This window comes from Pan paniscus, chromosome 6 (genome assembly GCF_029289425.2).
Source record: "Pan paniscus chromosome 6, NHGRI_mPanPan1-v2.0_pri, whole genome shotgun sequence".
In the NCBI taxonomy this organism is placed as follows: domain Eukaryota; kingdom Metazoa; phylum Chordata; class Mammalia; order Primates; family Hominidae; genus Pan; species Pan paniscus.
Genome location: NC_073255.2, coordinates 124,028,761 through 124,100,849, shown reverse-complemented (window position 1 = coordinate 124,100,849; position 72,089 = coordinate 124,028,761).

The window sequence follows — 72,089 nt, the reverse complement described above, 5'->3', positions numbered from 1 at the left end:
CATGTTTATACCGAAAGATGTGTTGGTATTTCCACGTTTATACAGATAGCGATGTAGATATTTCCATGTTTATACAGCTCGCGGTGCAGATATTTATATCTTTATGAACATGGCATTGTAGATATTTCCTTATTCACACAGATGGCGGTGTAGATGTTTCCATGTTTATACAGATGGCGGAGTAGTTAGTTCCATGTTTATGGAGATGGCAGTGTAGATATTTTCATGTTTATAGAGATGGCCGTGTAGATATTTTCATGTTTATAGAGATAGCAGTGTAGATATTTACATGTATATACAGATGTCTGTGTAGATATTTCCATGTTTATAGAGATAGCGGTGTAGATATTTCCATGTTTATACAGATAGCGGTGTAGATATTTCCATGTTTATATAGATAGCGGTGTAGGTATTTCCATGTTTATAGAAATAGCGGTGTAGATATTTCCATGTTTATATAGATGGCGTTGTAGATATTTCCATGTTTATACCGATAGATGGGTTGGTATTTCCACGTTTATACAGATAGCGATGTAGATATTTCCATGTTTCTACAGCTCGCGGTGCAGTTATTTATGTCTTTATACAGATGGCATTGTAGATATTTCCTTATTCACACAGATGGCGGTGTAGATGTTTCCATGTTTATACAGATGGCAGAGTTGTTAGTTCCATGTTTATGGAGATGGCAGTGAAGATATTTTCATGTTTATAGAGATGGCGGTGTAGATATTTCCATGTTTATAGATATAGCAGTGTAGATATTTACATGTTTACACAGATGGCTGTGTAGATATTTCCATGTGTATACAGATGGCATTGTAGATATTTCCACGTTTATACAGATGACTGTAGAGGTATTTCCATGTTTTTCAGACGGCTGTGCAGATATTTCCATGTTTATAGAGATAGCGGTGTAGATATTTCCATGTTTGTACAGATGGCGTTGTTGATATTTCCATCTATACACAGATGGCCGTGTAGATAATTCCATGTTTATACAGATGGCAGCGTAGATATTTCCATGGACATGCAGATGGCGGTGTAGATATTTCCATGTTTATACAGATAGCGGTGTAGGTATTTCCATGATTTCACAGATGGTGGTGTAGATATTTCCGTGTTTATACACATGGCGGAGTAGATACTTCCATCTTTATGGAGATGCCAGTGTGGATATTTTCATGTTTATAGAGATGGCGGTGTAGTTATTTCCATATTTATAGAGATAGCAGTGTAGATATTTCCATCTTTCTACAGATGGACGTGTAGATATTTCCATGTTTATACAGATGGCCGTGTAGATATTTCCGTACTTATACAGATGTCTGTGTAGATATTTCCATGTGTATACAGATGGTATTGTAGGTATTTCCATGTTTATACAGATGGTGGTGTAGATATTTCCATGTTTATTCAGATGACTGTGTAGATATTTCCATGTTTTTACAGATGGCTGTGTAGATATTTCAATGTTTATACAGATGGCGCTGTAGATATTTCCATGTTTATACAGATCGCAGTGTAGATATTTCCATGTTTATACAGATAGCGGTGTAGATATTTCCATGTTTTTACAGATATCAGTGTAGATATTTCCATGTTTACAAAGATTGCGGTGTAGATATTTTGATCTTTCTACAGATGGCATTGTAGATATTTCCATGTTTATGCAGATGGCGGTGTAGATATTTCCATGTTTATATAGATGGTGGTGTAGATAGTACCATGTTTATACAGATAGCGGTGTAGATAATTCCATGTTTATACAGATCGTGGTGAAGATATTTCCATGTTTATACAGATCGCAGTGTAGATATTTCCATGTTTATACAGATAGCGGTGTAGATATTTCCATGTTTATAGAGATAGCGGTGTAGGTATTTCCATGTTTGTAGACATAGCGGTGTAGATATTTCCATGTTTATATAGATGGCGTTGTAGATATTTCCATGTTTATACCGAAAGATGTGTTGGTATTTCCACGTTTATACAGATAGCGATTTAGATATTCCCATGTTTATACAGCTCGCGGTGCAGATATTTATATCTTTATACAGATGGCATTGTAGATATTTCCTTATTCACACAGAAGGCGGTGTAGATGTTTCCATGTTTAAACAGATGGCGGAGTAGTTACTTCCATGTTTATGGAGATGGCAGTGTGGATATTTTCATGTTTATAGAGATGGCCGTGTAGATATTTTCATGTTTATAGAGACAGCAGTGTAGATATTTACATGTATATACAGATGGCTGTGTAGATATTTCCATGTTTATAGAGATAGCGGTGTAGATATTTCCATGTTTGTACAGATGGCGTTGTTGATATTTCCATCTATACACAGATGGCCGTGTAGATATTTCCATGTTTATACAGATGGCAGCGTAGATATTTCCATGGACATGCAGACGGCGGTGTAGATATTTCCATGTTTATACAGATAGCCGTGTAGATATTTCCATGTTTTCACAGATGGTGGTGTAGATATTTCCGTGTTTATACACATGGCGGAGTAGATACTTCCATCTTTATGGAGATGGCAGTGTAGATATTTTCATGTTTATAGAGATGGCGGTGTAGATATTTCCATATTTATAGAGTTAGCGGTGTAGATATTTCCATCTTTCTACAGATGGCAGTGTAGATATTTCCATGTTTATACAGATGGCGGTCTAGATATTTCCATACTTATACAGATGTCTGTGTAGATATTTCCATGTGTATACAGATGGTATTGTAGGTATTTCCATGTTTATACAGATGGTGGTGTAGATATTTCCATGTTTATTCAGATGACTGTGTAGATATTCCCTTGTTTTTACAGATGGCAGTGTAGATATTTCAATGTTTATAGAGATGGAGCTGTAGATATTTCCATGTTTATACAGATCGTGGTGTAGATATTTCCATGTTTATACAGATAGCGGTGTAGCTATTTCCATGTTTTTACAGATATCGGTGTACTTATTTCCATGTTTACACAGATTGCAGTGTAGATATTTCCATCTTTCTACAGATGGCATTGTAGCTATTTCCATGTTTATGCAGATGGCGGTGTAGATATTTCCATGTTTATATAGATGGTGGTGTAGATAGTACCATGTTTATACAGATAGCGGTGTAGATAATTCCATGTTTATACAGATCGTGGTGAAGATATTTCCAAGTTTATACAGATCGCGGTGTAGATATTTCCATGTTTATACAGATAGCGGTGTAGATATTTCCATGTTTATAGAGATAGCGGTGTAGGTATTTCCATGTTTATATAGATGGCGTTGAAGATATTTCCATGTTTATACCGAAAGATGTGTTGGTATTTCCACGTTTATACAGAGAGCGATTTAGTTATTCCCATGTTTATACAGCTCGCGGTGCAGATATTTATATCTTTATACAGATGGCATTGAAGATATTTCCTTATTCACACAGAAGGCGGTGTAGATGTTTCCATGTTTAAACAGATGGCGGAGAAGTTACTTCAATGTTTATGGAGATGGCAGTGTGGATATTTTCATGTTTATAGAGATGGCCGTGTAGATATTTTCATGTTTATAGAGATAGCAGTGTAGATATTTACATGTATATACAGATGGCTGTGTAGATATTTCCATGTTTATAGAGATAGCGGTGTAGATATTTCCATGTTTGTACAGATGGCGTTGTTAATTCCATCTATACACAGATGGCCATGTATATATTTCCATGTTTATACAGATGGCAGCGTAGATATTTCCATGGACATGCAGACGGCGGTGTAGATATTTCCATGTTTATACAGATAGCCGTGTAGATATTTCCATGTTTTCACAGACGGTGGTGTAGATATTTCCGTGTTTATACACATGGCGGAGTAGATACTTCCATCTTTATGGAGATGGCAGTGTAGATATTTTCATGTTTATAGAGATGGCGGTGTAGATATTTCCATATTTATAGAGATAGCGGTGTAGATATTTCCATCTTTCTACAGATGGCAGTGTAGATATTTCCATGTTTATACAGATGGCGGTGTAGATATTTCCATACTTATACAGATGTCTGTGTAGATATTTCCATGTGTATACAGATGGTATTGTAGGTATTTCCATGTTTATACAGATGGTGGTGTAGATATTTCCATGTTTATTCAGATGACTGTGTAGATATTTCCTTGTTTTTACAGATGGCAGTGTAGATATTTCAATGTTTATAGAGATGGAGCTGTAGATATTTCCATGTTTTTACAGATATCGGTGCAGATATTTCCATGTTTACACAGATTGCGGTGTAGATATTTCCACCTTTCTACAGATGGCATTGTAGATATTTCCATGTTTATGCAGATGGCGGTGTAGATATTTCCATGTTTATATAGATGGTAGTGTAGATATTACCATGTTTATACAGATCGTGGTGAAGATATTTCCATGTTTATACAGATCGCAGTGTAGGTATTTCCATGTTTATACAGATAGTGGTGTAGATATTTCCAGGTTTATACAGATAGCGGTGTAGATATTAAAATGTTTATAGAGATAGCGGTGTTTGTATTTCCATGTTTATAGACATAGCGGTGTAGATATTTCCATGTTTACATAGATGGCGTTGTAGATATTTCCATGTTTATACCGATAGATGTGTTGGTATTTCCACGTTTATACAGATAGCGATGTAGATATTTCCATGTTTATACAGCTCGCGGTGCAGATATTTATATCTTTATACAGATTGCATTGTAGATAATTCCTTATTCACACATATGGCGGTGTAGATGTTTCCATGTTTATACAGATGGCGGAGTAGTTAGTTCCATGATTATGGAGATGGCAGTGTAGATATTTTCATGTTTATAGAGATGGCGGTGTAGATATTTCCATGTTTAGAGATAGCAGTGTAGATATTTACATGTTTATACAGATGGCTGTGTAGATATTTCCATGTGTATACAGATGGCATTGTAGATATTTCCATGTTTATACAGATGACTGTAGAGGTATTTCCATGTTTTAAAGATGGCTGTGCAGATATTTCCATGTTTATAGAGATAGCGGTGTAGATATTTCCATGTTTGAACAGATGGCGTTGTTGATATTTCCATCTATACACATATGGCGGTGTAGATATTTCCATGTTTATACAGATGGCAGCGTAGATATTCCCATGGTCATGCAGATGGCAGTGTAGATATTTCCATGTTTATTCAGATGGCTGTGTAGATATTTCCATGTTTTTACAGATGGCAGTGTTGATATTTCAATGTTTATTGAGATGGCGCTGTAGATATTTCCATGTTTATGCAGATCGCGGTGTAGATATTTCCATGTTTATACAGATAGCGGTGTAGATATTTCCATGTTTTTACAGATATCGGTGTACATATTTCCATGTTTACACAGATTGCGGTGTAGATATTTCCATCTTTCTACAGATGGCATTGTAGATATTTCCATGTTTATGCAGATGGCGGTGTTTATATTTCCATGTTTATATAGATGGTGGTGTAGATATTACCATGTTTATACAGATAGCGGTGTAGATATTTCCATGTTTATACAGATCGTGCTGAAGATATTTCCATGTTTATACAGATCGCGGTGTAGATATTTCCATGTTTATGCAGATCGCGGTGTAGATATTTCCATGTTTATACAGATAGCGGTGTAGATATTTCCATGTTTATAGAGATAGCGGTGTAGGTATTTCCATGTTTATAGACATAGCGGTGTAGATATTTCCATGTTTATATAGATGGCGTTGTAGATATTTCCATGTTTATACCGATAGATGTGTTGGTATTTACACGTTTATACAGATAGCAATGTAGATATTTCCATGTTTATACAGTTCGCGGTGCCGATATTTATATCTTTATACAGATGGCATTGTAGATATTTCCTTATTCACACAGATGGCGGTGTAGATGTTTCCATGTTTATACATATGGCAGAGTAGTTAGTTCCATGTTTATGGAGATGGCAGTGTAGATATTTTCATGTTTATAGAGATGGCGGTGTAGATATTTCCATGTTTATAGAGATAGCAATGTAGATATTTACATGTTTATACAGATGGCTGTGTATATATTTCCATGTGTATACAGATGGCATTGTAGATATTTCCATGTTTATACAGATGACTGTAGAGGTATTTCCATGTTTCACCGATGGCTCTGCAGATATTTCCATGTTTATAGAGATTGCGGTGTAGATACTTCCATGTTTATACAGATGACTGTAGAGGTATTTCCATGTTTTACAGATGGCTGTGCAGATATTTCCATGTTGATAGAGATAGCGGTGTAGATAGTTCCATGTTTGTACAGATGGCGTTGTTGATATTTCCATCTATACACAGATGGCGGTGTAGATATTTCCATGTATATACAGATGGCAGCATAGATATTTCCATGGACATGCAGATGGCGGTGTAGATATTTCCATGTTTATACAGATAGCGGTGTAGATATTTCCATGTTTTCAGAGATGGTGGTGTAGATATTTCCGTGTTTATACACATGGCGGAGTAGATACTTCCATCTTTATAGAGATGGCAGTGTAGATATTTTCATATTTATAGAGATGTCGGTGTAGATATTTCCATATTTATAGAGATAGCGGTGTAGATATTTCCATCTTTCTACAGATGGCAGTGTAGATATTTCCATGTTTATACAGATGGCGGTGTAGATGTTTCCATACTTATACAGATATCTGTGTAGATATTTCCATGTGTATACAGCTGGTATTGTAGGTATTTCCATGTTTATACAGATGGTGGTGTAGATATTTCCATGTTTATTCAGATGACTGTGTAGATATTTCCATGTTTTTACAGATGGCAGTGTAGATATTTCAATGTTTATAGAGATGGCGCTGTAGATATTTCCATGTTTATGCAGATCGCGGTGTAGATATTTCCATGTTTATACAGATAGCGGCGTAGGTATTTCCATGTTTTTACAGATATCGGTGTTGATATTTCCATGTTTACAAAGATTGCGGTGTAGATATTTCCATCTTTCTACAGATGGCATTGTAGCTATTTCCATGTTTATGCAGATGGCGGTGTTTATATTTCCATGTTTATACAGATGGTGGTGTAGATACTACCATGTTTATACAGATCGTGCTGAAGATATTTCCATGTTTATACAGATCGCGGTGTAGATATTTCCATGTTTATGCAGATCGCGGTGTAGATATTTCCATGTTTATACAGATAGCGGTGTAGATATTTCCATGTTTATAGAGATAGCGGTGTAGGTATTTCCATGTTTATAGACATAGCGGTGTAGATATTTCCATGTTTATATAGATGGCGTTGTAGATATTTCCATGTTTATACCGATAGATGTGTTGGTATTTACACGTTTATACAGATAGCAATGTAGATATTTCCATGTTTATACAGCTCGCGGTGCAGATATTTATATCTTTATACAGATGGCATTGTAGATATTTCCTCATTCACACAGATGGCGGTGTAGATGTTTCCATGTTTATACATATGGCGGAGTAGTTAGTTCCATGTTTATGGAGATGACAGTGTAGATATTTTCATGTTTATAGAGATGGCGGTGTAGATATTTTCATGTTTATAGAGATTGCGGTGTAGATATTTCCATGTTTATAGAGATAGCAGTGTAGATATTTACATGTTTATACAGACGGCTGTGTAGATATTTCCATGTGTATACAGATGGCATTGTGGATATTTCCATTTTTATACAGATGACTGTAGAGGTATTTCCATGTATTACCGATGGCTCTGCAGATATTTCCATGTTTATAGAGATTGCGGTGTAGATATTTCCATGTTTATACAGATGACTGTAGAGGTATTTCCATGTTTTACAGATGGCTGTGCAGATATTTCCATGTTGATAGAGATAGCGGTGTACATAGTTCCATGTTTGTACAGATGGCGTTGTTGATATTTCCATCTATACACAGATGGCGGTGTAGATATTTCCATGTATATACAGATGGCAGCATAGATATTTCCATGGACATGCAGATGGCGGTGTAGATATTTCCATGTTTATACAGATAGCGGTGTAGATATTTCCATGTTTTCAGAGATGGTGGTGTAGATATTTCCGTGTTTATACACATGGCGGGGTAGATACTTCCATCTTTATAGAGATGGCAGTGTAGATATTTTCATATTTATAGAGATGTCGGTGTAGATATTTCCATATTTATAGAGATAGCGGTGTAGATATTTCCATCTTTCTACAGATGGCAGTGTAGATATTTCCATGTTTATACAGATGGCGGTGTAGATATTTCCATACTTATACAGATATCTGTGTAGATATTTCCATGTGTATACAGATGGTATTGTAGTTATTTCCATGTTTATACAGACGGTGGTGTAGATATTTCCATGTTTATTCAGATGACTGTGTAGATATTTCCATGTTTTTACAGATGGCAGTGTAGATATTTCAATGTTTATAGAGATGGCGCTGTAGATATTTCCATGTTTATGCAGATCGCGGTGTAGATATTTCCATGTTTATACAGATAGCGGTGTAGATATTTCCATGTTTTTACAGATATCGGTGTAGATATTTCCATGTTTACAAAGATTGCGGTGTAGATATTTCCATCTTTCTACAGATGGCGTTGTAGATATTTCCATCTTTATGCAGATGGCGGTGTATATATTTCCATGTTTATATAGATGGTGGTGTAGATATTACCATGTTTATACAGATATCGGTGTAGATATTTCCATGTTTATAGAGATAGCGGTGTAGGTATTTCCATGTTTATAGACATAGCGGTGTAGATATTTCCATGTTTATATAGATGGCGTTGTAGATATTTCCATGTTTATACCGATAGATGTGTTGGTATTTACACGTTTATACAGATAGTGATGTAGATATTTCCATGTATATACAGATGACTGTAGAGGTATTTCCATGTTTTACAGATGGCTGTGCAGATATTTCCATGTTTATAGAGATAGCGGTGTAGATATTTCCATGTTTGTACAGATGGCGTTGTTGATATTTCCATCTATACACAGATGACCGTGTAGATATTTCCATGTTTATACAGATAGCAGCGTAGATATTTCCATGGACATGCAGACGGCGGTGTAGATATTTCCATGTTTATACAGATAGCGGTGTAGATATTTCCATGTTTTCACAGATGGTGGTGTAGATATTTCCGTGTTTATACACATGGCAGAGTAGGTACTTCCATCTTTATGGAGATGGCAGTGTAGATATTTTCATGTTTATAGAGATGGCGGTGTAGATATTTCCATGTTTATAGAGATAGCGGTGTAGGTATTTCTATGTTTATAGACATAGCGGTGTAGATACTTCCATGTTTATATAGATGGCCGTGTAGATATTTCCATGTTTATACAGATGGCAGCGTAGATATTTCCATATACATGCAGATGGCGGTGTAGATATTTCCATGTTTATAGACATAGCGGTGTAGATATTTCCATGTTTATATAGATGGCGTTGTAGATATTTAAATGTTTATACCGATAGATGTGTTGGTATTTCCACGTTTATACAGATAGCGATGTAGATATTTCCATGTTTATTCAGCTCACGGTGCAGATATTTATATCTTTATACAGATGGCATTGTAGATATTTCCTTATTCACACAGATGGCGGTGTAGATGTTTCCATGTTTATACAGATGGCGGAGTAGTTAGTTCCATGTTTATGGAGATGGCAGTGTAGATATTTTCATGTTTATAGAGATGGCGGTGTAGATATTTCCATGTTTATAGAGATAGCAGTGTAGATATTTACATGTTTATACAGATGGCTGTGTAGATATTTCCATGTGTATACAGATGGCATTGTAGATATTTCCATGTTTATACAGATGACTGTAGAGCTATTTCCATGTTTTACCGATGGCTCTGCAGATATTTCCATGTTTATAGAGATAGCGGTGTAGATATTTCCATGTTGGTACAGATGGCGTTGTTGATATTTCCATCTATACACAGATGGCCGTGTAGATATTTACATGTTTATACAGATGGCAGCATAGATATTTCCATGGACATGCAGATGGCGGTGTAGATATTTCCATATTTATACAGAGAACGGTGTAGATATTTCCATGTTTTAACAGATGGTGGTGTAGATATTTCCGTGTTTATACATATGGCGGAGTAGATACTTCCATCTTTATGGAGATGGCAGTGTAGATATTTTCATGTTTATAGAGATGGCGGTGTAGATATTTCCATATTTACAGAGATAGCCGTGTAGATATTTCCATCGTTCTACAGATGGCAGTGTAAATATTTCCATGTTTATACAGATGGCGGTGTAGATATTTCCATACTTATAGAGATGTCTGTGTAGATATTTCCATGTGTATACAGATGGTATTGTAGGTATTTCCATGTTTATACAGATGGTGGTGTAGATATTTCCATGTTTATTCAGATGACTGTGTAGATATTTCCATGTTTTACAGATGGCAGTGTAGATATTTCAATGTTTATAGAGATGGCGCTGTAGATATTTCCATGTTTTTACAGATATCGGTGTAGATATTTAAATGTTTACACAGATTGCGGTGTAGATATTTCCATCTTTCTACAGATGGCATTGTAGATAATTCCATGTTTATGCAGATGGCGGTGTAGATATTTCCATGTTTATATAGATGGTGGTGTAGATATTTCCATGTTTATACAGATCGCGGTGTAGATATTTCCATGTTTATACAGATCGCGGTGTAGATATTTCCATGTTTATACAGATCGCTGTGTAGATATTTCCATGTTTATACAGATAGCGGTGTAGATATTTCCATGTTTATACAGATAGTGGTGTAGATATTTCCATGTTTATAGAGATAGCGGTGTAGGTATTTCCATGTTTATAGACATAGCGGTGTAGATATTTCCATGTTTATATAGATGGCATGGTAGATATTTCCATGTTTATACCGATAGATGTGTTGGTATTTCCACGTTTATACAGATAGCGATGTAGATATTTCCATGTTTGTACAGCTCGCGGTGCAGATATTTATATCTTTCTACAGATGGCATTGTAGATATTTCCTTATTCACACAGATGGCGGTGTAGATGTTTCCATGTTTATACAGATGGCGGAGTAGTTAGTTCCATGTTTATGGAGATGGCAGTGTGGATATTTTCATGTTAATAGAGATGGCAGTGTAGATATTTCCATGTTTATAGAGATAGCAGTGTAGATATTTACATGTTTATACAGATGGCTGTGTAGATATTTCCATGTGTATACAGATGGCATTGTAGATATTTCCATGTTTATACAGATGACTGTAGAATTATTTCCATGTTTTTCAGATGTCTGTGCAGATATTTCCATGTTTATAGAGATAGCGGTGTAGATATTTCCATGTTTGTACAGATGGCGATGTTGATATTTCCATCTATACACAGATGGCCGTGTAGATATTTCCATGTTTATACAAATGGCAGCGTAGATATTTCCATGGACATGCAGATGGCGATGTAGATATTTCCATGTTTATAAAGATAGCGGTTTAGATATTTCCATGTTTTCACAGATGGTGGTGTAGATATTTCCGTGTTTATACACATGGCGGAGTAGATACTTCCATCTTTATGGAGATGGCAGTGTTGATATTTTCATGTTTATAGAGATGGCGGTGTAGATATTTCCATGTTTATAGAGATAGCAGTGTAGATAATTCCATCTTTCTACAGATGGCAGTGTAGATATTTCCATGTTTATACAGATGGCGGTGTAGATATTTCCATACTTATACAGATGTCTGTGTAGATATTTCCATGTGTATACAGATGGTATTGTAGGTATTTCCATGTTTATACAGATGGTGGAGTAGATATTTCCATGTTTATTCAGATGACTGTGTAGATATTTCCATGTTTTTACAGATGGCAGTGTAGATATTTCAATGTTTATGCAGATTGCGGTGTAGATACTTCCATGTTTATATAGATGGTGGTGTAGATATTACCATGTTTATACAGATAGCGGTGTAGATATTTCCATGTTTATACAGATCGTGGTGAAGTTATTTCCATGTTTATACAGATCGCGGTGTAGATATTTCCATGTTTATACAGATCGCGGTGTAGATATTTCCATGTTTATACAGATGGCGTTGTAGATATTTCCATGTTTATAGACATATCAGTGTAGATATTTCCATGTTTATGTAGATGGCGTTGTAGATATTTCCATGTTTATACCGATAGATGTGTTGGTATTTCAACGTTTATACAGATAGCGATGTGGATATTTCCATGTTTATACAGCTCGCGGTGCAGATATTTATATCTTTATACACATGGCATTGTAGATATTTACTTATTCACACAGATGGCGGTGTAGATGTTTCCATGCTTATACAGATGGCGGAGTAGTTAGTTCCATGTTTATGGAGATGGCAGTGTAGATATTTTCATGTTTATAGAGATGGCGGTGTAGGTATTTCCATGTTTATAGAGATAGCAGTGTAGATATTTACATGTTTATACAGATGGCTGTGTAGATATTTCCATGTTTATATAGATGACTGTAGAGGTATTTCCATGTTTTACAGATGGCTGTGCAGATATTTCCATGTTTATAGAGATAGCAGTGTAGATATTTCCATGTTTGTAGAGATGGCGTTGTTGATATTTCCATCTATACACAGATGGCCGTGTAGATATTTCCATGTTTATGCAGATGGCAGCGTAGATATTTCCATGGACATGCAGATGGCGGTGTAGATATTACCATGTTTATACAGATAGCGGTGTAGTTATTTCCATGTTTTAACAGATGGTGGTGTAGATATTTCCGTGTTTATACACATGGCAGAGTAGATACTTCCATCTTTATAGAGATGGCAGTGTAGATATTTTCAAGTTTATAGAGATGGCGGTGTAGATATTTCCATATTTATAGAGATAGCAGTGTAGATTTTTCCATCTATCTACAGATGGCAGTGTAGATATTTCCATGTTTATACTGATGGCGGTGTAGATATTTCCATACTTATAGAGATGTCTGTGCAGATATTTCCATGAGTATACAGATGGTATTGTAGGTATTTCCATGTTTATACAGATGGTGGTGTAGATATTTCCATGTTTATTCAGATGACTGTGTAGATATTTCCATGCTGTACAGATGGCAGTGTAGATATTTCAATGTTTATAGAGATGGCGCTGTAGATATTTCCATGTTTATACAGATCGCGATGTAGATATTTCCATGTTTATACAGATAGCGGTGTAGATATTTCCATGTTTATACAGATAGCGGTGTAGATATTTCCATGTTTATAGAGATAGCGGTGTAGGTATTTCTATGTTTATAGACATAGCGGTGTAGATATTTCCATGTTTATATAGATGGCGTTGTAGATATTTCCATGTTTATACCGATAGATGTGTTGGTATTTCCACGTTTATACAGATAGCGATGTAGATATTTCCATGTTTATACAGCTCGCGGTGCAGATATTTATATCTTTATACAGATGGCATTGTAGATATTTCCTTATTCACACAGATGGCGGTGTAGATGTTTCCATGTTTATACAGATGGCGGAGTAGTTAGTTCCATGTTTATGGAGATGGCAGTGTAGATATTTTCATGTTTATAGAGATGGCGGTGTAGATATTTCCATGTTTATAGAGATAGCAGAGTAGATATTTACATGTTTATACAGATGGCTGTGTAGATATTTCCATGTGTATACAGATGACATTGAAGATATTTCCATGTTTATACAGATGACTGTGGAGGTATTTCCATGTTTTACCGATGGCTCTGCAGATATTTCCATGTTTATAGATATAGCGGTGTACATGTTTCCATGTTTGTACAGATGGCGTTGTTGATATTTCCATGTATACACAGATGGCCGTGTAGATATTTCCATGTTTTCACAGATGTTTGTGTAGATATTTCCGTGTTTATACACATGGCGGAGTAGATACTTCCATCTTTATAGAGATGGCAGTGTAGATATTTTCATGTTTACAGAGATGGCGGTGTAGATATTTCCATATTTATAGAGATAGCGGTGTAGATATTTCCATCTTTCTACAGATGGCAGTGTAGATATTTCCATGTTTATACAGATGGCGGTGTAGATATTTCCATACTTATAGAGATGTCTGTGTAGATATTTCCAAGTGTATACAGATAGTATTGTAGGTATTTCCATGTTTATACAGATGGTGGTGTAGATATTTCCATGTTTATTCAGATGACTGTGTAGATATTTCCATGTTTTACAGATGGCACTGTAGATATTTCAATGTTTATAGAGATGGCGCTGTAGATATTTCCATATTTATACAGATCGCGGTGTAGGTATTTCCATGTTTATTCAGATAGCGGTGTAGATATTTCCATGTTTTTACAGATATCGGTGTAGATATTTCCATGTTTACACAGATTGCGGTGTAGATATTTCCATCTTTCTACAGATGGCATTGTAGATATTTCCATGTTTATGCTGATGGCGGTGTAGATATTTCCATGTTTATATAGATGGTGGTGTAGGTATTACCATATTTATACAGATAGCGGTTTAGATATTTCCATGTTTATACAGATCGTGGTGAAGATATTTCCATGTTTATACAGATCGCGCTGTAGATATTTCCATGTTTATACAGATCGCGGTGTAGGTATTTCCATATTTATGCAGATAGCGGTGTAGATATTTCCATGTTTATACAGATAGCGGTGTAGATATTTCCATGTTTATAGAGATAGCGGTGTAGGTATTTCCATGTTTATAGACATAGCGGTGTAGATATTTCCATGTTTATATAGATGGCGTTGTAGATATTTAAATGTTTATACCGATAGATGTGTTGGTATTTCCACGTTTATACAGATAGCGATGTAGATATTTCCATGTTTATACAGCTCGCGGTGCAGATATTTATATCTTTATACAGATGGCATTGTAGATATTTCCTTATTCACACAGATGGCGGTGCAGATGTTTCCATGTTTATACAGATGGCGGAGTAGTTAGTTCCGTGTTTATGGAGATGGCAGTGTAGATATTTTCATGTTTATAGAGATGGCGGTGTAGATATTTCCATGTTTATAGAGATAGCAGTGTAGATATTTACATGTTTATACAGATGGCTGTGTAGATATTTCCATGTGTATACAGATGGCATTGTAGATATTTCCATGTTTATACAGATGACTGTAGAGCTATTTCCATGTTTTACCGATGGCTCTGCAGATATTTCCATGTTTATAGAGATAGCGGTGTAGATATTTCCATGTTTCTACAGATGGCGTTGTTGATATTTCCATCTATACACAGATGGCCGTGTAGATATTTCCATGTTTACACAGATGGCAGCGTAGATATTTCCATGGCATGAAGATGGCGGTGTAGATATTTCCATGTTTATACAGATAGCGGTGCAGTTATTTCCATGTTTTCACAGATGGTGGTGTAGATATTTCCGTGTTTATACACATGGCGGAGTAGATACTTCCATCTTTATGGAGATGGCAGTGTAGATATTTTCAAGTTTATAGAGATGGCGGTGTAGATATTTCCATATTTATAGAGATAGCCGTGTAGATATTTCCATCTTTCTACAGATGGCAGTGTAGATATTTCCATGTTTATACAGATGGCGGTGTAGATATTTCCATACTTATACAGATGTCTGTGTAGATATTTCCATGTTTATACAGATGGTATTGTAGGTATTTCCATGTTTATACAGATGGTGGTGTAGATATTTCCATGTTTATTCAGATGACTGTGTAGATATTTCCATGTTTTACAGATGGCAGTGTAGATATTTCAATGTTTATAGAGATGGCGATGTAGATATTTCCATGTTTATACAGATCGCGGTGTAGGTATTTCCATATTTATACAGATAGCAGTGTAGATATTTCCATGTTTTTACAGATATCGGTGTAGATATTTCCATGTTTACACAGATTGCGGTGTAGATATTTCCATCTTTCTACAGATGGCATTGTAGATATTTCCAAGTTTATGCAGATGGCGGTGTAGATATTTCCATGTTTATATAGATGGTGGTGTAGATATTACCATGTTTATACAGAAAGCGGTGTAGATATTTCCATGTTTATACAGATCGTGGTGAAGATATTTCCATGTTTATACAGATCGCGGTGTTGATATTTCCTTGTTTATACAGATAGCGGTGTAGATATTTCCATGTTTATACAGATAGCGGTGTAGATATTTCCATGTTTATAGAGATAGCGGTGTAGGTATTTCTATGTTTATAGACTTAGCGGTGTAGATATTTCCATGTTTATATAGATGGCGTTGTAGATATTTCCATGTTTATACCGATAGATGTGTTGGTATTTCCACGTTTATACAGATAGCGATGTAGATATTTCCATGTTTATACAGCTCGCGGTGCAGATATTTATATCTTTATACAGATGGCATTGTAGATATTTCCTTATTCACACAGATGGCGTTGTAGATATTTCCATGTTTATACAGATAGCGGTGTAAACGTTTCCATGTTTATACAGATAGCGGTGTAGATTTTTCCATGTTTACAAAGATAGCGTTATATATATTTGCTTGTTTATACAGATAGCAGTGTAGATATTTCCATGTTTATACAGATAGCGGTGTAAATGTTTCCATGTTTATACAGATAGCGGTGTAGATATTTCCACGTTTATACAGATAGCAGTGTACATGATTGTATGTTTATACAGTTATAGGTGGAGATATTTCCATGTTTATACAGATAGCGGTGTAGATTTTTCCATGTTTACAGAGATAGCGGTGTAGTTATTTCCATATTTATACAGATGGCGGTGTAGATATTTCCATGGACATGCAGATGTCGGTGTAGATATTTCCATGTTTATACAGAGAGTGGTGTAGATATTTCCATGTTTTCACAGATGGTGGTGTAGATATTTCCGTGTTTATACACATGGCGGTGTAGATACTTCCATCTTTATGGAGATGGCAGTGTAGATATTTTCATGTTTATAGAGATGGCGGTGTAGATATTTCCATATTTACAGAGATAGCCGTGTAGATATTTCCATCTTTCTACAATTGGCAGTGTAAATATTTCCATGTTTATACAGATGGCGGTGTAGATATTTCCATACTTATAGAGATGTGTGTGTAGATATTTCCATGTGTATACAGATGGTATTGTAGGTATTTCCATGTTTATACAGATGGTGGTGTAGATATTTCCATGTTTATTCAGATGACTGTGTAGATATTTCCATGTTTTACAGATGGCAGTGAAGATATTTCAATGTTTATAGAGATGGCACTGTAGATATTTCCATGTTTTTACAGATATCGGTATAGATATTTCCATGTTTACACAGATTGCGGTGTAGATATTTCCATCTTTCTACAGATGGCATTGTAGATATTTCCATGTTTATACAGATGGCGGTGTAGATATTTCCATGTTTATATAGATGGTGGTGTAGATATTTCCATGTTTATACAGATCGTTGTGAAGGTATTTCCATGTTTATACAGATCGCGGTGTAGGTATTTCCATGTTTATACAGGTCGCGGTGTAGATATTTCCATGTTTATACAGATGGCGTTGTAGATATTTCCATGTTTATAGACATATCAGTGTAGATATTTCCATGCTTATGTAGATGGCGTTGTAGATATTTCCATGTTTATACCGATAGATGTGTTGGTATTTCAACGTTTATACAGATAGCGATGTGGATATTTCCATGTTTATACAGCTCGCGGTGCAGATATTTATATCTTTATACAGATGGCATTGTAGATATTTCCTTATTCACACAGATGGCGGTGTAGATGATTCCATGTTTATACAGATGGGGGAGTAGATAGTTCCATGTTTATGGAGATGGCGGTGTAGATATTTTCATGTTTATAGAGATGGCGGTGTAGATATTTCCATGTTTATAGAGATAGCAGTGTAGATATTTACATGTTTATACAGATGGCTGTTTAGTTATTTCCATGTGTATACAGATGGCATTGTAGATATTTCCATGTTATACAGATGACTGTAGAGGTATTTCCATGTTTTACAGATGGCTGTGCAGATATTTCCATGTTTATAGAGATAGCGGTGTAGATATTTCCGTGTTTGTACAGATGGCGTTGTTGATATTTCCATCTATACACAGATGGCCGTGTAGATATTTCCATGTTTATACAGATGGCAGCGTAGATATTTCCATGGACATGCAGATGGCGGTGTAGATATTTCCATGTTTACACAGATAGCGGTGTAGATATTTCCATGTTTTCACAGATGGTGGTGTAGATATTTCCGTGTTTATACACATGGCGGAGTAGATACTTCCATCTTTATGGAGATGGCAGTGTAAATATTTTCATGTTTATAGAGATGGCAGTGTAGATATTTCCATATTTATAGAGATAGCGGTGTACATATTTCCATCTTTCTATAGATGGCAGTGTAGATATTTCCATGTTTATACAGATGGCGGTGTAAGTATTTCCATACTTATACAGATGTCTGTGTAGATATATCCATGTGTATACAGATGGTATTGTAGGTATCTCCATGCTTATACAGATGGTGGTGTAGATATTTCCATGTTTATTCAGATGACTGTGTAGATATTTCCATGTTTTTCCAGATGGCAGTGTAGATATTTCAATGTTTATAGAGATGGTGCTGTAGATATTTCCATGTTTATACAGATCGCAGTGTAGATATTTCCTTGTTTTTACAGATATCGCTGTGGATATTTCCATGTTTACACAGATTGCGGTGTAGATATTTCCATCTTTCTACAGATGGCATTGTAGATATTTCCATGTTTATGCAGATGGCGGTGTAGATATTTCCATGTTTATATAGATGGCGGTGTAGATATTACCATGTTTATACAGATAGCGGTGTAGATATTTCCATGTTTATACAGATCGCGGTGAAGATATTTCCATGTTTATACAGATCGCGGTGTAGATATTTCCATGTTTATACAGATCGCGGTGTAGATATTTCCATGTTTATACAGATAGCGGTGTAGATATTTCCATGTTTATACAGATAGCAGTGTAGATAATTCCATGTTTATAGAGATAGCGGTGTAGGTATTTCCATGTTTATAGACATAGCGGTGTAGATATTTCCATGTTTATATAGATGGCTTTGTAGATATTTCCATGTTTATACCGATAAATGTGTTGGTATTTCCACGTTTATACAGATAGCGATGTAGATATTTCCATGTTTATACAGCTCGCGGTGCATTTATTTATATCTTTATACAGATGGCATTGTAGATATTTCCTTATTCACACAGATGGCGTTGTAGATATTTCCATGTTTATACAGATAGCGGTGTAAACGTTTCCATGTTTATACAGATAGCGGTGTAGATTTTTCCATGTTTACAAAGATAGCGTTATATATATTTGCTTGTTTATACAGATAGCAGTGTAGATATTTCCATGTTTATACAGATAGCGGTGTAAATATTTCCATGTTTATACAGATAGCGGTGTAGATATTTCCACGTTTATACAGATAGCGGTGTACATGATTCTATGTTTATACAGTTATAGGTGGAGATATTTCCATGTTTATACAGATAGCGGTGTAGATTTTTCCATGTTTACAGAGATAGCGGTGTAGTTATTTCCATATTTATACAGATGGCGGTGTAGATATTTCCATGTTTATTCATATGTCGGTATAGATATATCCATGTTTATACAGATGGGGGTGTAGGTATTTCCATGTTTATAGAGATGTCGGGGTAGATATTTCTATGTTTATAGAGATAGCGGTGTAGATATTTCTATGTGTATAGAGATGGCGACGTAGGAATTTCCATGTTTATAGAGATAGTTGTGTAGATATTTCCATGTTTATACAGATAGCAGTGTAGATATTTCCATGTTTATACAGATAGCGGTGTTGGTATTTCCATGTTTATACCACTAGCGTTGTAGATATTTCTATGTTTATACAGCTCGCGGTGTAGATATTTCCATCTTTATAGAGATGGCAGTGTAGATATTTCCATGTTTATACAGATAGGTGTTTAGATATTTCCATGTTTATAGAAATGGCGGTGTAGATATTTCCATGTTTATACAGATATCGGTTTAGATATTTCCATGTTTATACAGATAAATGTGTTGTTATTTCCATGTTTATACAGATAGTGGTGTAGATTGTTCCATGTTTATGGAGATGGAGAAGTAAATATTTTCATGTTTACAGAGATGTTGGTGTAGATATTTCCATGTTTATACAGATGACTGTGTAGATATTTCCATGTTTTTACAGATGGCGGAGTAGATATTTCCATGTTTATATAGACAAAGGTGGAGGTATTTCCTTGTTTATACAGATCGTGGTGTAGATATTTCTATATTAATAAAGAGAGCCGTGTAGATATTTCCATGTTTATACAGGTTGCAGAGTACATATATCCATGTTTATACAGATCGTTGTGTAGACATTTCCATTTCCTCAGATGGCAGTTTAGATATTTCCATGTTTATAGAGATGGCGGTGTAGAAATTTCCAAGTTTATACAGACAGCGGTGTAGATATTTCCATGTTCATTCACAAGGCAGTGTAGATGTTTCCATGTTTACAGAGATGGCAGTGTAGATATTTCCATGTTCATAGAGATAGCGATGTTGATTTTTCCATGTTTATAGAGATAGCGGTGTGAATATTTCCATGTTTATACAGATAGGGGTGTAGATATTTCCATGTTTATAGAGATGGCGGTGTAGATATTTCCATGTTTATACAGATCACGGCGTAGATATTTCCATGTTTATACAGATCGCAGTGTAGATATTTCCATGTTTATACAGATCATGGTGTAGATATTTCCATGTTTATACAGATCGCGATGTTGATATTACCATGTTTATATGGATAGCGGTGCAAATATTTCCAAATTTATACAGATAGCTGTGTAGTTATAAGCATTTTTATACAGACAGCGTTGTAGATATTTCCATGTATAAACAGATGTCTGTGTAGATATTTCCATGTTTAAACATATGGTGGTGTAGATATTTCCTTGTTTATACAAATAGCGGTGTATTTATTTCCATGTTTATACAGATAGCGGTGTAGGTATTTCCATGTATATACCGACGGCTGTATAGATATTTCCATGTTTATACAGATGGCTGTGTATATATTTCCATGTTTATACAGATGACTTTGTAGGTATTTCCATGTTTATAGAGATTGCGTTGTATATATTTCTATGTTTATAGAGATAGCTGTATAGATATTTCCATGCTAATACAGATAGCGGTGTAGATATTTCCATGTTTATACAGATCGCGGTGTAGATATTTCCAGGTTTATACAAATCGCGGTGTAGATATTTCCATGTTCCTACACATGACTGTGTTGGTATTTCCATGTTTATACAGATGGCTTTGTAGATATTTCCATGTTTATTGAGATAGCAGTGTAGATATTTCCATGTTTATACCGATAGCGGTGTAAATATTTCCATGTTTATACAGATCGTGGTGTAGATATTTCCATGTTTATACAGATACCGGTGGAGAAATCTCCATGTTTTTACAGACCGCAGTGTAGATATTTCCATGTTTATTCAGATAGCGGTGTAGATATTTCCATGTTTGTACAGATGGCGGTGTTGATGTTTCCATCTATACACAGATTGCCGTGTAGGTATTTCCATGTGTATACAGATGGCATTGTAGATATTTCCATGTTTATACAGATGACTGTATAGGTATTTCCATGTTTTTACAGATGGCATTGTAGATATTTCTATCTTTATAGAGATATCAGTGTAGATATTTCCATGTTTATACAGATGGCGATGTAGATATTTCCATGTTTATAGATGTAGCCGTGTTTATATTTCCATATTTGTACAGATAACGGTGTAGATATTTCCATGTTTATACAGATAGCAGTGTAAATATTTCCATGTTTATACAGATCACGGTGTAGATATTTCCATGATTATAGAGATAGCGGTGTAGATATTTCCATGTTTATACAGACAGCGGTTTAGCTATTCCCATGTTTATACAGTCCGCGGTGTAGGTATTTCCATGTTTATACAGATAGCGGTGCAGATATTTCCATGTTTGTACAGATGGCGGTGTTGATATTTCCATCTATACACAGATGACCGTGTAGATATGTCCATGTTTATAGAGATAGCGTTGTACTTATTTCCATTTTTATATAGATAGCGGTGTAGGTATATCCATGTATATACACCTGGCTGTGTAGATATTTCCATGTTTATACAGATGTCGGTGTAGATATTTCCATGTTTATACCGATAACTTTGTAAGTATTTCCATGTTTATACAGATGGCAGTGTTGATATTTCGATGTTTATAGAGATAGCAGTGGAGATATTTCTATGTTTATAGACATAATGGTGTAGATATTTCCACGTTTATACTGATCGCGGTGTAGGTATTTCCATGTTCATAGAGATGGCGGTGTAGATATTTCCATGTTTATACAGATCGCGGTGTAGATATTTCCATGTTTATACAGATCATGGTGTAGATATTTCCATGTTTATACAGATCGCGGTGTTGATATTACCATGTTTATAGGGATAACGGTACAAATATTTCCACATTTATACAGATAGCGGTGTAGATATTAGCATGTTTATACAGATAGCGGAGTAGATATTTCCATGTATAAACAGATGTCTGTGTATATATTTCCATGTTTAAACAGACGGCGGTGTAGATATTTGCTTGTTTATACAAATAGCGGTGTAGTTATTTCCATGTTTATACAGATCACGGTGTAGATATTTCCTTCTTTATTCAAATAGCGGTGTAGTTATTTCCATGATTAGATAGACAGCGGTGTAGATATTTCCATGTTTACACAGATAGCATTGTAGAAATTTTCATGTTAATACAGATAGCAGTGTAGGTATTTCCATGTTTATAGAGATGGCTGTGTAGATATTTCCATGTGTATGCAGATGGCAGTGCAGATATTTCCATGTTTATACAGGTAGTGGTGTAGATATTTCCATGTTTATACAGATGATTGTGTAGATATTCCCATGTTTTACAGATATCGGTGTAGGTATTTCCATGTTTACAGATAGCGGTGTAGATCTTTCCATGTTTATACAGATCATGGTGTAGATATTTCCATGTTTATACAGATAGCGGTGTAGATATTTCCATGTTTACACATGTCGGTGTAGATATTTGCAAGTTTTTACAGATGGTGGTTTTGATACTTCCATGTTTATACAGATAGCGGTGTTGATATTTCCATGTTAATACAGATGGCAGTGTAGATATTTCCATGTTTTTACAGATGGTGGTGTAGATATTTCCATGTTTATACAGACGGCGTTGTAGATATTTCCATGTTTATAGAGATAGCGGGGTAGATATTTCCATGTTTATTCAGATGGCGGTGGAGTTATTTCCATGTATGCACAGATAGTGGTGTACATATTTCCAATTTTACACAGATAGCCGTGTAGATATTTCCATATTTCTATAGATAGCGGTGAAGATATTTCCATGTTTACACAAACAGCGGTGTAGGTATTTCCATCTTTAAACTGATAGTGGTGTAGATATTGCTATCTTTACACAGATAACGGTGTAGATATTTCCATGTTTGCACAGATAGCGGTGTAGATATTTCAGGGTTTATAGAGATAGCAGTGTAGTTATTTCCATGTTTACACAGATAGTGGTGTAGATATTTCCATCTTTGCACAGATTGCGGTGTAGATATTTCCATGTTTATTCAGATAGCGGTGTAGACATTTCCATGTTTACACAGATAGCCCTGTAGATATTTCCTTGTTTACACAGATAGCGTTGTAGATATTTCCATGTTTACAGAGATAGCGGTTTTGATATTTCCATGTTTATACAGATAGTGGTGTAGACATTTCCATGTTTATAGATATAGCGGTGTAGTTATTTCCATATTTATACAGATAGCGTTGTAGATATTTCCATGTTTATACTGATAGCGGTGTAAAAATTCTCATGTTTATACAGGTATGGGTGTAGGTATTTCTATGTTTATTGAGATAGCGGTGTAGATATTTCCATGTGTATAGAGATGGCTGTGTGTGTATTTCCATGTTTATAGAGACAGCGGTTTAGATATTTCCATGTTTATACAGTTAGCGGTGTAGACATTTCCATGTTTATAGAGATAACGGTGTAGATATTTCCAAATTTATACAGATAGCGGTGTAGATATTTCCAGGTTTATAAAGATAGCGGTGTAGGTATTTGCATGTTTATACACATAGCGGTGTAGATATTTTCATGTTTATACAAATCGTGGTGTAGATACTTCCATGTTTATACAGATAGCGGTGTAGGTAATTCCATGTTTATACAGGAAGCGGTGTAGAAATTTTCATCTTTATACAGATTGCAGTGTAGATATTTCCATCTTTCTACAGAAGGCAGTGAAGATATTTCCATGTTTATAGAGATGGCAGTGTGGATATTTCCATATTTATACAGATGGCGGTGTAGATATTTCCATGTTTATTCAGATGGCGGTGTAGATAATTCCATGTTTATAGAGATGGCGGTGTAGATATTTCTATATTTATAGAGATAGCGGTGTAGATAATTCCATGTTTATAGATATGGTGGTGTAATTATTTCCATGTTTATAGAGATAGCGATGTAGATATTTCCATGTTTATACTGATAGCGGTGTAGATATTTTCATGTTTATACAGAGGGCGGTGTGGATATTTCCATGTATATACAGACGATGGTGTAGATATTTCCATGTTTATACAGATAGCGGTGTAGATAATTCCATGTTTTCACAGGTAGCTGTGTAGATATTTCCAAGTTTACACAGGTAGCGTTGTAAATATTTCCATATAAATGCAGATAACTGTGTAAATATTTCCATGTTTCTACAGATAGTGGTGTAGGTATTTCCATGTTTATAAAGATAGCCATGGAGATATTTCCAGGTTTATACATATAACGATTTAGATATATTCATTTTTATACTGATAGCGGTGTATATATTTCCATGTTTATACAGAGAGTGGTGTAGATATTTCAATGCTTATACAGATAGTGGTGTAGATATTTCCATATTTAAACAAATAGCGGTGGAGTTATTTCCAGGTTTATGAAGATAGCGGTGGAGATATTTCCAAGTTTATACAAATAGCCGTGTAGATATTTCCATGTTTATACAGATATTGGTGTTGGTATTTCCCTGTGTATACAAATAGCGGTGTAGATATTTCCATGTTTATACAGCTCACGGTGTAGATATTTCCACCTTTATACAGATGGCAGTGTAGATATTTCCATGTTTATAGAGATAGATGTGTAGATATTTCCTTGTTTACCTTGATGGCAGTGTAGATAATTCCATGTTTATGGAGATGTCGGTTTAGATATTTTCATGATTATAGAGATGGCGGTGTATATATTTCCATGTTTATAGAGATTGCAGTGTAGATATTTCCATGTTTATAGAGATTGCAGTGTAGGTATTTCCATGTGTGTAGAGATACCGGTGCAGATGTTTCCATGTTTATACTCATGGCTGTGTATATATTTTCATGTGTATAAGAATGGCCGTGTAGATATTTTCATGTTAATAGAGATGGCTGTGAAGGTATTTCCATGTATATACAGATGACTGTGTAGATATTTCCATGTTTATACAGATGGCGGTGTAGATATTTCCATGTTTATAGAGATAGCGGTGTAGATATTTCCATGTTTATAGAGACAGTGCTCTATATATTTCCATCTTTGCACAGATTGCTGTGAAGATATTTCCATGTTTATACAGATAGCAGTGTAGATATTTCCATGTTTATAGAGATAGCGGTGTAGATATTTCCATGTTTATACAGATAACTGTGTAGGTATTTCCATGCTTATACAAATGGCGGTGTAGATATTTCCATGTATATGGAAATAGCCATATGGATATTTCCATGTTTATACAGATAGCGGTGTAGACATTTCCATGTTTATACAGATAGCGGTGTAGATAATTCCATATTTATACAGAGAGCAGTGTAGATATTTCCATGTTTATAAAAGTAGAAGTGTAGATATTTCCATGTTTATGCAGATCGCGGTGTAGATATTTCCATCTTTCTACAGATGGCAGTGTAAATATTTCTAAGTTTATACAGATGGCGGTGTAGATATTTCCAAGTTTACACAGAGGGCGGTATAGATATTTCCATGTTTATCCAGATGGAAGTGTAGATATTTCCATGTTTATAGACATGGCGGTGTAGATATTTCTATGTTTATAGAGATAGCGGTGTAGATAATTCCATGTTTATAGAGATGGCGGTGTAGGTATTTCCATGTTTGTGCAGATAGCGGTGTAGATATTTCCATTTTTATACAGCTCGCGGTGTAGATATTTCCATCTTTATACGGATGGCAGTGTGGATATTTCCATGTTTATAAAGATAGCAGTATAGATATATCCATGTTTACAGAGATGGCGCTGTAGTTATTTCCATGTTTATGGACATGGCGTTGTAGTTATTTTCATGTTTATAGAGACGGCGGTGTAGATATTTCCATGTTTATAGAGATTGCGGTGTAGGTATTTCCATGTGTACAGAGATCGCGGTGCAGATGTTTCCATGTATATACTGATGGCTGTGTAGATATTTCCATGTGTATACAGATGGCAGTGTAGATATTTCCATGTTTGTAGAGATGGTGTTGTAGATATCTCCATGTATATACAGATGACTGTGTAGATATTTCTATGTTTATACTGATCGCTGTGGAGATTTTTCCATGTTCATACAGATGGCCGTGTAGATATTTCCAAATTCATACAGATAGCAGTGTAGATATTTCCATGTTTATACAGATAGTGGTGTATGTATTTCCATGTTTATAGAGACAGCGGTGTAGATATTTCCATGTTTATACAGATTGCAGTGTAGATATTTCCATGTGTAAACAGATGGCAGTGTAGGTATTTCCATCTTTATACAGATAGCGGTGTGGCTTTATCCATGTTTATACAGATAGCGGTGAGGATATTTCCATGTTTATAGAGATGGCTGTGTAGATATTTTCCCGTTTATACACACGGCTGTGTAGATATTTTCATGTTTATACAGATGGCACTGGGGATATTTCCATGTTTATACAGATAGTAGTGTAAAAATTTCCGTCTTTGCACAGATTGCGGTGTAGATATTTCCATCTTTACACAGATAGCGGTGTAGATAATTCCATGTTTACACAGATAGCTGTGTAGATATTTCCATGTTTTCACAGATAGCGTTGTAGATATTTCCATATTTATACATATAGCTGTGCAGATGTTTCCATGTTTATACAGATAGCGGTGGAGATATTTCCGTGTTTATACATATAGCGATGCAGATGTTTCCATGTTTATACAGATAGTGGTGTATATGTTTCCATGTTTATACAGATAGTGGTGAAGATATTTCCATGCTTATACAGATAGTGGTGTAGATATTTCCATATTTATACACATAGTGGTGGAGATATTTCCATGTTTATGCAGATAGCGGTGGAGATATTTCCATGTTTCTACAGATAGCGGTGTAGATATTTCCATGTTTATACAGACTGCGCTGTAGGTATTTCCATGTTTATAGAGATAGCGGTGTAGATATTTCCATGTTTATACAGATTGCGTGTAGGTATTTCCATGTTTATAGAGATAGCGGTGTAGATATTTCCATGTTTATACAGATGGCTGTGTAGATATTTCCATGTGTATACAGATGGCAGTGTAGATATTTCCATGTTTATACAGAGGGAGGTGTAGAGATTTCAATATTTATACAGATGACAGTGTAGATATTTCTATGTTTTACAGATGACGGTGTAGATATTACCATGTTTATACAGATAGCGGTGTGGCTATTTCCATTTTATAGAGATAGCAGTGTAGATATTTCCATGTTTATAGAGATAGCTCTGTAGATATTTCCATGTGTATATAGATGGCAGTGTAGATATTTCCATGTTTACAGAGATAGCAGTGAAGATATTTCCGTGTTTATACAGATAGCGGTGTAGATATTTCCATGTTTATACAGATAGCGGTGTAGGTATTTCCATGTTTACAGAGATAGCGGTGTAGATATTTCCATATTTGCACAGGTTGCGGTGTAGATTTTTCCATCTTTACACAGATAGCGGTGTACATATTTCCATGTTTACACAGATAGCTGTGTTGATATTTCCATGTTTACACAAAAAGTGTTGTAGATATGTCCATGTTTATACAGATAGCGATGTAGATATTTCCATGTTTATAAAGATAGTGGTGTAGATATTTCCATGTTTATAGAGGTAACGTTGGAGGTATTTGCATGTTTATACAGATAGCGATGTTTATATTTCCAGGTTTATACAGATAGCGGTGTAGATATTTCCATGTTTATACAGACTGCGGTGTAGGTATTTCCATGTTTATAGAGTTTGCGGTGTAGATATTCCATGTTTATACAGATTGTGTGTAGGTATTTCCATGTTTATAGAGATAGCGGTGTAGATATTTCCATGTTTATACAGATGGCTGTGTAGATATTTCCTTGTGTATACAGATGGCAGTGTAGATATTTCCATGTTTATACAGAGGGAGGTGTAGGGATTTCAATATTTATACAGATGACTGTGTAGATATTTCCATGTTTTACAGATGATGGTGTAGATATTACCATGTTTATACAGATAGCTGTGTGGCTATTTCCATTTTATAGAGATAGCAGTGTAGATATTTCCATATTAATAGAGATAGCTCTGTAGATATTTCCATGTATATATAAATGGCAGTGTAGATATTTCCATGTTTACACAGATAGTGGTGTAGATATTTCCACGTTTAAACAGATGACTGTGTAGGTATTTCCATGTTTATACAGATAGCGGTGTAGACATTTCCATGTTTATACAGATAGCATTGTAGATATTTCCATATTTATACAGATAGCGGTGTGGGTATTTCCATGTTTATACAGATAGCAGTGTAGGTATCTCCATGTTTATAAAGATACAGGTGTAGATATTACCATGTTTATACAGATCGTGTTCTAGATATTTCCATGCTTATACAGATAGCGGTGTAGATATTTCCATGTTTGTACAGATAGCGGTGTAGATATACCCATGTTTACAGTGATAGCGGTGTAGATATTTCCATATTTGCACAGATTGCGGTGTGGTTATTTCCATCTTTACACAGATAGCGGTGTAGATATTTCCATATTTACACAGATAGCGGTGTACATATTTCCATGTTTATACAGATAGCGGTGTAGATATTTCCATGTTTATACAGATAGCAGTGTGGATATTTCCATGATTATACAGATAGCGTTGAAGATATTTCCATGTTTATACAGGTAGCGGTGTTGGTATTTCCATGTTTATACAGATAGCGGTGTAGATATTTCCGTGTTTATACAGCTAGCAGTGTTGATATTTCCATCTTTGTACAGATGGCAGTGTAGATATTTCCATGTTAACAGAGATAGTGGTGTACATATTTCCATGTTTATACAAATAGCGTGGTAAATATTTCCATGTGTATAGAGACATCGGTGTAAATATTTCCATGTTTATACAGGTAGCGGTTTAAATGTTTACACCTTTACAGGGATAGCGGTGTAGATATTTCCACGTTTATACAGAAAGTGGTTTAGATATTTCCACGTTTACAGAGATAGCGGTGTAGATATTTCCACGTTTATAGAGATAGCGGTGTAGATATTTCCAGGTTTATAGAGATAGCGGTGTAGATATTTCCATGTTTACAGAGACACCGTTTTAGATATTTCCACGTTTACAGAGATAGCGGTGTAGATATTTCCATGTTTATAGAGACAGTGGTGTAGATACTTCCACCTTTATAGAAATAGCCATGTAGATATTTCCAATTTTAAGGGGAAAGCGGTGTAAATATTTACATGTTCATAGAGACAGCAGTGTAGTTATTTCCATGTTTTTAGAGACAGCGTCATAGATATTTCCAGATTTATAATAATAGCGGTGAAGATATTTACATGTTTATAGAGACTGCATTGTAAATATTTCCATGTTTATACAGATACCGGTGCAGATATTTCTATGTTTACACAGACAGCTGAGTAGATATTTCCATCTTTACACAGATAGCATTGTAGATATTTCCTTTTTTATACAGATAGCGGTGTACATATTTCCATGTTTATACATATAGCGATATAGATATTTCCAGGTTTATACAGATAACGCTTTAGATATTTCCACGTTTACAGACATAGCGGTGTAGATATTTCCATGTTTATACTGATGGCTGTGTAGATATTTCCATGTGTATACAGATGGCAGTGTACATATTTCCATGTTGATACTGATGGAGGTGTAGATATTTCCATGTTTATACAGATAGAGGTGTGGATATTTCCATGATTATGCAGATTGCGTTGAAATATTTCCATGTTTATACAGGTAGCGGTGTTGATATTTCCATGTTTATACAGATAGTGGTGTAGATATTTCCATGTTTATACTGCTCGCGGTGGTGATATTTCCGTCTTTATACAGATGGAAGTGTAGATATTTCCATGTTTATAGAGATAGCGGTGTTCATATTTCCATGTTTATACAAAGAGCGTGGTAAATATTTCCATGTCTATAGAGACATCGGTGTAACTATTTCCATGTTTATACAGGTAGCTGTTTAAATGTTTACACATTTACAGAGATAGCGGTGTAGATATTTCCACGTTTATACAGAAAGTGGTGTAGATATTTCCACGTTTACAGAGATAACAGTGTTGATATTCCCACGTTTGTAGAGATAGCGGTGTAGATATTTCCACGTTTATACACATAGCGGTGTAGATATTTCCACGTTTACAGAGATAGTGGTGTAGATATTTGCATGTTTATACAGATAGCGGTGTAGATATTTCCAAGTTTATGGAGAAAGCGGTGTAAATATCTGCATGTTTATAGAGACAGCGGTGTAGTTATTTCCATGTTTTTAGAGACAGCGGCATAGATATTTCCATGTTTATAATTATAGCGGTGTAGATATTTCCATGTTTATAGAGACAGCAGTGTAGATATTTCCAGGTTTATACAGATAGTGGTGTAGATATTTCTATGTTTACACAGATAGCTGTGCACATATTTCCATCTTTACACAGATAGCGTTGTAGATATTTCCACATTTATACAGATAGCGGTGTACATATGTCCATGATTATACAGATAGCCGTGTAGATATTTTGATGTTTATACAGATAGCTTTGGAGATATTTCCATGTTTATACTGATAGCGATGTAGATATTTAGATGTTTATACAGATAGCGGTGTAGATATTTCCATGTTTATACAGATAGTGGTGGAGAAATTTCCAAGTTTATACAGATTGTGGTGGAGATTTTACCATGTTTACACAGATGGCGGTGTAGATATTTTCATGTTTATACAGATAGCGGTGTAGATATTTCCATGTTTATACAGATAGCGTTGTAGATATTTCCAGGTTTATAGAGATAGCGGTTTAGAGATTTCCACATTTACAGAGATAGCGGTGCAGATATTTCCATGTTTATACTGATGGTTGTGTAGGTTTTTCCATGTGTATACAGATGGCAGGGGAAATATTTCCATGTTTATTCTGATGGAGGTTTGGATATTTCCATGTTTGTACAGGTGACTGTGTAGATATTTCCATGTTTTTACAGATGGCGGTGGAGATATTTCCATGTTTATACAGCTCGTGCTGTTTATATTTCCATCTTTATACAGACGGCAGTGTAGATATTTCCAAGTTTACAGAGATAGCGGTGTACATATTTCCATGTTTATACACATAGCGTAGTAAATATTTCCATGTTGATAGAGATAGCAGTGTAAATATTTCCATGTTTTTACAGATAGCGGTTTAAATGTTTACTCATTTACAGAGATATCAGTGTAGATAATTCCATGTTTATACAGAAAGTGGTGTAGATATTTCCACATTTACCGAGATAGCGGTGTGGATATTTCCACGTTTATACAGATAGCGGTGTAGATATTTCCACGTTTATACACATAGCGGTGTAGATATTTCCTCGTTTATAGAGATAGCGGTGTAGATATTTGCATGTTTATACAGATAGCGGTGTAGATATTTACACGTATATGCTGATAGCGGTGTAGATATTTCCACGTTTATAGAGATAGCGGTGTAGATATTTCCAAGTTTATAGAGATAGCGGTGTAGATATTTCCATGTTTACAGAGACAGCGGTGTAGTTACTGCCACCTTTATAGAGATAGCCGTGTAGATATCTCCAAGTTTATGGAGACAGTGGTGTAGATATTTGCATGTTTATAGAGACAGCGGTGAAGATATTTCCATGTTTTTAGAGACAGCAGTGTAGATATTTCCATGTTCATAATGATAGCGGTGTAGATATTTCCAAGTTTATAGAGACAGCAGTGTAGATATTTCCATGTTTATACAGACAGCGGTGTAGTTATTTCTATCTTTATAGAGATAGCGGTGTAGATATTTCCATGTTTATAGAGATAGCGGTGTAAATATTTCCATGTTCATACAGATAGCGGTGTAAAAGTTTACACATTTACAGAGATAGCGGTGTAGATATTTCCAAGTTTATTGAGATAGCGGTGTAGATATTTCCATGTTTACAGAGACACCGTTGTAGATATTTCCACATTTATAGAGATAGCGGTGTAGATATTTCGATGTTTATAGAGACAGCGGTGTAGATATTTCCATGTTTTTAGACACAGCGGTGTACATATTTCCATGTTTATACAGATAGTGGTGTAGATATTTCCATGTATATACAGACAGCGGTGTAGATATTTCTATCTTTATAGAAATAGCGGTGTAGATATTTCCATGTATATGCAGATGACGGTGAAGATATTTCCATGTTTAAACTGATAGCGGTGTCGATATTTCCATGTTTACACAGATGGCAGTGTGGATAGTTCCATGTTTATGAAGGTGGGGGTGTAGATATTTTCATTTTTATACAGATGTCGGTGTAGATATTTCCATGTTTATAGACATGGCGGTGTATGTATTTCCATGTTTATAGAGATTGTGGTGTAGCTATTTCCATGTGTATAGAGATAGCGGTGCAGATGTCTCCACGTTTATACTGATGGCTGTGTAGATATTTCCATGTGTATACAGATGGCAGTGTAGATATTTCCATGTTTATAGAGATATCTTTGTAAATATTTCCATGTTTATAAAGATAGCAGTGTAGATATTTCCATGTTTACAGAGATGGCGGTGTAGATATTTCCATATTTATGGAGATGGCGTTGTAGATATTTTCATGTTTATAGAGACGGCGGTGTGGATATTTCCATGTTTAAAAAGATTGTGGTGTAGATATTTCCATGTTTATAGAGATTTCAGTGTAGGTATTTCCATGTGTACAGATATAGCGGTGCAGATGTTTCCATGTATATACTGATGGCTGTGTAGATATTTCCATGTGTATACAGATGGCAGTGTAGATATTTCCATGTTTGTAGAGATGGTGTTCTAGATATTTCCATGTATATACAGATGACTGTGTAGATATTTCCATGTTGAAACAGATAGCGGTGGAGATATTTCCATGTTTATACAGATCGCGGTGTAGATTTTTCCATGTTCATACAGATGGCCGTGTAGATATTTCCAAGTTTATACAGATAGCGGTGTAGGCATTTCCATGTTTAGACAGATAGCGTTGAAGTTATTTCCATGTTTATACTGATTGCGGTGTACAAATTTCAATCTTTATAGAGATGGCAGTGTAGATATTTCCATGTTTATACAGATAGCGGTGGAGATATTTCCATGTTTATACAGATAGCGGTGGAGATATTTCCATGTTTATACAGATGGCGGTGTATATATTTCCAAGTTTATACAGATTGCGGTGTAGATATTTCCATGTTTATACAGATAGTGGTGTAGGTATTTCCATGTTTATAGAGACAGCGGTGTAGATATTTCCATTTTTATACAGATGGCAGTGTAGATATTTCCCTGTTTATACAGATAGCGGTGTAGATATTTCCATGTTTATGCAGATAGCGGTGTAGATATTACCATGTTTACAGAGATAGCGTTGTAGATGTTTCCATCTTTGCTCAGATTGCGGTGTAGATATTTCCATCTTTACACAGATATAGGTGTTGATATTTCCATCTTTGCACAGATTGCGGGGTAGATATTTCCATCTTTACACAGAAAGCGGTGTAGATATTTTCATGTTTACACAGAAAGCGGTGTAGATATTTCCATGTTTACACAGATAGCATTGTAGATATTTGAATGTTTATACAGATAGCCGTGTAGATATTTCCATGTTTATACAGATAGCGGTGAAGTTATTTCCATGTTTATACAGATAGCAGTGTAGATGTCTCCATGTTTAAACAGATAGCGTTGGAGATATTTCCATGTTTATAGAGATAGGGTTGTAGATATTTCCATGTTCACAGTTAGCTGTGCAGACATTTCCATGTTTATAGAGATAGCGGTGTAGATATTTCCATATTTATGCAGATAGCGGTGTAGATATTTCCATGTTTATACAGATAGCCGTGTAGATGTTTTCATGTTTATACAGACAGTGGTGTAGCTATTTCCATCTTTGCACAGATTGCGGTGTAGTTATTTCAATCTTTACACAGATAGCGTTGTAGATATTTCCATATTTATACAGATAGCGGTGTACATATTTCCATGTTTATACATATAGCGATGTAGATATTTCCAGGTTTATACAGATAGCGGTTTAGATATTTCCACGTTTACAGACATAGCAGTGTAGATATTTCCATGTTTATACTGATGGCTGTGTAGATATTTCCATTTGTATACAGATGGCAGTGTACATCTTTCCATGTTTATACTGATGGAGGTGTTGATATTTCCGTGTTTATACAGATGATTTTGTAGATATTTAAATGTTTTTACAGATGGCGGTGTAGATATTTCCATGTTTATACAGATAGAGGTGTGGATATTTCCATGATTATCCAGATTGCGTTGAAATATTTCCATGTTTATACAGGTAGCGGTGTTGATATTTCCATGTTTATACAGATAGCGGTGTAGATATTTCCATGTTTATACTGCTCGCGGTGGTGATATTTCCATCTTCATATAGATGGAAGTGTAGATATTTCCATGTTTATAGAGATAGCGGTGTTCATATTTCCATGTTTATACAAAGAGCGTTTTAAATATTTCCATGTCTATAGAGACAACGGTGTAACTATTTCCATGTTTATACAGGTAGCTGTTTAAATGTTTACACCTTTACAGAGATAGCGGTGTAGATATTTCCACGTTTATACAGAAAGTGGTGTAGATATTTCCACGTTTACAGAGATAGCGGTGTAGATATTTCCACGTTTATAGAGATAGCGGTGTAGATATTTCCACGTGTATACACATAGCGGTGTAGATATTTCCACGTTTACAGAGATAGTGGTGTAGATATTTGCATGTTTATACAGATAGCGATGTTTATATTTCCAGGTTTATACAGATAGCGGTGTAGATATTTCCATGTTTATACAGATTGTGTGTAGGTATTTCCATGTTTGTAGAGATAGCGGTGTAGATATTTCCATGTTTATACAGATGGCTGTGTAGATATTTCCATGTGTATACAGATGGCAGTGTAGATATTTCCATGTTTATACAGAGGGAGGTGTAGAGATTTCAATATTTATACAGATGACTGTGTAGATATTTCCATGTTTTACAGATAATGGTGTAGATATTACCATGTTTATACTGATAGCCGTGTGGCTATTTCCATTTTATAGAGATAGCAGTGTAGATATTTCCATATTTATAGAGATAGCTCTGTAGATATTTCCACGTATATATAAATGGCAGTGTAGATATTTCCATGTTTACACAGATAGTGGTGTAGATATTTCCACGTTTACACAGATGACTGTGTAGGTATTTCCATGTTTATACAGATAGCGGTGTAGACATTTCCATGTTTATACAGATAGCATTGTAGATATTTCCATATTTATACAGATAGCGGTGTGGGTATTTCCATGTTTATACAGATAGCAGTGTAGGTATCTCCATGTTTATGAAGATACAGGTGTAGATATTACCATGTTTATACAGATCGTGTTCTAGATATTTCCATGCTTATACAGATAGCGGTGTAGATATTTCCATGTTTGTACAGATAGCGGTGTAGATATACCCATGTTTACAGTGATAGCGGTGTAGATATTTCCATATTTGCACAGATTGCGGTGTGGTTATTTCCATCTTTACACAGATAGCGGTGTAGATATTTCCATATTTACACAGATAGCGGTGTACATATTTCCATGTTTATACAGATAGCGGTGTAGATATTTCCATGTTTATACAGATAGCAGTGTGGATATTTCCATGATTATACAGATAGCGTAGAAGATATTTCCATGTTTATACAGGTAGCGGTGTTGGTATTTCCATGTTTATACAGATAGCGGTGTAGATATTTCCGTGTTAACAGAGATAGCTGTGTACATATTTCCATGTTTATACAAATAGTGTGGTAAATATTTCCATGTCTATAGAGACATCGGTGTAAATATTTCCATGTTTATACAGGTAGCGTTTTAAATGTTTACACCTTTACAGAGATAGCGGTGTAGATATTTCCACGTTTATACAGAAAGTGGTTTAGATATTTCCACGTTTACAGAGATAGCGGTGTAGATATTTCCAAGTTTATAGAGATAGCGGTGTAGATATTTCCACGTTTATACACATAGCGGTGTAGATATTTCCACGTTTACAGAGATAGCGGTGAAGATATTTGCATGTTTATACAGATAGCGGTGTAGATATTTCCACGTTTATACTGATAACTGTGTAGATATTTCCACGTTTATAGAGATAGCGGTGTAGATATTTCCAGGTTTATAAAGATAGCGGTGTAGATATTTCCATGTTTACAGAGACACCGTTGTAGATATTTCCACGTTTACAGAGATAGCGGTGTAGATATTTCCATGTTTATAGAGACAGCGGTGTAGATACTTCCACCTTTATAGAAATAGCCGTGTAGATATTTCCAAGTTTATGGGGAAAGCGGTGTAAATATTTACATGTTCATAGAGACAGCGGTGTAGTTATTTCCATGTTTTTAGAGACAGCGTCATAGATATTTCCAGATTTATAATAATAGCGGTGTAGATATTTCCATGCTTATAGAGACTGCAGTGTAAATATTTCCATGTTTATACAGATACTGGTGCAGATATTTCTATGTTTACGCAGACAGCTGTGTAGATATTTCCATCTTTACACAGATAGCATTGTAGATATTTCCATTTTTATACAGATAGCGGTGTACATATTTCCATATTTATACATATAGCGATGTAGATATTTCCAGGTTTATACAGATAGCGCTTTAGATATTTCCACGTTTACAGACATAGCGGTGTAGATATTTCCATGTTTATACTGATGGCTGTGTAGATATTTCCATGTGTATACAGATGGCAGTGTACATATTTCCATGTTTATACTGATGGAGGTGTAGATATTTCCATGTTTATACAGATAGAGGTGTGGATATTTCCATGATTATACAGATTGCGTTGAAATATTTCCATGTTTATACAGGTAGCGGTGTTGATATTTCCATGTTTATACAGATAGCGGTGTAGATATTTCCATGTTTATACTGCTCGCAGTGGTGATATTTCCATCTTCATACAGATGGAAGTGCAGATATTTCCATGTTTATAGAGATAGCGGTGTTCATATTTCCATGTTTATACAAAGAGCGTGGTAAATATTTCCATGTCTATAGAGACATCGGTGTAACTATTTCCATGTTTATACAGGTAGCTGTTTAAATGTTTACACCTTTACAGAGATAGCGGTGTAGATATTTCCACGTTTATACAGAAAGTGGTGTAGATATTTCCACGTTTACAGAGATAGCGGTGTAGATATTTCCAGGTTTATAGAGATAGCGGTGTAGATATTTCCACGTTTATACACATAGCGGTGTAGATATTTCCACGTTTACAGAGATAGTGGTGTAGATATTTGCATGTTTATACAGATAGCGGTGTAGATATTTCCAAGTTTATGGAGAAAGCGGTGTAAATATCTGCATGTTTATAGAGACAGCGGTGTAGTTATTTCCATGTTTTTAGAGACAGCGGCATAGATATTTCCATGTTTATAATGATAGCGGTGTAGATATTTCCATGTTTATAGAGACAGCAGTGTAGATATTTCCAGGTTTATACTGATAGCGGTGTAGATATTTCTGTGTTTACACAGATAGCTGTGCACATATTTCCATCTTTACACCGATAGCGTTGTAGATATTTCCACATTTATACAGATAGCGGTGTACATATGTCCATGATTATACAGATAGCCGTGTAGATATTTTGATGTTTATACAGATAGCGGTGTAGATATTTCCATGTTTATACAGATAGCGTTGTAGATATTTCCAGGTTTATAGAGATAGCGGTTTAGAGATTTCCACGTTTACAGAGATAGCGGTGCAGATATTTCCATGTTTATACTGATGGTTGTGTAGGTTTTTCCATGTGTATACAGATGGCAGGGGAAATATTTCCATGTTTATTCTGATGGAGGTGTGGATATTTCCATGTTTGTACAGGTGACTGTGTAGATATTTCCATGTTTTTACAGATGGCGGTGGAGATATTTCCATGTTTATACAGCTCGTGCTGTTGATATTTCCATCTTTATACAGACGGCAGTGTAGATATTTCCAAGTTTACAGAGATAGCGGTGTACATATTTCCATGTTTATACACATAGCGTGGTAAATATTTCCATGTTGATAGAGATAGCAGTGTAAATATTTCCATGTTTATACAGATAGCGGTTTAAATGTTTACTCATTTACAGAGATATCGGTGTAGATAATTCCATGTTTATACAGAAAGTGGTGTAGATATTTCCACATTTACCGAGATAGCGGTGTGGATATTTCCACGTTTATACAGATAGCGGTGTACATATTTCCACGTTTATACGCATAGCAGTGTAGATATTTCCTCGTTTATAGAGATAACGGTGTAGATATTTGCATGTTTATACAGATAGCGGTGTAGATATTTACACGTATATGCTGATAGCGGTGTAGATATTTCCACGTTTATAGAGATAGCGGTGTAGATATTTCCATGTTTACAGAGACAGCGGTGTAGATACTTCCACCTTTATAGAGATAGCCGTGTAGATATCTCCAAGTTTATGGAGACAGCGGTGTAGATACTTCCACCTTTATAGAAATAGCCGTGTAGATATTTCCAAGTTTATGGGGAAAGCGGTGTAAATATTTACATGTTCATAGAGACAGCGGTGTAGTTATTTCCATGTTTTTAGAGACAGCGTCATAGATATTTCCAGATTTATAATAATAGCGGTGTAGATATTTCCATGCTTATAGAGACTGCAGTGTAAATATTTCCATGTTTATACAGATACTGGTGCAGATATTTCTATGTTTACGCAGACAGCTGTGTAGATATTTCCATCTTTACACAGATAGCATTGTAGATATTTCCATTTTTATACAGATAGCGGTGTACATATTTCCATATTTATACATATAGCGATGTAGATATTTCCAGGTTTATACAGATAGCGCTTTAGATATTTCCACGTTTACAGACATAGCGGTGTAGATATTTCCATGTTTATACTGATGGCTGTGTAGATATTTCCATGTGTATACAGATGGCAGTGTACATATTTCCATGTTTATACTGATGGAGGTGTAGATATTTCCATGTTTATACAGATAGAGGTGTGGGTATTTCCATGATTATACAGATTGCGTTGAAATATTTCCATGTTTATACAGGTAGCGGTGTTGATATTTCCATGTTTATACAGATAGCGGTGTAGATATTTCCATGTTTATACTGCTCGCAGTGGTGATATTTCCATCTTCATACAGATGGAAGTGCAGATATTTCCATGTTTATAGAGATAGCGGTGTTCATATTTCCATGTTTATACAAAGAGCGTGGTAAATATTTCCATGTCTATAGAGACATCGGTGTAACTATTTCCATGTTTATACAGGTAGCTGTTTAAATGTTTACACCTTTACAGAGATAGCGGTGTAGATATTTCCACGTTTATACAGAAAGTGGTGTAGATATTTCCACGTTTACAGAGATAGCGGTGTAGATATTTCCAGGTTTATAGAGATAGCGGTGTAGATATTTCCACGTTTATACACATAGCGGTGTAGATATTTCCACGTTTACAGAGATAGTGGTGTAGATATTTGCATGTTTATACAGATAGCGGTGTAGATATTTCCAAGTTTATGGAGAAAGCGGTGTAAATATCTGCATGTTTATAGAGACAGCTGTGTAGTTATTTCCATGTTTTTAGAGACAGCGGCATAGATATTTCCATGTTTATAATGATAGCGGTGTAGATATTTCCATGTTTATAGAGACAGCAGTGTAGATATTTCCAGGTTTATACTGATAGCGGTGTAGATATTTCTGTGTTTACACAGATAGCTGTGCACATATTTCCATCTTTACACCGATAGCGTTGTAGATATTTCCACATTTATACAGATAGCGGTGTACATATGTCCATGATTATACAGATAGCCGTGTAGATATTTTGATGTTTATACAGATAGCGGTGTAGATATTTCCATGTTTATACAGATAGCGTTGTAGATATTTCCAGGTTTATAGAGATAGCGGTTTAGAGATTTCCACGTTTACAGAGATAGCGGTGCAGATATTTCCATGTTTATACTGATGGTTGTGTAGGTTTTTCCATGTGTATACAGATGGCAGGGGAAATATTTCCATGTTTATTCTGATGGAGGTGTGGATATTTCCATGTTTGTACAGGTGACTGTGTAGATATTTCCATGTTTTTACAGATGGCGGTGGAGATATTTCCATGTTTATACAGCTCGTGCTGTTGATATTTCCATCTTTATACAGACGGCAGTGTAGATATTTCCAAGTTTACAGAGATAGCGGTGTACATATTTCCATGTTTATACACATAGCGTGGTAAATATTTCCATGTTGATAGAGATAGCAGTGTAAATATTTCCATGTTTATACAGATAGCGGTTTAAATGTTTACTCATTTACAGAGATATCGGTGTAGATAATTCCATGTTTATACAGAAAGTGGTGTAGATATTTCCACATTTACCGAGATAGCGGTGTGGATATTTCCACGTTTATACAGATAGCGGTGTACATATTTCCACGTTTATACGCATAGCAGTGTAGATATTTCCTCGTTTATAGAGATAACGGTGTAGATATTTGCATGTTTATACAGATAGCGGTGTAGATATTTACACGTATATGCTGATAGCGGTGTAGATATTTCCACGTTTATAGAGATAGCGGTGTAGATATTTCCATGTTTACAGAGACAGCGGTGTAGATACTTCCACCTTTATAGAGATAGCCGTGTAGATATCTCCAAGTTTATGGAGACAGCGGTGTAGATATTTGCATGTTTATAGAGACAGCGGTGAAGATATTTCCATGTTTTTAGAGACAGCAGTGTAGATATTTCCATGTTCATAATGATAGCGGTGTAGATATTTCCATGTTTATAGAGACAGCAGTGTAGATATTTCCATGTTTATACAGACAGCAGTGTAGTTATTTCTATCTTTATAGAGATAGCGGTGTAGATATTTCCATGTTTATAGAGATAGCGGTGTAAATATTTCCATGTTCATACAGATAGCGGTTTAAATGTTTACACATTTACAGAGATAGCGGTGTAGATATTTCCAAGTTTATTGAGATAGCGGTGTAGATATTTCCATGTTTACAGAGACACCGTTGTAGATATTTCCACATTTATAGAGATAGCGGTGTAGATATTTCGATGTTTATAGAGACAGCGGTGTAGATATTTCCATGTTTTTAGACACAGCGGTGAACATATTTCCATGTTTATACAGATAGTGGTGTAGATATTTCCATGTTTATACAGACAGCGGTGTAGATATTTCTATCTTTATAGAAATAGCGGTGTAGATATTTCCATGTATATGCAGATGACGGTGAAGATATTTCTATGTTTAAACTGATAGCGGTGTCGATATTTCCATGTTTACACAGATGGCAGTGTGGATAGTTCCATGTTTATGAAGGTGGAGGTGTAGATATTTTCATTTTTATACAGATGTCGGTGTAGATATTTCCATGTTTATAGACATGGCGGTGTATGTATTTCCATGTTTATAGACATTGTGGTGTAGTTATTTCCATGTGTATAGAGATAGCGGTGCAGATGTCTCCACGTTTATACTGATGGCTGTGTAGATATTTCCATATGTATACAGATGGCAGTGTAGATATTTCCATGTTTATAGAGATATCTTTGTAAATATTTCCATGTTTATACAGATAGCGGTGTTAGTATTTCCAGGTTTATAGTGATAGCGGTGTAAATATTTCCTTGTTTATAGAGATAGTGGTGTAGATATTTCCATGTTTATAAATATAGCGTTGTAGATATTTCCATGTTTATAGAGATGGCTGTGTAAATATTTCCATGTTTATACAGATAGCGGTGTAAATGTTTACACATATACAGAGATAGCGATGTAGATATTTCCACGTTTATACAGATAGCGGTGTAGACATTTCCACGTTTACAATGATAGCGGTGTAGATATTTCCACGTTCATGCGGATCGCGGTGTACATACTTCCACGATTATAGAGATAGCGGTGTAGATATTTCCACGTTTATACAGATAGCGGTATAGATATTTCCACGTTTATACAGATTGTGCTGTAGATATTTCCACATTTATAGAGATAGCATTGTAGACATTTCCATGTTTATACAGATAATGGTGTAGATATTTCCACATTTATACTTATAGCGGTGTAAATATTTCCAGGTTTATAGAGATAGCGGTGTAGATGTTCCCACGTTTATAGAGATAGTGGTGTAGATATTTCCACGTTTATAGAGATAGCGGTGGAGATATTTCCACGTTTATAGAGATAGCGGTGTAGATATTTCCATGTTTCTAGAGACAGCGGTGTAGATATTTCCATGTGTATTGAGATAGCGGTGTAGATATTTCCATGTTTATAGATACAGTTATGTAGATATTTTCATGTTTATGGAGATAGCGTTGTAGATATTTCCATGTTTTTGGAGACAGTGGTGTAAATATTTCCATGTTTTTTCAGATATAGTTGTAGATATTTCCATGTTTGTAGAGACAGCGGTGTAGATATTTCCATGTTTATACAGATAGCGGTGTTGATATTTCCTTGCTTATAGAGACAGCGGTGTAGATATTTCCATGTTTGTACAAATTGCGGTGTAGGTATTTCCATGTTTATAGAGATAGCGTTATAGATATTTCCATGTTTATAGAGATATCTGTTTACATATTTCCATGTTTATACAGATAGCGGTGTAAATATTTCCATGTTTATAGAGAGAGCGGTGTAGATGTTTCCATGTTTATAGAGACTGCGGTGTAAATAGTTCCATGTTTATACAGATAGCGTTGTAAATGTTTACACATTTACAGAGATAGCGGTGTAGATATTTCCACATTTATACAGAAATCGGTGTAAATATTTCCACGTTTACAGAGATTTTACGAAAATTTATTTTATGAAGACGAAACAATCAATTGTGGTACCTACCTTATGGCATTTTTTATAATGAGAGTGTTAAAATTACCCCTCCCCTAACTAAAACCCTGACAAATAGAACCAGGGAAGGCCATGCAAAAAAGGATTCTTGGGCTTGTATGCCTGGTAACAAAAACTTATCACAGAAGACTGCAAAAAACAAAATCTTGCACAAAGCCCATTGCAACTTTGCACACAACAATGCTTCTGAAGGATATTTGCCCAACAACTGCCTGTCCAACCTGGGCCTGGCATCACCTTTGTTATTGATCTTTGTAGCCAAGGATAATCATTTCCAAATGATCATATAATCTTCCTCATTTTTTCTTTTGTCTTCCTTTACCTCCGTGAATATGCATATAGTTTACTCTGGCTTCCCTGTTTCTATTGCAAGGCTCTGTTTCCAAACGAATATCTTTTTCTTGTGGAGAGCCTCTCTCTGTTTGTTATTTAGGTTGATAAGAGAAATGTGAACATTTGAGAGCTCAGGTAAAAGGCCTTAGTCTACAGTGAAACTTTTTTGCACCCTTAGATGCTTACTTCCACTACAACTTGCAGGTGGGCCTTGAAAAGTTCTTGGAATAAGTTTGAGCTTTGGTCTTCTCCGATTCATTTAGCATAGATTCTCAAAATGTGGTCCCTGGACCCACAGCATCAGCATCACCTGGAGATTGTTAGAAATGCAAATCATCGGGCCTCATTCCAGACCCTCAGCTGGAAACTCTAGGGGCATGGCCAGAACCTCTGTAGCTGATCAAGCCATCCAGGTGGTTTTGATGCAGCTAAAGTTCTGGAACAACTAATGTAGCCCCATTTGGAAAACTTGGCTCTACAGGCCTCCCTAACTGGTAAGATGCTAGCATTTTTTGTTTGTTTGTTTGTTTTGATACAGGGTCTTGCTCTGTTGACCAGACCGTGACCTCCTGGGTTCAAGCGAGGACTCAGCCTCCTGAGTAGCCGGGACTACAGGTATGTGCTACCACCATGCCCAACTACTTTTTGGATTTATTTTTGTAGGGATGCGGTTTTAGCCCAGGCTAGTCTCAAACTCCTGGACTCAAGCAATCTGCCCACTTTGGCCTCACGAAGTGCTGGGATTATAGGCATGGGCCACCACTCCTGGCCCAAAGTTCATATTTTAACTACTAACCTAAATTGTTTTAAAAACAAAAGTCTCCTTGGACTCAAACCAGGTCAGAGTGACATGATCATGTGCCTGTTTTGTGCAGGGTGAAGTGAGATTTTTATCTAGGAAATAGCTGAAATGTCCTGAGGGTGACAAAGAGGAGCTGTGTTTTCAGCCAAATATCAGAACCAGGGCCACTGCCTGCCGCCAAACCCCAGCGGGCACCCCTACTTTGTGTTTATCTGTGGTGGCTACGCTTGCCCACCTGGTGGGAACCCCGAGAATGACTCCAGACTTTTCCAGGGACTGCATGCCAGGGTATTTTTACAATTTATGTGTAGACTTTGTTCGGGTGGAAAAATTATTTTATGAAGACGAAACAAGAAATTGGGGCACCTACCTTAGGGCATTTTTTACATTGAGAGTGTTAAAAATACCCCTCCCCTAACCAAAACCCTGACAAATAGAGCCAGGGAAGGCCATGCAAAAAAGGATTCTTGGGCTTGTATGCCTGATAACAAAAACTTATCACAGAAAACTTCAAAAATCACAATCTTGCACAAAGCCCATTGCAACTTTGCACACAACAATGCTTCTGAAGGATATTTGCCCAACAACTGCCTGTCCAACCTGGGCCTGGCATCACCTTTGTTATTGATCTTTGTAGCCAAGGATAATCATTTCCAAATGATCATATAATCTTCCTCATTTTTTCTTTTGTCTTCCTTTACCTCCGTGAATATGCATATAGTTTACTCTGGCTTGCCTGTTTCTATTGCAAGGCTCTGTTTCCAAACGAATATCTTTTTCTTGTGGAGAGCCTCTCTCTGTTTGTTATTTAGGTTGATAAGAGAAATGTGAACATTTGAGAGCTCAGGTAAAAGGCCTTAGTCTACATTGAAACTTTTTTGCACCCTTAGATGCTTACTTCCACTACAACTTGCAGGTGGGCCTTGAAAAGTTCTTGGAATAAGTTTGAGCTTTGGTCTTCTCTGATTCATTTAGCATAGATTCTCAAAATGTGGTCCCTGGACCCACAGCATCAGCATCACCTGGAGATTGTTAGAAATGCAAATCATCGGGCCTCATTCCAGACCCTCAGCTGGAAACTCTAGGGGCATGGCCAGACCCTCTGTAGCTGAACAAGCCATCCAGGTGGTTTTGATGCAGCTAAAGTTCTGGAACAACTAATGTAGCCCCATTTGGAAAACTTGGCTCTACAGGCCTCCCTAGCTGGTAAGCTGCTAGCATTTTTTGTTTGCTTGTTTGTTTGTTTTGATACAGGGTCTTGCTCTGTTGACCAGACCGTGACCTCCTGGGTTCAAGCGAGGACTCAGCCTCCTGAGTAGCCGGGACTACAGGTATGTGCCACCACCATGCCCAACTACTTTTTGTATTTTTTTTTTTTGTAGGGATGGGGTTTTAGCCCAGGCTAATCTCAAACTCCTGGACTCAAGCAATCTGCCCACTTTGGCCTCACAAACTGCTGGGATTATAGGCATGAGCCACTGTGCCCGGCCCTGCCAGCTTTGTATAAGCTGAGGATTTTTTAAAAATACCTTGACTCAGGGCAAACCCCTGACACTTAAGTCAGATTCTCTGGGAGGTGAAACCCAGGCACTGGTATTTTTAAAGTCTCTACAGATGGTTCTAATGTGCTGCTAAGTTAGAGAACCGCTGATCTAGACCAGGCCTTTTCAAACTTAATGTGCACGTGAATTACCTGGACCTTGTTAAAATGCAGATTCAGTCTGCATAGGCCTGGGGTGGAGCCTGAGCTTCTGCATTTTTAACAAGTCTCTAGAGGATGCTGCTGCATCTGGGCTGCTAACTACACTTGGAGATAGGAGGTTCTGGAGAGCAGAGGAAAGAGCGTGAACCATAACCTAGGGGCTGGTAGTCCTGACTTCCGAGCCAAGGTTTGCCTTTATGTGGCTGGCAACTTGCTTGGACTCCTACCTCAATTCTTTGGGCCCAAGGTTTGTCCTGCCTCAGAAGGATGTCAAGAAAATTGAGTGAGTAATGCAGAATTGTTTCTTAAAGTGTGTGCAGATGCTTCATGAATTTAGAGAGTATGTGGATGCACATTAGTAAATTTTAATAGTTGTGACCATGTTGTTATGAGTACTTAGAACACGTAATAATGGCTTTTGATGTGTAGTACTAAGAAAGCTTCCTTTTAAAAGGCATGTATTTAAGTTTCAAAAGTGGGGCTATTTAAAAATATATGAAATAAATAATAGTAGAGGTAATTGACAGATCAAAATTAGGAAGGCAGGATGAGAATGACTCAAGTTTGGGAAATGCTGAGAAAGCAGATGCCCAAGGGCTATGAGAACTTAAAAAAATAGTAGCACTTGATTTTGATTGGCTGAATGAGATGATGTGTTTGATCATTTATGGGGTTGGCATTTGGCAAAATGCACTGGGTGGCTGGGATCACTGTTTATTAAAAAATATTTGAGTCTCTACTTTGCACTAGATACTCTTTTAGTCTCTTGGAAAAGGGATTGGGGTCAGGCAGGATAAAAACAAATCATTTATGCCCAGAAGAAAATTGCAGGAAGATAAAAGTCATGAAATAAACTCTATGCTTCTAATTTAATATTTTTTATAGATTATGAGAAAAAAGTTTTGCTCACTATCAGCTAGGAAAGCTGTCTTAGCACAACCATTCATTCTTGCACAAATCAAAATCAAGGTGAGCCAGATTTAATTTAATATTTTTTCACAGATTATGAGAAAAAAGTTCTAATTTAAATTTTTTTATAGATTATGAGAAAAAAGTTTCGCTCTCTATCAGCTAGGAAAGCTGTCTTAGCACAACCATTCATTCTTGCACAAATCAAAATCAAGATGAGCCAGAAGGCTCCATTCTGATAGCTTCTAATGGAGAAGCTACATTTACTGGACATGGGGAAAGTTGCTGGGCTCTAAGGACTGTGCTCATTTCTTGAACTAGATAAATGGTCTTGGTGTAGCATAATACCAAAACTTCTTGTCGCAGCCCGTAAGGACAGAACTCAATCAGCCTGAAAAGGAAGTCAGTGACTCCGACTCAACACAGGAATGTTCTGTGATTCCTAAAGAAGGATGTAGGAGTGTGGCACAATTCAACCACAGTCTGTGGCCCTGTGCCCCTGCCTTGACATTTGTGGGATTTCCCAGCTGGTCATTTTCTTCTTATCTAAGACATTGGGAACAAATTACTTGACCTCCTCTGGGCTTCAGTACTCCCACTCATCAAATTAGAGGACTGGGCAGTCGCTAGGCTCTCTTTAGGCATCATATTTTAGTTTCTGTGATTTTAAATTTGAGAAGGGGTGTCTAAGGGAGAATACATAGGGGAGGGGGAAAGGCTTATTTAAAGTGTAGTTAGACACTGAATGTTTAAGAATTGCATTTTGTAATAATACCTTTACCTAATCAGGACTGACAATCTTACCTGATGACAGCACCCGGAGGAATGGCTGCATTCAAAAATGAAAATGAAATAAAACAAGACCTTATTTGAACTTAGCAATAATGCTGATTCCTCTTTTTGATTTGAGGAGGTTATAGCTGTTGTAAATGCTTGAATTGGGTCTGCCCAGGCAAAACGGAGTCAAGAGTCCATGTCGGATGAATTTTAACAATGTAGACAATAGAAAGGGTTGCTTAAACTGCCCCTCTTTTACCAAAACACATTTACAAATGAAAGAACAACACTTCCATTTTTTAAAAACATTTTTTGAGGTGAAGTCTTCCTTTGTCACCCAGAGTGGAGTGCAGTGGTGCGATCTTGGCTCACTGCAAACTTTGCCTCCCGGGTTCAAGTGATTCTCCTGCCTCATCCTCCCGAGTAGCTGGGACTACAGGCGCCCACCACCATTCCTAGCTAATTTTTGTATTTTTAGTAGAGACAGGGTTTCACCACGTTGGCCAGGCTGGTCTCGAACTCCTGACCCCAGGTGATCCGCCGACCTCGGCCTCTGAAAGTGCTGGGATTACAGGCGTGAGCCAACACGCGTGGCCAAAACATTTCCATTTTTAATTGCAGGGTCTGGGGAATTAAAATGCATCCGTAATTTCTTGCATCTCTCCGCTCGGGCTTGTATGAATGCAGAGGGATGGGGAGGACTTCTTGAGGCAAGCATCCCCCTCTTGTCGCCTGCCATCTGGAGAGAGAGGGCTGTGATTTATCTCACTTTAATCAGGAAGGACCCGATGTGTGGATGGAGAGGTCTGACGGCTTTGTTGCTCCATGTGGGAAAGAAACGGACGGAGTGAATTTGTGTATGATCCCTAAGGAGAAAGCGTCTTTGTGCTCTATTTCTTTTTGACCTGGAGCCCCTGAAAGCAAGCCAGTTACAAGTTGAAATAGGCCGTTTCTAAAGTGTGATTTTGTTTGTGTATGAGCCTTGATTACAAAGGGGAAAAAAACCCGCTTAATTTACATACACCACATGTAGTGCAGGATCCCCTGGGCTGTCTTTTCAGGTATCAGGAAACTTTGATGAAAGTCGCTTGTCTCATCTAGGAGTCATTTCATATTGTTTAGCAGAGCCTGGTATTAACATTTCCTTCCAACTGTTTACTGGAATCTGTGTGTTCCCTTCAAGTGATGCATACTAGGTGCACAGGCTTCCTGCCACTGTCATCCTAATCTTTCCGTGCAGACAGGAGCAGAGGGGAGAGCGCTGAGCCAGGCCCCAGCTTGCTTTTCTTTCCTGACACAGCCCGGCTCCGCTGCACTTCTCAGCTCTTGCTCTAGGTGGTGGTGTTTGACCATTTTCTTCATGTGACCCTCCACTCGGTAATATAAATTCATTCGGAGGATGACCTGATATCAAAAAAAATTCCTTTTGATTAGTAGAATCAACTTGTTTCTTCACACGATACTCTTCCCACTGAGACACATGGAGACAATTCTGACTCCAGGTTTGCAACCTTGAGATTTCTCTCAGATGCAATAAAAAAAACAAGAAAGCATTTTGAGTGGCACAGTGATGCCTAGTGCATGATCATGTTTGTCTGCTCAAACATTAAAGGGAAACTTGTGGGTTTGAGGATGCCCAGCAGCACGACAGCTGCCAATGTAAATGAGCCGTATAGAGAGAGAGGGGGCGGGAGGGGACTACAAACTTCAGAATATGAGCTGATCGTTTATAAGTTAAAAAAAAAAAAGACAAAAGGGAGCCCAGGATGGTGCAAGAAAGAGGAGAAAGGAAGATTTTCCTTGCAGCTAATCAGGAGACTTCATAAGGGCTGATTACATGAGTGGAAGCCTTAAGTTCTTTTTTTTTAAAAATGTGAAAATTTGCATGTATGTATGTATGTATATATGTATGTATGTATGTGTGTATGTATGTATAGCTTCGTGTTTTACCATTATTATTGCAATCAGCAAATGGATTTACTTCCTTTATCTCATGGGCTCCTTCCCACTCACTTCTGGCAGCACATTTTCCTTTCTCCTTCATCCCAGAACACCAAAGAACAGATGCGCTTCCTAACCCTGGCTCCAGGGGACTTTATACAATGTAAACAGTGCACCTCTAACGTGGTTCACCGCTTAGAGAACGTGTGTCCCATTTTAAAACTGTGACTCCTTTATATTTTGCAGTGCTTATTTTAATAAGAGACATTGGACCTGTGACTTATTTTTCATGGAGGAGTGAGCTTAATGGTTGAAAGTAATCGATAAACTTGTTTTTCCTCTGATGCCATCAGCCAAGATCCTATGGCAATAGTAAGAGGATGACACTGGGCTGGCACCCCCTCCATAACATATTTGGACCATGTTTTTCCCCCAGAATGCACATGCAATAGCTTTGGTTTAGTAAGAGAGAGATGGTGTACTTGGATTCCTTCTGTCACACTTTTGGTGAAATGAATTAGACTTTTAAATCACGAAATTCAGCGAGATGAGTTAGATTTTTACACAAGAGCAGTGGAGGACTTCCAGCTGGTTGGGGGAATGATACGGAAATATCTTGCTAAATCAGGGTCTGGTGGAATGCTGCTCCCCTTGCAGGCTCCTCTTCACAGGGAGCAATCTGTGGGTTGCTTATAGAACAGAGTGAGCAGGAGGCAGAGCATGGTGTTGCTCATGGGAAGACCCGGTGTTCAGATATTTGTCATTAGGAACTGGGTGTGGGCTATTTCAAGTTAAACTGAAGCAGCAGTTCTATTAGGAAGAGGCTCCCAGATCAGCATCTTCTGTTTCTGGATACTCTCCCTTTGAAAAGCCAGATTTCAGCAAAAAGCTTTGCTAATGGTGAAATTGCACAACTGAAACCCTATGGGAGCAATGGGAAAGATGGAGAAAGAGGTGGTTATATCATGTACTTCAACAGTTTATTTAGAGGCTGTTGACGTTAGAATAACAAGCCAAGACAAACAAAAATACTCATTTTGGATGAAAATATTGTCTTTTCATGTTATTATAGATAGCTGAGTCCTAAGACTTCTACAGAAACACATTTTCCTAATGAGTGGCTGATTTTTCTGGTTGTGCAAGTAATATCCAAATTATTGTACAAGTTTTTGGCTCAGGAGCAAACATTGTATTGCATATTGAGCTAATCACTTGCCCTTTCTAAGGTAAGCCCTTACCTCTGCTTTCCCTTCATCTTGTCATTTCTGTTTGTTGGGTACAGGTTTCCTGTTGGTTCTTTCTGTTGGCTCTGATGTAACATGAATGAAGTTCTTAACATCCTTTCAGACATAAACACAACTTAGCTCATTGTTTCTGAGTTCATATAGAGGTTTTCTTGCCCCTGAGACTTTCGTGTCAGACAGCTGGATTTTGCTGTGTTCAAGGCTCTATATGTTGATTTTGCATCCTACAACTTTACTGATTTCACCTATCAGTTCAGTTCTAACAGTTTTCAAATTGTATTTATTTGTTTTTGTTTTTTAAATATTGTATGTTTCATTTTAGAGTCAGGAGGGTAGATGTACAGGTTTCTTAAACAGGTATATTGCATGGTGCTGAGGTTTGGGCTTCTAATGATCCCACCACCCAAGCAGTGAGCATAGTAATCGATAGGTAGTTTTTCAACCCTTGCTCCCACCATCCTTCCCTCCCACCTTTGGAGTCCCCCAGTGTCTATTGTTCCCTTCTTTGTGTTGAGTTCTAACCTTTTTTTAGTGAAGTTTGTAGGGTTTTCTATATATAACAAGATCATGCCATCAGTAGAGACAGTTTCACTTCTTCCTTTCCTATTAGGATGCCTTTTATTTCTTTCTTTTGCCTAATTACCCTGAGAAGTGGTGTCTGTGGGCATCCTTGTCTTGCTCCTGATGGTAGAGGAAAAGTTTCAACTTTTCACCATTGATTATGGTGTTAGCTATGGGTTTGTCATATATGGCCTGTATTTTGTTGGGATACAGTCCCTCAATACGTGATCTGTTGGGTGTTTTTTTTTTTTCACCATGAAAGGGTTTCGAATTTTGTCAAAAGCTTTTTCTATATCTATTGTGATGGCCATATAGTTTCTATCCTTTATTTTTCTAATATGGTATATTATATGTATTGATTTGCTTATGTTGAACCATGACATGATCATGGTGAATGATTCTTTCAATGTGCTATTGAATTTGGTTTGCTAGGATTTTGTTGAGGATTTTTGCATCTATGTAGATCAAGGCTATTGGCCTGTCATTTTCCTTTCTTGTAGTGTTCTTGTCTGGCTTTGGAATCAGGGTAATGCTGGCCCTGTAAGATGAGTTTGGAAGTATTCCCTCCACTTCAGCTTTTTGGAAGAGTTTGAGAAGGACTGGTATTAGTTCTTCTTAAAATATTTGGTAGAATTAATCTGGGAAGCCATCTGGTTTTGGGTTTTTCATTGATAGGAGACATTTTCTTACGGATTCAACCTCCTTGCTTGCTATTAGTCTGTTCAGATTTTTAAATTTCTTCATGAGTCAATCTTGGTAGGTTTTATGTGTCTGGGAATTTATCCATTTCTTCTAGATGATCCAATTAGTTAGTGTGTAATTATACCTAGCAGTTTCTTAGGATCCTTTGTATTTCTGTGATATTGGCTATGATGTTTCATCTTTCATTTCTGATTTTATGCTCTATTGAAAACATGAGGCATAGCAGGTAGGGGGCACTGGTCAGGACTTGGGGTATAAACTGGCAGATGTTAAGGTGGGTGATTCTGGTTAACTCAGAAACTCCGAAGTCCCGTGTGGAAGAATTAACTGCCTGTACTCACCTAGTAATGTATATCCTTGGTCAAAAAAGATCCAGCTGAGAATGTTGGATGAAGGGACCAAATCAATATTCATCATTATATTGAAAACAAGTCAGATTGGCTGTGGTCTTTTGACAGCAGGTCAGTGGCTAAGTCTATTTGAACAAAGTTAGGGCAGGTTCAAGGGAGAATCCTGAGATCGGTATTCTTTGTTCCATACAAACTTGCCTTTCAGTTTCTTCTCCCCATGCCTCCAGGATGTCCCTGCACAGCCCGTAGGGCCCCCTCCTTCAGTACCTTGCCTTACGAAGGGGAGAAAATGAGTTTTCCAATGTTAGCATATATTTAGCCTTCCAAAATTTTCTATTTCTATTTTAGGGGAGCTCTAGGAAAACAGCAGATTACTCTAAATCCCCAGGTAAAAATCTGAAATGGTGGAATTTCATATGACCAGGAGACATATTTTGGGGCAAGTGGGCTTTTCACAATCACTTGGACATGAAGGCATCTGCTGCTTCTATGCCTAAAATAGTCCTTCAATTTAGTAGTTTAATTCCTCTTCCTCTTTTTCAAATTTCAAGACAATACATGTAGTGACTGAACAATTTGGATCCAAGTTTCACTATTTAACTGCCAGTGTGACCTTGGGCGAGTCACTTAATCTTTTCAAGGCTCAATTTCATCATGTAAAGTAGAAGTACAAACAATCCCTGACTTAGAATATTTTGACTTACGATTTTTCAACTTTAAGATAGTTTGAAAGCAATACACATTCAGCAGAAGCTGTACTTTGAGTACTCATACAACCATTCTGTTTTCCACTTTCAGTACAGTATTCATTATATTACATGAGATATTCAAAGCCCACTTTATTATAAAATGGGCTTTCTGTTAGATGATTTTGCCTAACTGTAGGTTAATGTGAGTGTTTAAGGTAGGCCGAGCTAAGCTATGATGTTTAGTAGGTTAAGTGTATTAAATGCATTTTCAGCTTACAGTATTTTCATAAGTTTATTGGAATATAACCCCATTGTAAATTGAGGGGTATTTGTAATAATGGTATCTCTTCAAGGAGACTTTGTGAGCCTCTCATAGGAAAATGCATACACAGATGCATATAAATATATAATCTTTCTTTTCCATACATATGATATTCTTTAAGGATATTCAAAAATCTGGAAACAGTTGCCTCCAGGGAGATAAATGGTAGTGGGTTGGGAAACTTTTAACTGTATACGCTTTTGTACCTTTTGCATTTTGAATCAGATGAATGTATAATCTACATAAAATATTAAGATTAAAGTATCACCGAATAACTTATCAGGAGTTTGCTGAACATAAGGGAAGGCCACCTATGGTGGCTGTATTTTATTCAGTGTTGGTCACTGTTGGGCACTTCATAGAGCTTATTTCATTTCATCCTCCCAAGCGCCGTAGGAGGAAGGGGCCTCAGAGGGATTCATGGTTAGAATAGCAGAGTAGGAGCATTTGGCAGCTATATTCTGTGTAGGTGATAACTTTAAAGATATTTCTGTTATAAAATGTTTCAAACATACAAAAAATATAGAGAAGCAGTTTTCTATAGTTATTAAATGTTTTCTTAATGGGTAGTCACAGAAATTATCATCCAAAGTGGGATATTCTTGAGAGAAAAAGGAGGTTCTATTTATAATTATGGTGGGATAACAAACTTAAGATGAACAGCTCTGGACAAACTGGGTTGTATGGTCCCTGGAAAACAAGGATTACTGTAAATGTGAGTCCCGCCTTGTGCTTCTCTCTGTCCCGCCAAGAAAATATGATCTTGATACAGATGTTCATTGTGTCAAGGCAACCATGGCAACCATGATCTAGATACACTGTTCAAGTTTTATGCTGATCCTACCTATGTATGTCTCAGGAACTTTCCAGAGTTTCCTTTGAGTGCTTCTAAATTTTGCATAAATGGTATGTTGTCCCTTGTCTCTTTTTAAAACCAGTAAGCCATTTTCCCTTCTTTTCCTGGAAAATTAAAGGAACAAAGACCAGGAAATAACAACGTATTAGCTAAGGTTCTGTTGATTGAAAGCAACAGAACCTAATTCTGGCTAGCTTAAACCATGCTAGGATTTAATGAAGAATACTGCAGAATCTTAGATATCTTATGACTGGGAAAGAGGAGGTTCAGGCAGTTCCTGGGATGTCAGCAACAGGTAGCTGTCAATTAACTGCCCCCACACCACCCACTGCTGCCGTCATCAATATAGCACACCACGATGGCTCCCAGCCTCTGTACGTCTGGGTTCCGGTGTTCAAATTCTAGAGACAGCAAGAGAAATCCCATGGAGTCAGGGATCCTTCCCTGGGTCACACTCCCTGCATATGGTCAGAAATGCAGGATTATGTACTAAAGACACAGCTAAAGAGGACCCACTTCACCATTTTGGGACCATTTGCAGGGGAGGCAAAATTGTGAGCTACACACTTAAAGAGGTGATAACCATAAGTTTGCAGGAAAAAAAAATTGGAGAAGAGAAGGATAACACTATCCTACGGTTTCTTCTGAAAATGGACGAAGGGAACAGCATTTCCATTTGGAAATTCTCTCCTGGCATTTCAATATTTATGGATTCTGAATTCTGAGAAAAATCAGTTGAGAAATTAGGAAAATGGGAAGGAACATTCTAATTTTCCTGTGAAAATTACAGCTTAATAGTCAGTATAGAGAACTTACTGGCTTGAAGAAATGCACTGACTTCAAGTCAAGCAAGATGAGGAAGCACTGACATGTGGAGATGAAAGTTAAGGTGAACAGGACAGGAGCAGTAAAGGAGCCTCAGTCAGACTTTCTTGTATCTGTTGCTGTGTTACAAGTGTGTGTTCATGGCCTTGTCCACTGCTAACAGTGAACCATTTCTGCAAATAAATATTAATGTGTTCATAGGCATAGTATATGTTTTACAAATCCTATGAGAGGTTTTCTAAGCAATGCCAAGTTTTAGAAACAAAATATGCCCTTAAATCGGCCATTTTGACAGTTGCTTCTTTCTAGTGGTATTCATCTTGCCAGGAGATCAGAATGTTATGTTATTTAAATGGTATTGGAGGGGATGATTGATGCCTTGTTTAACAATGTCATGTAAACAACGATTAAAGCATTAAGTATTTGTGGTGTTACCTTTCAATCTTCAAAGGACTTTTCTTTAGCATTTATTTTGTGATAGTATTCATTTCTTTTTAATGTTTTCTCTATTAATGCTATTGGATTTTATGATCTTGTTACAATATGTTGGCTCATAATAATAATAAATCATCATTTGTTATCAAATCTTTTTGAGACAGAAGACTACTAAAACTTTTCATATAATCCTGTTACAGAAAAAAACGACTATTTGCTTGTTATTATAGTCACTTATTATTTTTCAAAAACTTGTAAGTGAAGTGTTATGAAAATCATATGAATTTGGGAATTCCCAAGCATTCTCAGAAATTCTATTTCCTTGTTCCCAAATCCCAATGATTAATATCTGCCAGGAGTCGGAAAACAGTGAAAGGAAGTAACATCCTATGTTGGATACCTGGTAGGGTTAGTGAAGAAACGTTATTGCTGAGCTCTGTGTTACACTCACGAATGATGCCATTGAGGAAGTCACGCTTGTTGAAAGGAACGCAGATACACAAAGAGTTTTGCTGCTGTCTGTTGGATAAGAACCCCCTGGTCGATTTCAGCTCCTACTGCAAGTTACAAAAATCAATCCAATGATAAATGAAAAGTGCCCAGTGTGCTGGGAAATAACTTATTTTTTGACTTCAGAGGAAATTTTAGAAACAGTGCCAAGTGAAAAGTAAAAACAAACTATGAAGACGTTCATCAATTTCCCTCTGAAGCTGACAGCCGTATTTTAGCAGATGGAACTCCTACTATTAGCCCAACTCTTGGGTTGAAACAGTGTGTCCAGGAAACCCTATGTTAAAATGCAATGTGTTGGGGATATTGTTCCTCTATTTGCTTGAGTTAATTTTCAAATTAGTGTACTCTTGCTTAGCTGTGCTCTGAGGGAATGAACAAAAGATTGGTAAACTCTGATGGAGAATACTGGTCAGGCAGGGCACATAGAATCCCTGGGGATGGTGGTTCCTGACAAATGGGGGAGGAGGACCTGAGCCAGGCTTGGACTGGGCTGGAGGAACATGAAGATGGGATCTACTCACAACCCCCAAAACTGAGGGGTCCTGGTAACACATTATTTCACCCTCAGCCATGCAAATTCATTATTTTTATGGATAAAATAGCTTTAAAAAACTAATTTACATTGAAATATTAAAATATTTCTATAGAGATTAGAAATATTTATATAGAGGTTATTGGGAATCCCCTCCTAAAGCCCAAACATAAAAACTACCAAAAAAAAAATTCCGTGTAGGCTAAGATTGCAAATGACTGATGGAATGTCATTTAAATTAAACATGGAAAATATATTTCCTCTTTAATAAAGATATAAATTCTATTCTTTTTAGGAGCCTTCAGAAATGAAATTCAACTATTAAAAATGGTATAGAGAAGCCTTTAGAAAAGAAACTTTTCTTTTGCTGTATTATATATTAAAGAACTTTGAAGAGAATAGTTCTAAAGTGTTTAATAATCGATTACACTGATGTTTCTAGGTATTGTGAGGAACACCTAGAAATTAAATCTTCATCTTTGGCAGATCAGAGGCCTATTATTTTTAGGTAAAACAATTAAAATCTGCTTTTAATAAATCACAAATTTTGCAAGTTAGCCATTAATAGTAAGTGCTTTTCAAAGTTTGGCCCAATACATGAAAAAGCCCGAAAAACATACCTGCATTAGTTTTGCCCACCACCTTCTTATGCTGGCCTCAGGAGATTTATTAACAGCATCCAGTATTTTAGGTAGGCTGGATGTGGTGGCTCATGCATGTAATCCCAGCACTTTGGGAGGCTGAGGTGGGAGGATGGCTTGAAACCAGGAGTTCAAGACCAGCCTGGTCAACCTAGTGAGCCCCTCAGTCTCTCTGAAAAGAAAAAAAAATTTAGGTATCCTGTGGCTACCTCCAAAAACAAACTCCAGAGGAACTGAATTTTTTTTTTTATTTCATGTGTTGGGATAATGGCTTCATTTGCAGTTACTTACGAAGAATTTAAGGGTCAGTAAAAATATTTTTTCATCCTTAATAATATGAATTGTCTAATTTGTGTGTGATATAATGCTAGATATTGTACCAAAAGTGTTACATAGATGTAATCCATGCCCATTTTCAAAGATAATACTAATATAGAGAATAAGAATCATTATTATTGTAGTAATTATTATTTTAGTAATAGTAGTAATAATCAAAACAATTACATCAAACACTTATTAAACCCTTATTATGTGATAGATACTGTGTAAGCAATTTCCACATATTAGCTCCTTAAATATGATCACTAACCCCATGAGGTAGGTAGCATTATGTCCATTTTATAGATGCAGAAACTGAGCTTTGAAGAGGGAAAGCAACTTGCCCAAGGCCATGCAGGCAGTCACTTATAAGGGTGGGGAGCGAGAAGTTGAAGTCTGAGATGTAAGTTCACAGACACGAGTACACAAACACGTACAAGATACTCGTATGACATGTGGGGTTGCTTGAAATATGTAATTGACTTTCCCCAGCACAAGAAAGTGTTTGGACAGATTTCAAAGGGATCTACCACTTCCTTAGAGGACTGCCCTACGACATTTTTCCATGTGCTTTTCTGCCTCTTGTCCTATACTTTTGGCATTTCTTCTGCTCTTAGAGGCAATGAGTCAACAGCATATTTTTAGCACCTCCTGTGTGCATAGAAGTGGCCCCTGACTCAATGGGAGTGTATAACTACCATGGGCCAAATCAGTGTGCTTTCCTGTTAGCCAGGGGATTATAGAAGAACACGCTCCCCTGATTCCAACAGAACTTGCTGCCACTCTGATGTCTTCATTGTAAGACCTCTAAATGAATGTTCAAGAAATTCATGTTAAAGGCACGTGTCATATGTGTAACTTGTAAACATTTGTGTACTTGTCTCTGTGTCCTTACACCTCAGGCTTCAACTCTTGTTTTTACCTTTATCAATGACTACCTGTGTGCTGTGTGGCTTTGGACCAATTGCTCACCCCCTCTAAAGCTCAGTTTCTGCATCTGTAAAATGGATATAATGCCATATATACATAGATATAGATATACATACACCAATATATATACACACATATATATTTGTGTATATACATATATATATATATATAATATACAAACTGAAATATATAGTTATATAAATATTTCAGTTTAAGTTTCAAAAATCACTGGAGGGTATTTTTATAATACCCTTCAGCAATTTTACCTGCTGCCTTTGCACATTCTGGTGAATTTCTAAATGGAAGTCTGATAGAGATTAATCTTTTAATGCATCATAAATAAAAAAGAAAATCACAGAATGATGTAGCTGGAGAGGACCCTGGGGATCTAGTATTTCATGAAAGATTAATGTCCTTGATCTGTTTGTAAGTGTTTTGGAAAAATCTTCCATGGTCAAATAAAACTTGGCAATGTTGGATTAAAGTTAAATAGGTTTCTTTTTTCCTGAAGAACTTCATAGTCTGTAATATGCTAATATGTTTTGTGAATCTACAAGGAATGAAGTGTTTCAATGCTTATTTTACCCAGATTCTCATTTTGGGACAGGCTGGTCAAGCTGAGTCAGCTAGTATATTCTCTAGATGGAGATGATGGCTGATGCCTTTTTGAGAGTAAGAGAGTCCCCAGAGGAAGCAAGGGTATACCAGTTGCTCCATTTCATGCCAAGGATCCTCAGTCTTTAGAGGCTCAGAGAAGGCTGAAAGGCTACTCTAGGCTATCAGGGCTACCATTCATTGTGACCCATGCTACAGAGAAGCTTTGAGCTCAGTGCAAAGGAGTGACCAGCCCTTGAGAATCAGGAAAATTTATTTATTCCTGACCTAGTCCACTGAGGACATACAAGGAATGGGGCAGGAGAGTGTCACCAGCTATGGTTACAAGCTAGTCTGATTCTCTTTCATTAAGAAAACTGGTCCCTGTGAGTTTAGATTGGGAAGCACCAGGTTAAAAAAATTTTAGGCCAGGAGTGGTGGCCACTGTACTCCAGCCTGGGTGACAGAGTGAGAATCTGTCTTAAAAAAAAAAAAAAAAGTTAAGTGATGTCTTCTGTTGAGGACCTCTCAGAACTTTTAATATGAAAGTGTGCATTGTGAAGAATGGGAATAGAGTGTACAGGAGTTTTAAAAGCTACTTGGTCATGAACCTCTTGCTTTGTGCAGATTGGAGGGGCACTAACATTCTGAGGAAAATATTTTGGGAAACATTGATCTAATCCAAACTTCTCATTTTACCAGCAAACAACTGTGGGGCCCTCTAAGTTTCCTTTCTCCATCATTGTGACAAATTCATTGGAATTAATTCAATTAAACCTGGGGTCAGCTTTGAAGAGATTTATTTAGCAGGTAAATCTGTTTTGTACATTTTGAGGGAGTTCTGAGTTTCCATAGTCAAAAACCACAGATCAATTTAACCAACCTTTATGGAATATCACCTATGGCCCAAAGACCCTTTAGCTACAGTGATGGTCTACAAAAATATAAACTGTAATTCTTGCAATACAGGAGATTAGTAATAATGGTAAATATAATGATGATGACACCATGAATAGCTAACATTTATTGAATGCCTTTCTATTAGTCAGGCACTTTACTAAGTATTTTAATCCTCCCAACAATTTATGAGGTAGGGATTATAATAATTCCCATCTTATAGTGAGGACACTGAGGTTAGGAAATTATCCTAGCCTAAATGTTAAGTATAAGCATGAATAGAAAGCTGTTATCAGCCTATAAGACATTCCTTTATGAGTGATACAAAGTCCTATATAAATTCAGAGAAAAGAAAAGTGGTTTTAGAAATCCTTGATCAGTGAGTGTGAAGCATGTGGTGGCCCGGTTACTGTTTGGTTGCCCATCTGTCCTCCCTCTGGGGATCAGCACCCCCTTACTTTGGAAGAATTGTTCTCCTTTTCACTGTAAGGTTCTTTCTGGCTATGCGATGGGGCACATTGCCTCAAACTAGCCCTGTTCCAGTCTTTGAGAACCTTGAAATTGGAACCAAGGGAAGAGGATTGCCTCTTGAATGGTAATTCTCTAAAATCTAGTCTGAGGTGCTGGTGCCTAATCCCTGGGTCTGTGGAAGGAGCTGGGCTGTGAGAGGGGAGAATGATGTTGATGTCAAGAGAGAGGCAGGTGCTAGGAGCAGAGAGATGGAGGCCTGGAGGGTTTCTGGGCTTCTCTGAGGCTTAGGGTTTAGATCATTGTCTTCATTACTGGAACAAAGGATTTACCATACCTGCTCTTCTGGGAATGAAACTGTCCTGCTTTGCAAAATAAAGTGTCATTAGAAAGAGATCTTAAAAACCCCACACCATAGACAGGTGCACAGATCCGTAGAAGTGTTAAAGTTCTGTGTGTTGGATGCTAAGCCAAGACTCTTAAGTATGTTCTAAAGAGAAACTGGTGTGTGTAGGCTGTGCACTCCCAGGGAGATAAAAAGTTAGGAACTTTATGGGTTGGGCTTGGTGGCTCCCACCTGTAATCCCAGAACTGTGGGAGGCTAAAGTGGGCAGATTGATTGAGCTGAGGACTTCGAGACCAGCCTAGGCAACATGGTGAAACCCCATGTCTACAAAAACTACAAAAATTAGCTGGGCGTGGTGGCATGTACCTGTAGGCGGGAGGATCGCTTGAGCCCAAGAGGGAGAGGGTGCAGTGAGCCATGATTGTGCCACTGCACTCCACCTGGGTGACAGGAACTTTATGGGGAATGGGATCTTGGAGACTGAGTAGAGACTAGAGGAAAAAAGAAAAAACTACCTCCCCAACTGGCCACACTATTCTTTTAAAAAATGTTAATTGACAAATTAAAATTGTATGTATTTACGGAGGTATAATGTGATGATATGATATATGTATACACTGTGGAATAATTAAATCCAGAGAATTAATAGATTCATCACCTCAAAACCTATCTTTTTTGTGGTGAGAACATTTGAAATTTATTGTCTTAGCAATTTTGAAATACACAATACTTCATTGTAAACTACAGTCACCATGCTGTGCTGTAGATCTCAACAAAATGTATTCTTCCTGTCTCAACTAAAACATTGTACTCTTTGACAACATTTCCCCATTCCTCTCACCCCCTCCAAAACACCCATTCTTTATGTTGAAGAGAATGGCTAAAAAGTCCCAGCAGGTTTCAACTGACGGCTTCAGTGGTTGTCCCATCACACTTCAATATTATTAATAGAAAGGAGAGGGGCAATACATAATTCGGACAGGCGGAAAGTACCATTGTAACCACTTTCCTGACTTCACAGAAAAAGTCCTCTTGTTTTCATCTGTAAAATGGGAACTGCGTGAATACCATTCTTCTTTTCTTCAGCCTCCAAAGAAAAAACAGATGCAAAGCCTTTTATCAATTGCAAAACAGTATACAATGTGTGTTATTACTCACAGTTGTCTTACTGTGACCAAACACTTTATAAGCCTGTGGCAAGTCAGGCTTACTCTCAGGAAGTGGACAATATTTGGGGAAGGAGAAGCAGCAGGATCTTTCAGGACAGTAGCCTTGGTGGGTCCAAAAATTCCTTGAGCGAAATGGGAGACAAAACTTTCTTCCTGCTTTGGGGTTTATCCTGTTAGTCTTTTCTCTGTTCACTCCTATTTTCTATGGAGAATTTCCTGGTTTTGGAGTTTGGGTGTGTTTTATAGAGAGGAGGCAGAACATCTTTAGCTCCAGCAGAATGAAAGGATACATGCAAAGGAACCTAGCACAGTATGTGGTACCCTGTTCCCCTTTAACTTGGCTTTATTCATTCACTCCTGGTAGGGCATTAATAAGGGATTTAGCCCCCTCCTATTGAAAACGATTAATTCAAGGAGGAGTTCAGGCAGTGTGGACAGATACAGTGTAGGCCAAGCCTGTTTCTAAGGCAGGAGCTGGGTAGGGAGGGTGAGAAGGGCGAGAAGAATAGGGAAATATGTGTCGTCTGTGTTGCTGCTGTTGCAAACACCACAACAAACAAACAAGTGAAAAAAAAAAAAAAAAAGAATTTTCCATACCGGAAAGTGTGCTGTTTTGGAGGAGGCTGGGGAAAGTGTGGATGGCTTGAGTGGGTCCTGTTGGATTGAAGTCTGACAGTGGTGATTCCCTTCAACAAATGGTCGGGGTGGGAGGGTACACACACACACACACACACACACACACACCCCACACGCAGCGCCCAGCCTCCGATTTCAGCGCTGGCAGGAGATAACCATTCTTAGCTCGCCTTTCCAGGGTTATTTTTGGCTGAGGCTGTTCGCTGATGGCAAAAGGTTTCAGCCCCCTCCCAAATCCCTCCCCGTGCTTGTTCTAAAGAGAAACTGGTGCGAGTAGGCAGCACACTCCTAGGGAGACAGGGAGACGGGCCTGGCGCCGGAGAGGAACCCGGACTCTGACCAAAGTCTCGCCGCCCGCCGGCTGTTTTCTGGCGGAGGGTGTGCCCCGGAGGGCGGCGATCGCGTGTGAAGGCTGGGGCCAGGCGCGGGTGCAGGCATCACCGGGGTCGGGCTAGCAGGCCCTGGAATCAGGCTTTTGGGACACCCCGAAAGTGAGTCCAACTTGGGGAGAAACTGAGGGCACCTCGGGCGGTCTGGCAGCAGAGAAGGTGGGAGGGAGAAAACTTTACAGGAAGGCAGAAGCAATCTCCGCCGAGGGAGTCAGCGAGCGGCCGCGCGGAGAGGAGGGGCGGGCGGTCCCCAGGCGGGCGGGCGCAGGGCGCCGACCTGCCGGAGAGGGGGCCCGGGCGTGAGGCGGAGTCCTGGCGTGCGGCCAGGCTGGCGGAGGCCCCTGGCAGCCTGCAGATTCCCTCTGGCCCCGGGAGCCACAGTAGGAACGGCCAGGAGGCGCCACGGAGGGGGGCCCCATCCCGGTGCTGACAGTGCACACCGCGCCCTACGAGGACCGGCGGCCGGCCGGCGGCGGGGGTCTGTGGTGACCTACCGGCTTCTTCGAGGGCCAGCGCAACTACCTGCCCAACTTCATCCAGAGCGTGCTGTCGTCCATCGACCTGCGTGACCGTCGGTGCTGCACCACGGTGATGGGCAGCGACGGCAGGTACTTTAGCAGGACGGCCATCGAGATCGTGGTGCAGATGGCCGCGGCCAATGGGGTGAGTGTCCGGATGCCCCTCGCTTCCCACCATGCCGCCGCCATGCCCTCTCCTAGCCCTTGTCCCCATGCTGCCTCTGGGCCCAGCTGGGAGGCCCCTGCCCCGGCTTTGCTTCCTCACTCCCGCGTCCTCACCCTCCAGCGCCCCACTCCCGCCATGCTCGCAGCCTCCCCGGCGCACCCCGGACACTGGGTTCTATTAGTACCCACCACCCCCAAAAGTCTTGAGGGGTGTCCGTCGTTCCTGGAGCCACTCCGGGCGCCCTGGACTCTTCTCCGACTCTGCACACATCCCGCACCTGCTCATTTTTCTTTCGGACATTCTCTTACCTGGCCCTGTAGATTCCAAGACAGCTCCCAGTTTTCCATATTGTTCCCAACGCGTTCACTGCCCACAGTCCCCACACAAACTTCTTTCCCAGGCTCACAACATAGTCCATCTGCCCCGTGCCCTTTTTGCAATAATCTGCCAGTCCCCTAAGTCTTAGCTCTGCCTATTTAACAGTAGTGGTGTCTCAGAACACACACACACACACACACACACACACACACACGATCCCTGACATATTTGGCAAGAGTAGGCCCTGAAGGTTTTTAATATTTTGGTTTTTTAACCCAGTGGAATTACTGAATGATTTATTTAATTAGGGTAGGGATGGAGTGGATCCATTTGTTTGATGCTAAACAGCCTGAGCTCGCAGTTCCCAGGGGGCATATCTCTAAATGGTCTGAAACGAGATTTCCAGTGGTTTTCTTAATGCAATTCCCAACTTCTCTCCAAATGCCTTTTGACATTTGACAACATTTCATGCCTCTTCCCCTTTCGCTTTTCATCCTTGTTTTCTCTCCCTTCTCCCACGACCTCGGTAGTCTTCTGCAATCCAGATTCTCAGACTTCGGGTTTTTCTCCCTCTGCCCCTTTCCTCTCTGTCCTATAACTAGAAGCACCTTTTGGCATAGACCCGTATCCCAGTTTCCTCTTTCCCAGGTCCAGCAGCATCTCAAGGACATCTACAAGAGGGATACCTAACTTCAGGGGTCTCTGAATGATATGTGGGAAACATCGTCTAAAAAAGTAATTTTATCCTTATTCATGCAACCAGACCCACACTCATAGAACTTTTCTTTAAGGGGAGTGTCTTGCAGATGTATAAATGAGTGTTAACATCTTTAAAAGCGAAACTGCACAATTCCCTGGCATTTGAATTCCCTCCTTCCTTCCCAACCCTCTCCTTTTCATTTTCTCATTTATTATTAAAAACATTTTTAAAGGATCTCCATGCTTCATATTTATCTACTATAATTCCTCCTTCTCGGTGTTGCAGGGATGGGGAAAGAGGATTTTTTAAAAAACACAATAAAAAGCAATTGGGTGAAACAGGGCCAATGGTGTTGGGGTGGGTAGTGGAATTGTGATTTTTGACTCCAGTAGACAATGATGCTGGATATATGGGGTTTGATTTCTCTCTGGCTCCTCACTTGAGATTGATGAAGTTTGGCTAGAATCAGGGAGTTGAAGAGAGGTTGACAAATGGTCTTTCACTCTTCTCTGACAGGCTGTTCCTGTGGAGTGATGGAGAATAATGAGCCTTGGGAGAGCTATGGGAGCTCTCATACTCCTTCCCGAGCCAATTTTTTAGGGAGTGAGAGAAACATGGCCTGTCCAATACTTGTTGTGGGTCAAGATATTTTTGAAGCTACGGTTGTTGATTTGCATGGGAAAATTATTATGTCTTATTATTTCTTGTCCCACTTTACCATAAGGGCTCCTCAGCTTCTTACTTCAATGGGTCTTCCATGACACACACACTTTATTAACTCTAAGAGTGGAATTTATTTTAACAGATAATTAGCATAGGTCAATATATGCTGAAAATAGAGTCAAATTAAACCTACTAGCTGTTATAAAGGACAGATGACAAAATCCACATAGAAGCATTGACTCTTAAATAATCTGAAAGTACTACTTCTAAGAGGGGCGGGCATGGGTGAAGGGAATGGTGGACATGTTTCAGAATTTCAAATGCCAACTTTAACCAATCGTTTCCTCATTTTGTTCACCTTCTTGGGGGCTTATGCTAAAGTGAAGTGAATAGCCATAAGGCTGGCTTCAGGAGAAAGGTGGCCTAAAAGAACTGGATAATTATAAGCAAAATTGGTCTCGAATGATTGAAAATTGATGAGAATGTGCTTGTCTCCTGATTTGGCATCCTGAGTTAGACTCAGGAATACTGAACATGGATCCCAAAGGCTTTGGTCTTTTTTGATATCCTATTGGATAATCATAAGCAGGCTAGAAAAATAGGAAACTAGAATTTATTCTCTTTGAACTGACAAATCTGACCAGTGGGCTGCATTCTCTATATCTGAAAAATCTTGGTTTTGATTGAAAAATTAATTTTACAAAGCAATTTTCTTTTTTTCAATTAAATTTCATTTTTTTTTTTGACTCAGGGTCTCACTTTGTTGCCCAGGCTGGAGTGCAATGGTACAGTCTTGGCTCACTGTAGCCTTGACCTCCCCAGATTCAGGTGATCTTCCCACCTCAGCCTCCTGAGTAGCTGGGGCTATAGGTGCACGCCACTATGCACAGCTGATTTTTGTGTTTTTACTACTCATAGGGTTTCTCTGTTGCCCAGTCTAGTCTCAAACTCCTGATCTCAAGAGATCTGCCTGCCTTGGCCTCCTAAAGTGTCATGAACCACCATGCCCAGCCTACAAAGCAATGTTCTAGGAAAAACTACAGTTACTCTTTGATTATGTAATTGCTGGAGAAGAAAAGCATGGCATTTCTAAAATGATGAACTATATTACTTATATTTTAATATCTCATAAAGTTTGAAATAGACATTTCAAACATAAACATGTATAAAAATTTTTATAAATTATAAAATCAAAAACATTTTACAATTATTTTATTATAAAATTATTATAGAATCAAAAACATTATAAATTTAAACAACTTTTTTTAGAAATTTATTTTGGGATTTCCCATGGAGTGATGGAGAATAATGAGCCTTGGGAGAGCTATGGCAGCTCTCATACTCCTTCCTGGGCCAACTTTTTTAGGAAATGGGAGAAATATACCCTGTTCAATGTTTATTGTGGGTCAGGATATTTTTGAAGCTATAGTTGTTGATTTGCTTCAAACTTTAAAAAAAATTATTATAAAATTATGGGATGTAAAAAAATTTATTATAAAACTTTGAAATTTTCAAACTTTCAGAAAAGCAGAGAGATGAGATTAATGGCACTCACAGGCAAGCATAGAACATAGATTGTAAACATTTTGCTATATTTGTGTCATGACTATTTTTTGCTTGTGTTTGAAAGTATATTAAAGAAAATGATATTTTACCCCTAAATTCTTTAGTACAGATTTCTAAAAAAATAAGAACATTTTCCTGTATAGTTACAAAATCATCTTTTCAAACAAAATAAAAAATGGCTTTTTTATATCATTTATTACCCAGTCCACATTCAGATTTCCTCAATTATTATGAAATGTCCTTTTATTTTTTGAGACAAAGTCTTGCTCTTTCACACAGCCTGAAGTGCAGTGAAACAATCATAGCTCATTGCAGCCTCACACTCCTGGGCTCAAGTGATCTTCCTGCCTCAGCTTCCTGAGTAGCTAGGACTAGAGGTGCACACCACCATGCCCAGCTAATTTATTGTTTTTGTAGAGATGGAGGTCTTACTACGTTGCCCAGGCTGGTCTCAAACTCCTGGCCTCAAGTGATCCTTCCAGCTTGGTCTCCCTGAAATATCTTTTGTGGCTGGTTTGTTCAAATTAGTTTCTTCTAATCAAGGGATACACATTGCATTTGCTTATTTAGCTCAAGATTTTTTAACCTGGAAAATACCCATACTCTTTGTTTATGTATTTATTTAGTGAAATTGACTTGTTGAAAAACTAGTCAGTTGTCCTGTAGAATATTTCCCCTTCTGGAATTTTCTGGTTGCTTTTTATGGTGTCATTTAACTTTTCACTCTGTTTTTTCCTGGTTAACTGGAAGTTAGTTCTAAAGGCTTTTAGGCCTGCTATAACAAAATACCAAAAACTGGATGACTTATAAAGAACAGAAATTTATTTCTCACAGTCCTAGAGGCTAGCAAGTTTAAAATCAAGGAGCATGTGGTTTTGATATCTGGTTAGGACCAACTTTCTGGTTCATAGATTGGCCTTCTTGCTGGGCCCTCACATAGTTGGAGAGACTAGCTAGCTCTCTGGGGCCTCTTTTATAAGGGCACTAATTCCAATCATGAAGCCTCTGTCCTTATGATCTAATGACCCCCTAAAGGCCCCACCTTTTAATACCAGCACCTTTGGGGTTAGGATGTGAACATATTAATTTGGGGAAGACATACACGTTCAGCCCATTGCAAGGTTTAGTTAGATTCAGGTTCAACTTCTTTTTTTAAAGACTATTTCATAGGCAATAATGTGTATTCACATCCCATCATTAGTGATGGTGAGATGATCGCAAGGTTAGGGTGATCACTGCCTCTCTCCTCTGCTATATTCCCCCTTGGGTCAAGCCAGTAGTCTGTGACGTGAACTTTGTACCATGTGTATATTCAGTTATATTCTGTATCAATAGTTACTTGATTGTTTTAGCATTTATTAATGATCCTTGCTTGAGTTGATTATTTCATTAGGGGTTTCAAAATGGTGAATTTCTAATTCTCTAATTCTATCTACATGTTTTAGCTGGCATTTTTCTATAAGCAGACCATTTTCTTCACAACTGGGTTATTTGGCTACCCTGAAACATAGTTCCTTCCGGGAAGGCAGAACATATGTTTATTTCTGTCTTTTAAAAATTACTGGTGTTTGGAGTGAAGATTAGGTGAGCTAACTACCTCCACAGGTGACAAATGAATTTTGTCTCACTTTTGCTTTTTTGAATATCACTGTGGCTGCTTGGATTTTTATATTTAATTTGAATGGATTAGGGAATAAATGAGAAGATAGGTTTTATCTGTTTCTGTAGTTTTTATGTGGCTGTGTGAACTTACTTTTAAAAATTCCCAGAAATATTTTAATTCCCCTTTAAAGATATAAACTATGTCATACTATAAAGCAAAAGAAAAACCAATCATGTGAAGAGTAAATAGTATCGTTTAAACGAATTGTGGTTAAGCTTAGTTTGTAACTCATTAGTTTTTTATTTTCTTTCTACTTTTATCTGCTTCAGAGCCTCTTCAGTGGTTTAGATCTTCTACGTGTCAAATTATTCTAATCTCTTAAAAAGTTTAAGAGCTAAAATACAACACAATGACTACAGGAGTGCCCTTGTCCTTTTCTGGGTAGGTACACCTAAGGCAACTTCTTTTTCTCTTCTTTGTTCTCTTCTTCTTTCTTATTCTTAAATCATCTTCAATATTGGACAGATGACAGCACTATGCCTGCCTCAAGATGTTTCTGACTTTTTCTTTTTCTTTTTTTTTTTTTTTTTTTGAGATGGAGTCTTTCTCTGTCACCCAGGCTAGAGTGCAGTGGCACAATCTTGGCTCACTACAACTTCTGTCTCCTGGGTTCCAGTGATTCTCCCAACTCAGCCTCCTGTGTAGCTGGGGTTACAGGCATGCACCACCACGCCTAGCTAATTTTTTGTATTTTTACCAGAGACGGGGTTTCACCATGTTGGCCAGGCTGGTCTTGAACTCCTGACCTCAAGGGATCTGCCTGCCTTGGCCTCCCGAAGTGCTGGGATTACACGTGTGAGCCACTGCACCCGGCCGTTTCTGACTTTTTCTAAAGTCTTCTTTCTCTGGAGATGACATTATATAATAGCACTGTTCAATAGAAGTTTCTTTGATGATGGAACTGTTCTATAATCTGCATTGTCCCAGCCACTAGCCATATGTGACTACTGTAACACTTGAAATGTGGCTAGAGCAACTGAAGAACTGAATTTTGCATTTTACTGAATTTTAATTAATTAAAATAGAAATGCAAATAACCATAAGTGGTTAGTAGCTACCATACTGGACAGCAAAGATCTATAATTCAGCATTTAAAATCGATTTTGTTTTGTTTTCAAAAATGGAGTCAGACTGTTACAACCCAAAAGAACTGTAGGTTAAATTAAGGTAAATCCCCAAATACTACATACACATTTGGGAAATCCAAACCAGATTTTTTCATGTGATAACCACACCCTCTTTTGACTTTAGCCTTGGAGGTAATGGAGTATGGCAGAAAAAACCCTGTATCAGCAGCTGGAAGACTCACCTTCTTTTCCTAGCTCTGCCATATATTGACCAAAAGAGTCAAAGTCCATTCAGATGGTTGAAGGGCCTTGGAATTTTGTTTTTGGTTTTCACAGACAAGTTGGAGGGCAGATGCGTTAGCCTCTTGAAATACCCAGAAACCACTTGTTTCCTCATCTAAAAATCAGGTATGACAGGATCATTTAATTATCCTGGAAATCAGATGAAGCACTGCATATGAAAGCACTTTGTAACATCGATAGCACTGGGAAATGTAAAGACCTTTTACTGAAATATAAAGGTGTATGGTCAACTGAATATATCTCAGATAGTTAGGATTTGACTGTATATATTGAATATAACCTGTAGTGGGCCCCTTGGTAAACAGCTTACAGTTTTGTTGCAAGTTTTAGCCAAGAGAAAATTTATTTGTTGACTAGTCATGCCCTTTATTGGCCACATGATGAGCAGCCAAGATATTAACACACAGTGCACCTTGCAGAATTCAAGAATGTCTCAGTGTCTTGTGAACTAGGAAGCTGAAATGCAGTGGTATGCAGAAGGCTGGCTCAGTAGGAGCCTTGGGAGTGTCCTCCAGATAGATGTTTGTGCAGGTTGTGTTTGATTCCAGTTGGCCATGAAAAGCTGGTTGCTCTAAAGAATGAGAATATACTTGGTTTTGCATTTACTAGAACTATCTGGGGAACAAATCTTGGGGTGGAAGAAAGAAGGGAGGGAGGGAAAGCTGTGCTTCAATACCTAGGGCTTCTTTCCTGGAATGGATCTGAGAATCTGGGATTGGGTGGCTAATATCTCATCTCTAGAAGGGAGAAAGAACTGGGTGGTGATGGCTTTGTATTTTCTATTGGAGTTCACTAGAGAATAGGTGAATGGAATGGGCTGCTATGATCCAGACATTAGGGAGGACAGGTTTGTGATACATTAGAAAACTTGAATGAGCCCTTCTATGATTCTCTCTTCCCTCTTTCTGCTTCCCGTTCTTAATCACCATCCGCAGGTTGTGGAATTAGCAAATCTATTATGTGAGCAATAGCAAACTTACAGGAGCCCTTGGCTCCATCTATCTCCCTGTTTGTGTCAGTTCCTTCTGGATGCTTTTAGTCTGTGGTCTTCATTCACTCTTTTTCTGGGGAAGTAAAAGGAGTGGGACAGATTATGAGAACAGCTGGGTACTCCCAGTTGTTGGGGTGGTTATTTTAAGCTTTGTTTAATGTGTCCAGAGACCCAGATGGCATTTTCAACTAAGCTGCTTTATTAAATCTTGTGATAAATCATAGTGATGTTTATTGAAAAGGCAGACACGCATCAGCAACATTATGCGTGAAACTTGCTCTAAGAATTTTCTATAAAACATCTGTTCTCTTTGAGCCTTTTGTGAACTCTGGAAGTTTGCTAGTTTCTATACAGACTTGAGGACAAGAAGTTGGAACCCACTTTTGGAGATGTCCAAGCATAGGTATTGGAATCATTAATCCTAACCCTCTCAGTTTTAAGGCCCCGGATACCCTTCTGTTAGACAACAGTAACATGAGCAAG